This window comes from Patiria miniata, unplaced genomic scaffold (genome assembly GCF_015706575.1).
Source record: "Patiria miniata isolate m_02_andy unplaced genomic scaffold, ASM1570657v1 HiC_scaffold_30, whole genome shotgun sequence".
NCBI lineage: Eukaryota > Metazoa > Echinodermata > Asteroidea > Valvatida > Asterinidae > Patiria > Patiria miniata.
In genome coordinates this window covers 291,113-363,201 of record NW_024037070.1, presented here as the reverse complement: position 1 = coordinate 363,201, position 72,089 = coordinate 291,113, and the positions used below count along the sequence as shown (strand labels likewise).

At 41.4% G+C, this 72,089-nt stretch overlaps 4 protein-coding genes and 1 long non-coding RNA gene across 6 annotated transcripts in view; 4 read left to right on the top strand and 1 right to left on the bottom strand.

Moving 5' to 3' along the window:
* LOC119739406 overlaps window positions 1–7,034 on the top strand; it is an 11,071-nt gene extending 4,037 nt beyond the window's left edge. The window contains exon 4 of the long non-coding RNA XR_005272567.1: window positions 5,998–7,034. This is a non-coding gene — a long non-coding RNA (uncharacterized LOC119739406). The remainder of the gene's footprint in view (window positions 1–5,997) is intronic.
* An 8,904-nt stretch (window positions 7,035–15,938) lies between these two features.
* LOC119739039 (uncharacterized protein K02A2.6-like) lies at window positions 15,939–19,765 on the top strand. The gene is made up of 3 exons (XM_038213874.1): window positions 15,939–16,007; window positions 16,602–18,320; window positions 18,503–19,765. The coding sequence occupies exons 1-3, from the start codon at window positions 15,939–15,941 to the stop codon at window positions 19,763–19,765; spliced, it is 3,051 nt and encodes a 1,016-aa protein (XP_038069802.1).
* Window positions 19,766–19,780: 15 nt separating this feature from the next.
* On the top strand, window positions 19,781–20,389 carry LOC119739038 (uncharacterized protein K02A2.6-like). The gene has a single exon (XM_038213873.1). The coding sequence runs from the start codon at window positions 19,781–19,783 to the stop codon at window positions 20,387–20,389; it is 609 nt and encodes a 202-aa protein (XP_038069801.1).
* Window positions 20,390–37,025: 16,636 nt separating this feature from the next.
* LOC119739469 (zinc finger protein SNAI2-like) lies at window positions 37,026–41,210 on the bottom strand. The gene is made up of 2 exons (XM_038214437.1): window positions 40,903–41,210; window positions 37,026–39,106 (listed from the first exon to the last, which is right to left on the bottom strand). Exons 1-2 carry the CDS (start codon window positions 40,934–40,936, stop codon window positions 38,268–38,270), a joined length of 873 nt encoding a protein of 290 aa, XP_038070365.1. The 5' UTR covers window positions 40,937–41,210; the 3' UTR covers window positions 37,026–38,267.
* A 29,088-nt stretch (window positions 41,211–70,298) lies between these two features.
* The window catches only part of LOC119739488 (LIM domain-binding protein 3-like), a 5,189-nt gene continuing 3,398 nt past the window's right edge, over window positions 70,299–72,089 (top strand). For both annotated transcript variants that reach the window (XM_038214465.1, XM_038214464.1), the window contains exon 1: window positions 70,299–71,251. In XM_038214465.1, the coding sequence (XP_038070393.1) occupies window positions 70,513–71,251 (739 nt within the window). In that variant the 5' untranslated portion in view covers window positions 70,299–70,512. The remainder of the gene's footprint in view (window positions 71,252–72,089) is intronic.

Here is a 72,089-nt window from a genome sequence, read left to right as displayed (position 1 = left end):
GGTACATTTTTCAAAACAAGCCAGCCAGTACTTAAATGTGTTTCTTTTGCACGGCAAAGACTGTATCGCTTGCTCAGGAAAGCGTTGTCTTCAAAACAATTTGTGATTTGTGGTAAGTTTGGTGGAGTCCCAAGTCACGCAAGTTAAGTTTGAGTCCAAGGCTGAGTCATGTGTCATCATGACCCGAGTCCGAGTAATGGTAATTGGACTCAAGTCGGACTCGAGTCCTAGTCCCAGTCCATGTCATGAGTCATCAGTGGCATAGCCAAGTGGGGGCTGGGGGGGGGGGGGGCACAAATTCCCAGTGCCCCCCAGGTGTCCCCCCAGGGTCGTTTGAAAGTATTTGTTTGAGTGATTAAAATGAAGAGAAATCTAGATGACTATTTTTGACTTCCCTGAACTGCACATCTTTATGAAATGTGAATAACATGCTAAGAAAAAAAGAGGGGCCCCTAGCGTCAAAATATGGCCCAGCCCCCCCCCCTCCAACCGCTTTTCGAATTTGCAGGACTTGCGGAAAATGGAAAATTGGGAGAAGATATTGTTGTTGGGTCCATCCTTGGACCTTGCTGTGATTGGGCAGGCTTAACAGCTTAAAGCATTGTTTCAGTTTTTGGAAAATACAATTGCCTGATTGAAAATACAATTGCCTATAAAATTAAATTTCTATCCTCTTGCTTAAAGTGAGGTACAAACACATATTTGTCTTTTAAATGTAAATGCTGACATATATACTGATTAGTTTTTAAAATATAGTTTGAACAATACCCACTCCCAATGCCAGACATACAATTGTAGTTACTTTTACCTTAGGACACTCACTGTCGGGCAGAGATCAAGAGAGGTTTTCTGGGTCAGAACCCCCCCCCCCCCCCCGCTCTGACACCAAAACAAAATTATATCAATTATAGTAATAATACTTACCTACATGTCCGCCACAATCAGACATAAAGAAATCCGATGGGCCTGGACCCCCCCCCCTGCAAACATTCCTGGATCCGCCCCTGCTCGGTATATAAGAATTTCATTGTCATTGCTGAATTTGCACTTGGTGAATGCAGGAACGAAATGATGTGCCACATTGTAAACTCCAGGGTTTACAATCTTTCATGGCATTTGGTGAACTAAAATGACTAAATGCTATTAGTCATACAAGAACATCACCAACTTGGGTGTCATGAGTCCTTTTTCTCAGTATGCCCCTCTTCAGCATGATAGTCCTTATTTCTTTGTCCAGTGGCTGGCTTCAGTACGTCAACAGATGTTTGGTGCCAACAACTCAGTTTGGTGGTGCCCTGCGTGGGCTCCCATAGTATGAGAGGGCAGGCAGCGAGCTCTGAGTGGCAGACACAGTGACTAGCTAGCCTCCTTTCTCCCCGACTTTAATTTACACCTTCGCATGTAGTCCTCTCATAGCCATTGAGCACCAAGTGCAGGATGTGCATGTAGCACCCATCCAGTGCCTTCTGCTGTGCCGATGAATAGACGGCACTTGAAGTCATCTCTGAGCTCAGATTTCTATGCTGACTTCATGTTGTGGAGTGCGCTCCATCTGTAGGCCCCTGCTCCGTTGAGGCGATCAAAGCAGTCTAGTACTTGAAACCCTGCAAACCTCTAGCACAGTACCATCCATGGCAGTAACAGTGGTGTCCTCAGTGTTGAATGCCATGACCTTGGTCTTCTTGGCATTGAGCTGTAGCATGACCTTCTTACACTCTCTTGACCACCAGCAGCATCCTTCTGGCTTGCTCCGCTACATTTGAGGTCAAATTTGAAGTTGTCTGCGAAGTCGAGGTCCATGATGGTGACTGGAGGGATGTGAACACTTTTTCGCCTTGTCATTCGCCTTATTATGCTAGTTGTTCAGCAGTTAAGTAACAGTAAGTGGCATTTAAGTCACTTAAGACATGTTTGCATTGACTTACTTTTGCCAAAAAAAGTTATAACACCGATTGTTCGTTATTTTTTATTTTTGGCAATTTTTACCTATAGTCGCACTAGGATTGATTTTGGTCATTGGAAAGTCATTTGCTATATATCTGTGCCACCACTTCTTCTGACCTAATCTTCTGACCAGAGGTCTAGAAAAAAATGTAAATGCTGACATATATACATAACAGGGTTCAAATCCAGCTGCTGGCCAAAGTTGTGTCCTTGGGCAAGCCACTTCACCCCCACTTATCTTCACCCAGGAGTATAAATGGGTACCAGCATTTACCTGTGATGGACTGGCATCCCATCCGGGGGGATAGAAATATTCTGTCATTGCATGCCGCTGAAACTGGAGATAAACATCAGCTTGATGGGCCATATTGGCTTCTGACAGAACATTATGTATCAATCCTTACAATCAATTGATATATACATGTGTACGTATTGATTTATTTAGATTTTTTTCATCAATTTTTTACAATGAAGGAAAACTGACAAGGTTTATGCATAATAATTATAAGTGGAAAAGAGAAATTGACTGAAGATTTAAAAAAATATATATGTATATAACTAACCATTATTATCTCAATTCCCAAATCAGTCTGTGTGCTAATTTTTTTTTTTTTGAAACAATTTACAATTTCTGCACACTTGTAGGAATTGCCAGGAAAGGTCAAAAATAAAATCTGGAAATCACATTCAAATTCATCACTTTGTAAAGGTTAGTAAAGTCAATTTATGATCAGGGATATGCAGTACTGGTCAGAATATAAAGTTTCTATGAAAAAATTACAATGTTCCTTTTTTTTTTATCTTTCTCGTCAGCCTTTCTTTTTTTCTGCAAGAATACAATACCATTGTACAGGGTGAGTAAAAGAAATATCCCTTTTGGATCAGGGGTGGCGGAAGGCTTTTCAAACTGGGGGGGGGGGGGGGGGCAACACCAAAATGGGGCACTTGCTCAGAAAAAGGGGCACCTTCAGTCGGTGTGAAAGTAGAAGAAAAAAATATGGTCCTGTTCATTTTACTATAAACCTACATGTGTATGATGAGGAACAAATTATGAATATGTGATGCGCGATAAAGCTACACGAGTCGTTTGTCGACCCTGGTCAAATATTTTTTTTATTACAGATTTGGAGAGAATACAACCTCAGCATTACTGCTGTGAAAACCGCATGCTGATACCATCTTTAGTGCAAAAATTATGGAAGTTGGAACACCAAGCAATGTGATGAAGTGATGCGATGAAGTGGCCCTATTTTGGCCTGTATCTCCAAATTAAAATTTCTGACAAACGACTCATTTACCTTGATCGCATCACATCTTGTCCATTTTGCTCTTTGTGTTTCTTTTACCTTGACATTATGTAGAGAGACCTTTTTTTTATCACGAGAGGAGCACTGTTGCTTTTGATGGCCAGTTCAGTGACCATTTTGTTCACTAAAACAAGTAACAAATAATTGTGAAGAGCACTATAATTTTGTAGGGACCAGTTTCAATCTAGAGGGGGGGCACAATTTAAATGTTGTGATGGAGGCACTAATTTTCAATTTTCAGTGGCGGCACCAGACTCTAAACTTTGCTGGGGGGGGGGGGGGAATGAAATATTTTGTTGGGGGCAGTCAAAATAAACCCTGTCAATGGTCAGGAAATAAGCCACTAGAGCAACTTAGAAGTGTATAGGTGTAGATTGGGGGGGGGGGGGGGTGTTTGGGGTAACTTGGGATGCTTGGGCTGTCGTGACTTCTGACTAAGTGACCTTTGGCCTTTATTCTCGATCGGTATGGGGCGCCTTAGGTGACAAATTTAGATTAATGAGTACTACATCCTTTTCCCCATGTTCCACCTTGAATAAAAGTTATGCACATGTGAAAATGGAATCTGTCGAATTTAAAGATGATGATTGAATAAAACAATGTCGAAATAAATTCTGAACTGTTTGAGTGTCCTTATTTTGATGTCTCTACAAGGGCGGATCCAGAACACAATTTTTTGGGGGGCCAAAAAAAATTTGGTCCCACTAAAAAGTGGGTCAAAAAAACTTACGGCGTGGGGTTCGGGGCCCGCTTTGGCCCGAGACTTGTGTGGAGTTTCAAAGAGACGGGTGTGGAGTGGCCTGTCATAGAGTAGTGCAGCAGGTACAACTCCTGTTGTGGCATGCAGTGTTGCGTGGTAGTTTTGCAAGAACTTGTACAGACCTTGCTTCCATGGCATGCCATCAGCGATTGCAGTACGATATGTCTTTTTTACTGTTTTCATGAAGCGTTCCACCTCCCCATTGGCACAGGGCCAACGTGGGGTGACTTTCCGATGATGGAACCCCAGGTAGGCTGCGAAGGATAAAAACTCCGTCCTGTTAAAGGGTGGTCCGTTGTCAGTGCGGACTACCTTCAGCATGCAGAATGTGGCAAAGATGCGATCGAGTTTGGGGCATTAGTGATCTGCTCGCGAGAGCAACAATCAAAAGTTCATCCTTGTCATTGCGTTGGGCGAGGATACCAGCTAGGCCAACTGGGCTGGCATCAACTACGAGTTCATTTTTCCAACAATGCGCAACTCCTTCGCGGATCTGGCGGAGTGCTAGCTGGTGTTCAGGTCCCCATTGCCAGGGTGTGTCTTTCTTTGTCAACTCGCAGAAGGGTGCGGAAACGGTGGCAAGATCAGGTATGAACCGGCTACAGTACGTGACCAGTCCGAGGAAGCTGCGTACTTCGCTTGTGTTGGTAGGGTCAGGTACATTTTGGATGGCATCTACTTTCTTCTTGCCGGGGGAGATGCCGGTGGAGCTGAATACATGTCCGAATTATTCGACACGTGATTTGCCGAAGCTACACTTGTCTCTGTTCAGAGTCAGGTTACATTCGTGAATGCGTTGCAGACAGGCTGTGAGGCGTGCGTCGTGTTCCTGTTGACTGCGGCCAAACACTAAGATGTCATCGCTGATGTTGAGTGTGCCTGCGAGGCCGCGGAGCGCAGAAGAGATGGCGTTCTGGAAAACTTCGGCTGCAGAGCAAACGCTGAAGTTTAAACGCTTGTAACGGAACAGGTTCTTGTGTGTTGAAAACACAGTCAGATGGTGAGACTTGGGGCCAATTCAACTTGGTGGTAACCTGCGTTTAGGTCAAGTTTGCTGACGATGGTGGATCCGTTGACCCGGGCAAGAATGTCGTCGATGGTGGGTGTAATGTGACGCTCTCGCTTGATGGCAGTGTTTACGTTTCGCATATCAACACACATGCGAATCTCGCATGGTCGATTAGGCTTTTCGACCACGTGGATGGGTGAAACCTATGGGGTTGGCTTATTGCGTACAGGCTCAATGATGTCAAGGCGAAGCAGTTTGTCCAGCTCATTCTCGACTTTCTTTCTGACATGAAACGGGACAACTTTACTCAAATGCCTTGGACAACCTCACTCAAATGGCATCCAACTCTGATCACTTTCATACCCGGATCCAACTTTGGTGCCAGTTCTAGCTGGCGGTTGTGCCTGTGGATCTCCTGTGTTGCTGTGGAAGCTCTCCATTCAAGTTCATGCGGTGATTTTTTCCAAAACAGTTAACATTAAAGGGGGCACTTTCTCTCTATGAAAGGGTCAGATTCAACATGCTTCACTTCCCGAAGTCCGGAAAAATATTAAGAACACACCAAATTACGTTTAACAGACGCTCTTTCTGTTGTAATAAATATATATTTTCCTCCACTATCTTGGAAGACACATACATCCAAGCTATTGCAATCATGTATCTTCAGGGTTCAATGTCATAAAAATACTTGAGATACCTTCTTAAGAGCTGGACTTTTTCATTTGTACAAACCCTTAAGTGCATTGGCCTGGTAAAACTATATTTTATAGAAACTGACAGCACGACAATCTTGTTTTGGACAGCATGGCCAATTTTGGACAAATTTACTGACAGGTAGTAATGTTCTTTACCCTTAATTTCCTCGTTAGTTGATCAGAGATTGTCCTCTACAGTTCATGCACATACGCCATTACAGAGCAAAAGTTTAATACCAAATTCTAAATTCAATATATGTTTGTGTTATTCTCCTGCTGTAGATAACGATTCAGAGCGACTTGATGACCTAATGAATTCAATCCAACGCTTGAAGGAGGAGAAACTAGCTCAGATAGAATGTTCATCACCCTTAACAAAGCTATGCAATGAGTGATTGAGTTCTGGAGAATTATGACTTGTTTCAAGTTAATGTTCAATTTCAGTACCTGCTAATTAAGAAAAAAACTACTTAGCAAGGATAAGTGATGCGAAAAGAATTCCAAGTTCGAATTTAACAACTGACACACTACATATGACAGCTCATGATGAATTAGTGGTTCTGTAGGAGCAGTTTTTATGTCCAATTTGACCCTTTGCTAGGATGATTATTCACTGAAAGTTGATTGTTTTACCTGTGAGAGTCAGTCCTTAATCTTGATTTGTGCACCTACCGTTTGAATCTTTAACATGTAGCTTGAAGGATGAATAATCACATGTGAGGTAAATTATGTCATTAAATATACATAATTTATAAGCGACTTATACAGAAACCTGATCCTTCATTACCTTTGGCAAACTTGGATAAGAATAATACTGGAAAAATAAGCCTGACATGGCAAGAGGCGTATTAAATTTTAAGCCTTCCACTTGTACAATTTATGCAATACTCACATCATCTATCATATTAATCACGGTTGTCATTGTATGGCATTTTGAATTTACGGGCCTGTTTGTAGAACATAATGAAAATAGATGGAATGAATTCGGAATAATGTACTCTAAATGCAACACGCAAGCACAACAAACGTGAACAACGACATTTTCTAAAAGTATGATGCACATGTTTGCGTTTGCGCACAGCAAAATAAAACGCTCATTTAATACTGATTGTGTCTTTCGGTATTTGGCATTAATTAGCTCAGCATAGAATACAAGTGCAGATATACAAGTAGCTGTATTCCAGTTTTCCATAGGTTTGTGCACAAACATGTACATGTATGCGTACAGTAGGCTTCACTTTATATAGCAAGTTAGGGCTCTAGTATTTAATAGCCCTATTAAAGGGGTTGTGAAATCTTTTGAAAACACTTTATCCCTAGCTTCTGCTTCATCTCTGGCTTCATCATCATTATATCTATCCAAACCAAGAGGACACCTCAAAAGTTTGGCCTGTAATAATACAACTTGAGCAGCATTCTTTCACGGTACACTCTTAAGGAATCCTAAAGCTAAAACTGGAGATGAAGTCAAGGTTCCAAAAACTCCACAATGATGGCTGTGAGTATCCATTAATTTATTATTGTTGTGTTTCAGTTAAATAAGCAGTGCGTTCGATTATTTCCCCTGCGCTACTCGTGCAAGTGCGACAGCGTTCGATTTACCTCTCACGTGACTTCTCGTGCTTACTCGAGCCTGGCCTAAGTAACCGATTCGCCGAGCCGGTTACTTGGGTAAGTATCCCATAAGGCCATGCAATGTCTGGCGGGTGCCTCAGCTCAGGCCGTGTCTGAAACAGGCTTCCATGGAGCATAGAGCTACAAACCCTATTAGCTCTATGCACAGAGCTACATGTATGGCTACGAAATATTGTCAGCGCGTCCCCGCATATTTTCACTGGGTGTGGACGTGCTCTAGACAGTCTGTTAATTGAATCGGATGCAGCCTGGAAAAAATGTTGCAACCTGACGCGCACCACTTCCACATTGTGTACAAAGTCTATGGAGAGTCAAGAACTTTTTTCCCTAACAAAATTGGAAATATTTCTCAATCCCAGATTCATGTCTTATCATCATTTTTGCAATGAATGACCTTCATTTAGATGATATATGAAGAAAAAAAGTGGCGTCAGGTTGCAACATCCCCCCCCCCCCCCCCCCCCCCGGAAAAGGGAAAAAAAAAAAAAAAAGGAAAAAAAAAGAGAGAAAAAAAGAAAAGAAAAGAGGCAAGAAGTCATAATGGCGCAAATTTAATGGGTGGGGGGAGGCAAAATGTCCCTACCCCCTCTAAAACTGATAAAGTCGAGAAAATGTTGAGAAAAACAGGATTTTTTAGGGAAAACATGTTTTGCCCCCCTCTAGAAACATCCTGGCGACGCCCATGTTTGCAGCTCTTGCACGAAACTTTACCCGAAGTTTGCTCGTACCCCTGCCCTGCAAACAGGACACTGGGATATGCTGATGAGCTTCACAGAATCTTATGAAGGAAGAGGCCTATGACCTATGTATAAAGCATCTGGCTGCAGCTGTTCAAGACCACATCTAGCCAATGTACACAAATGCTATCCGAAAAACTTCCCATAGAAATGCGCACATTCCATACCGGATGTGATTTCTGTTTCATTGCGGACCATGTGGACAAAATTTTGATCGTCGCATAATGCAAATCGACCGTTCGTGATTCGAAACGGAGCCCGAGCAAGTGACAGGAATTGTAAATTTACAACATAGATAAGTTTTACAGAATTTCCTACTTTATTACGCTTTTCAACGAAAAAAACCATCTCTGAACTGGACTAAAAGAGTGATGAATCAGTCTTAATGGCCGTTTCAAATCTTGTAGAGTCACGAGGGTGATGACGCGCAGGTCACAGGTCACGCAAAATCCAACCAATCAGAACGTGAATTCATCAGAGTATCCCAGCGTCCTGTTAGCAGAGCCGCGGGGGAACGAGCGAGAAAGTTATTGGGACCGCTCAGTTCGTGTGAGGGTTATTTGGATTACATAGTATAGCCTGCCTTGACGGTAAATCGGGTTAAGTTACCCTTCTTGTGTTACAGTTATTGAGGCAGCTCAATCTATGTGAAGGTTATTGGAACTGGGCTATTTCATAACAGGAATTGTACATTGTATAAGTTTGTTACACATGGTGCAGTTGACCACATGAGGGTTATGTTTAAGTTTACTATAAAGTGACCCTTGTTATAACCAGTGAATAATATACCAGGCAATAATATGTGAGATATAATTCATCGCCTCGTATTATTGTTAAGGGTGCATTGTTGTATATTATTGTTAAGCTGTGATTATTGAACAAATCTATTGATGATTGACAGTCTTGAATAAATCCTATCGATAATCATCTTTGGAATCTTTGGAGGGTTACCCAAGTTCACTTTAAGACCTATTGTCGCTATTTGTATTGCTCTAATTCCATTCAAGTGTTTAACTCAATCACAAAACAGTGGTAAATTTCCACCAAACGAACAGCCCCTAGGCTTAGTCCACCCTTTGTTAATTGTCCCCCCCCCCTTTTGTTTGGGTAGCCGCTCACCTGTTCATTAGGCTAATAAATAATTTGTGGGATAATAGGTGCGGGTTAGAGTCCTGGGATAAATAAGACCATGCAGTTCCCCTGGGTTGAACATGTAAGGTTGAACATAGTCCGAATGTCTTTAAACTTGGTGGGCAGGTAGATACTGTTAATAGTATGCAAAATCTGAAGTGACGTCATGATGAAGTTGTAATGATTGGATGAATCCGATTGAATAAGAAGCACACTTGAGATGTTTCAGCTAGCTAAGAATAGTGTATTGTGTGTCTATTAAAACAAGATGGCTGCCTACATGGACTACACACTCACATGGGTGCACACCGGTAAATCGATCCGCCAAGCTCATGAATAAAAGTTATACCCTCAAAATATTCTATATTAGAGAGTTCTGAGCGCCGTAAAATTGGGGAATTGAAGAGATATGGTAATGAACCTCTGGCCCGGACTTGGGGCTTCCAATTCTGAGCATTTTGGATGCTATTGGGCTCGAAAGTGGCGCTATTTTGCCATGTTGTGGAGGGATCGTTTTTCAAGATGGCCACTTTTCCGCTTTGGGGAAATAGGGGTCGTCTTCTTTGCGTGAAAATATCTCGAAAAGTCAATGGTCAACCCACCAAAAATCGAAAAGAAAATGAAAGATGACACATTGATCATCATTTTTCTGTGCAGCTTGAATACCTGTGAGAGTTTTGAGTATTTTTAAAATAATTTTGAAGTATGGGCATTTAGCACTAGTGTCTATGGGAGTTTATTTGCAGGTATGCACCCTATAAAGAATCACAAAGATGGCCGTTTCGCGCATGCGCTGTGCCGCGGCAGTGGTCTTTTCAGTGGGCGGAACCTACGGGGAGGGGGAAAAATGTTTTAAAGGTATCAACAAGGGTTTTTTTTCCGTAACGGATGCTTCCAATCATAAGGGAGCAGTAGGCTATCACCCGATTACAACAATTGATAGTTGAAAAGGGGGGGGGGGGGCATTTTGAGCTTAAAAGTAGTTGAAACTCAATTTATTGTCGCTGGGGGCGCTCTACAGCTTAGCAGGGGCAAAACAATCACTATTTTCGGGCTTAATATCGACCTCGGATAATATTTTTCTTTCATTTTTTTTTTCAAAATATTGACTATGGAGATATTCTGCTTGTCCTGAATGTGGTTTTGTGCTAAAATTTAAAAGTTGCCTGCTATTATAGGGTGCACACCGGTAAATCGATCCGCCAAGCTCATGAATAAAAGTTATACCCTCAAAATATTCTATATTAGAGAGTTCTGAGCGCCGTAAAATTGGGGAATTGAAGAGATATGGTAATGAACCTCTGGCCCGGACTTGGGGCTTCCAATTCTGAGCATTTTGGATGCTATTGGGCTCGAAAGTGGCGCTATTTTGCCATGTTGTGGAGGGATCGTTTTTCAAGATGGCCACTTTTCCTCTTTGGGGGAAATAGGGGTCGTCTTCTTTGCGTGAAAATATCTCGAAAAGTCAATGGTCAACCCACCAAAAATCGAAAAGAAAATGAAAGATGACACATTGATCATCATTTTTCTGTGCAGCTTGAATACCTGTGAGAGTTTTGAGTATTTTTAAAATAATTTTGAAGTATGGGCATTTAGCACTAGTGTCTATGGGAGTTTATTTGCAGGTATGCACCCACATGGTTATATGCTCTAGACAATAGAGGGCGCTATGCATAATTATAAGTGGCAGAGTTAAATAATGAATGCACACATTCATTACATCTCCCCTTTTAAACCAAACACTTATCCACTTGATAAAGGCGATCAACTAAAGCTGGTTCAGAGTACAACTTTAAAACAAGTTCCTAATCCTCAACATTTTACATTTTAACTTCTTCCAACTGTCCACTTTTTGTTTGTTTCGGAACAGGTTTTTTTTAACTGTTGAGTGGTGACTGTTGTCTCTCTGTCTCTTTTTTTTTTTTTTTTTTTTTAAAACAATTATGGAAATTGAAATGAGATTGCCTCATGAAACAAACAAAAAATTTGCCTGAAAAAACAAACAAACTGTTTCGGCAACTTTTTGTGACATATGTGACATGTAAAGTTTCAACTACTTCCAGGAAGGATGTGTAGTTCTGTTTAAAATAAATTGTGTCATATAATATGTGATTTCATTCTCATAGAGCTTTGAATTATGATGTCACATTTCACGTGATGACGTCATGATGACGTCACATCAATTTGCATCTATAACTATAATTTATTTAGAAATAACAACTTAGCCAGAGCATACATCGTTGAAAGTAAATTCACACCTTTCACCAATTTTAAATTACAAGGCACTTCCGGTTTCAACCGGAAGGAAGGGTCACATGATTTTGCACATAATATCAAAAATGAAGACCCTGGATTATTCTATCGATTCCCGCAAACGTTAAGTTCAGGTCTCTCACAATTGATTTTCAAAGATCTATTAATCTTTAACGTGACGTCACGTGACCCATGATGACGTCGTGACGTCACTTCTATTTTCATCTATAACACATCCCGGTCTAGGTACATACCAATTTTTAACCTAATCGGACCTGTAGTTCTGGAGATATAGCCCAATCTGTCAGATCTAGCCGAATTCTGCTAGAAAATGGTCACAACAGAAAAATCGCATGAAATGTGACGTTTGACACGTGATGTCTTCATGATGACGTCAATGTTCGGTGATCAACTGCAGATGCTGGTCTAAGTGTGTGCCGAGTATAAAGGCAATCGGATTGATTTTAGTGGCCAAAGTGCCGGTAACAAAAATACGTGTACAAATACTTTGGGCAAAAATGACTGGGAAAAAAAAAAAAACTAGAGCTATGTCTGTTTGATGAACAGAACATAGGGCTTTTCCATATTTTTTTTTGGGGGGGGGGGGTGTTTTGTCCATATGCAAGAAGATACTGTAGTTTAGTACAGGACTAAATTCTTCACATATAGGACTTTACACCTTTTAACATGACGTCATATGTCCTGCGATGACGTCATCGTAACAACACTTGTCAATGCAAATGTTTTCATTAGGGTCTTGAAAGAAGGTGTAAAATTTTGTAAGCGGAATAAAATCTTAAATAGTAAAAAATCATACAAATATCAACCGATAACGTCATGGTGACATCATTTCAAATTGAACATTCTTGTGACATTATCTAACTATCCACAAAGTTTCATGACGATGGGAACTTCTGTTATATGTGTTTTGAAAATGTGCGTTTTTGATGATGTCATCGTGACGTCACAAATTAAAAAAAATTGTGTATATACCTATTACCTAACAAACCAAATACAAAAGGAAATTTGAATTTTGCATGTTGCATTAGTGAGATACGGCTTAAAGGTCCAACAATTCAAAAATTCACATAAAATCGCACGATTACGTCATCATGACGTCACCTCATTTTTTATCTTTGCAGATTCAAATCTTTCTCACGAAGTAGTCTGGCTCTAGCTGCATCATCATGGATGCCAACGACAATTCTGTCCTTGATAAGGCTATCAAGTAATGTCCCAAACTAACATGTCTGTGCCTTTTCTCTAGGTCGGTGACAAACTGATCATATGACTCGCCTGGAGCTTGAAAGCGTGTATTAAACACATGTCTCTCATAGCTCACATTCCTTTGTGGCTCAAAGTATTCAGTGAATTTCTTGAGGAGGATTTGGGTGTTTACATAAATGTGGAGGCCAGTGGTATAATGCACATGTTCTTTCCTTTCAAGGGCCATTTCCATGTTAAAATAACCAGCTTGCTAATATTTGTGTTTTTACTTTATTGCCCATATCACTATGTACCCACTGAAATAAAAAAATTAAATCACCACAATGCATTTGTATAATTTTGATCAAAAATTAGCCAGAATTATGACATTTTTAGGTAAAATTGCGTGACATTTTTACAGCTTGTCCAATGGTGCACAGTTTTCATTTTTTCAATTGATAAATTTGGTCCTTTTTAATTCTAAATGATTGATGATAACCCAAAACTTAATATTAAACACAATGTTCGTACATCGGCAACTTTGTATCATTTTGACATGCCCGCTAAAAATACCATCACTCTGTAACATTTGGTGTCAGCAAATCCTGTTACAGAGTGAACTTTACCATTGATTATAATATTTGTAGAAACTGTCAACTATTCTAAATTTTAAGTGATTATTGAAGTCTTTTATTAAATAAAGAGACTAAAGAAGACCACAAGTGAAATTCAAAGAAGTACAAGAAATTTACCAATTTTAAATATTGGCAGATCCATTTGGTGTCATCAAAAAACGTTACAGTGTGATACTTTGCAGCTGCACTCTGAATTTGTCAAACTGTATTTGTCAACAAGTTTAACTAAAAATATATCCTGGAGATTGGCTTGGAATATAGATGTCATTACATTTTGAATCCTTCTCTTAGAATTTGAAATAAGAGGCAATAAAGGTTTGGTGTCAACACTGACTCCGTTACAGGTGAAATACCTCTTTTCAGCTGAAACAATGAAGCAAAAGCACCTGTTTGATTGATGATTGACTTTTTAGCTAAAATAATGACTAAGTTTTTTAATACAATGAAAACTTTGGCATAGGACAGGTTAAAGTAGAACTACAGTGAAGAAAAGTGATAAAAGTGTTTTTGGTGTTGGTGTAAGCATTACAGGTGAAATGATTATTATAACAAACTAAACTTCCAGTCTCAGAAACAAGTATCTGATGTAGAAGCCATCAAGCTTATCACTAAATAGAAAGGTTTAAATGGTTTGATACCATTTATTACTATTATTATTAGTTAGTTGTAGGATTGTCACTCTGTAACAGTGACTATTTGGTGTCAGCGTTACAGGTGAAATGTTGGTTAACACCAGGCTTTACTTACAATAACATGCTTTCTAGTGGTGTTTGTAAATCTTCATTGCTCTTCATAGTTGCAGTTTTGGCTGTCAAACTTGCTGTTAGAGAACAAGTGAGTGTTTGTCTTAAAATAATATAATTTTATGTCAAGTGAGAGCTACATTTTTGTAATCATCATAATATGTCAAATTTCCTAAAACTTGATATTTGATTTTCAACAAATGTTGGACAAGGATAGTGTTAAAGTTGTTTTTAACTTATATGTGTTGCAAATAATTGCTTAAAAAGCAACATGTATTTACCATACCTGAACAATAACCTGGTGAGAGCTCTAAAAGAAATTAACAATTTGGTGTCACTGTTACAGGTGAAATTTGTGTCCCAGATGCTAGTTTATCATGTTGCTACTCTAAAAAGGGTCATGTTACAGAAAAATGGTTTTGTTTTTGACAAAATATAGACCCTAGACTGCAAAACCATGTGAAGCTGAATTTAATTTGGTTATTTTGAAAATTTGACCCTAATGTCACACACTGGCCTCCACATTTATGTAAACACCCATTTCTAGCTTGTCTCGATCCTCATCACTGTCAAATGTGAAGGAATTGTACACTTCAAGTGCTTCTTCTCCAATGACATGCAGCAAGGTGCAGCACTGCACATGCATCAATTTCTTCTCCATACCTGATCTCTGCTTCCATTTTCTCCAATTTTCAGCATTATGTCCATCCATTCTGAGTCCATCTGGGGGCCTGATGTTATCCATGCTTAATGAGGTTTGTCAAAGTTTACTTCTGACACCATGTAATGATCGGATGAATCGGATTGAATATAAAGCACACTTGAGATGTTTCAGCTAGCTAAGAATAGTGTATTGTGTCTAAACAAGATGGCTGCCTACATGGACTACACACTCACATGGTTATATGTGTTGTGATGGTGAAATAAGGTGAGACGGTAGCTTTATTGCCCTGAGTCCCTAGCGCGCATGCGCTGTACATGAACAACATGAATATGCATATCTCTACATCCCCCTCATTTTGAAATATTGATTTTGCATATGAACTAATGAAGGTGTATGCTTAAAAATGATTTACCCTTGGTAATTGAAGAGTGTCCACTTTAACAGGAACAAACTAACACTTGTACTGCGTAACACTGAAGTATAACATTTAAAGGTCAATAAAGAACAAACACTTGGTGAAACAGATGCTTCAATGGAAGTTTGTAATAAAACAAGTTAGGTCTGAACATATCTGGCTGGCAGTTTGGCAACCCGACCAGATCGTGTAGTTTTAGGCTTTTGCAGAAAATCTTCTGCGGCATTGGGCCTCGCTTTTGGTTTTTGGACTTTTGTTCCATCAGTGGGTTTTTCAACCTTGTGCTGGTCATAGCCTTGCGTTGGGAAGAGTGTGCGTGGAGGTAGTTTGAACTGAACACGCTTTGGTTGCTCAACCGCTGCAGTTGCCGTGTTCTGCTTGCGCAATATGGGCTTACTATGCAGTTCGTGCAGATGCGATCGGTTTCGCCGGATGGTAGTTTCATTGGGCGTTTTGACTTCATAGGACCTGGGCTCTTTGCAGACCTTGGTCACTTCTCCAGGAATCCAAGATTTGCTCAGTTGGTCCAATATGCGAACTTTCTGTCCGACGTACAAGGGAGGTAGATTATCGCCAGCATGTTGGTCATGGTTGGTTTTCATGCTGTCCTTGCGTGATGCCAGACGGTCGTTGTTCTCCAACGGTTTCTGGGTGGTAACCATAGGGTTGTTGCTCGGTAGTGTGGTGCTGATTGGTCGTCCGAATAGGATTTCTGCCGGGGAGGGCAGATGAGCATCGATTGGTGTTGCTCATAGGTTGAGCAATGCCTTCTTGACATCCTGGTGGGTCTCGTGGCACTTTTTCATGACGGACTTCACGGTTCTGACTGTTCGCTCTGCCATCCCATTCGAGCGAGGGTATCGAGGGGAGGAGGTAACATGTGTAATGTATTGTGCATGACCGGAACTGTATGTTGGAACTATATCACTTATGCGCCCATTGATAATCAACTCAGTTATGACGTCAGGTCACGTGAGCATAATAAATCACCTTTCCAATATGGCAGCCCCCAGTATCATTGTTGACATTATTTTCCCGGAATAACCCACGTAAATACATGACAACTGGCGACGAGGATGAGTTTTACTGTTAACATTTAGCAACAAGAACTTGTCTGTCATTGACTACTTGTAGTTTTCTTCGCCGGGGAGAGCTGCAAATCAGTGATTTTGAGCGGAATTTCCGTCTAGTTTTCGCGGCGTTCGGTACGTACATATACACATAGACTTACCGTTGTTAGTTTGCCTACTCGTGTAGCGTACACACGTACTGTATTTGACTGCAACATGGCTGGTTCGCTCATAGGCAGGATCGATCCATTCGATCGTACTGAGGAGGATTGGCCGACATATATTGAAAGACTAGATCAATATTTTGCCGCAAATGCAATCACTGACGATCGCATTTATCAGTCTGATAGGCCCAAAGACTTATGGATTGTTGAAAAATCTGATTGCTCCTGAAAAGCCAAGTACCAAGTCGTACACAGAATTAGTTGATGTGCTGAGGAAACACCTCGCCCCCAAACCGCTTGTTATCGCAGAGAGGTTTCGCTTTCACAAGCGTGATCAGCGTGAGGGAGAATCAGTTACTGCATATCTCGCTGAACTTAGACGATTGACAGAATATTGCGAATTTGGGAGTTATCTCAATGACGCACTTCGTGATCGTCTAGTGTGTGGTCTGCGGGCTGGCAACATCACTAAACGTCTACTCGCTGAAGCTAAGCTCACATTCAAGAAAGCGATTGAGATAGCTACAGCTATGGAAGCTGCTGCTAAAGACGCAGTTGAATTTCAACAACAGCTGAAACCAGAGACTTCGGTCCACAAATTCGCAGCCAAACCGCAACCAACTTCAACATCGACATGCTATCGCTGTGGGAAATCTGGTCATTCTCCCAACCAGTGTCACTTCAAAGACGCTACGTGTCATGGATGCAACAAGAAAGGTCACATCCGACCAGTCTGCCGCTCGAGTGCTAGTCCACAACAGGCTAGTCGCCCACGTAACTCTCGCAAAGGCCGACCACAAGGAGGAAAAGCGAAGGCGAAACACATGAAATCAGTCGAGGAAGCCAGTAGCGACGACGACATGACCTACGTCGGTCGACTCGGAGTCAACAATCTGGATCATCGCAAAGATAGCACGATCTGGTTGACCCCATCGATTAATGGCACAAATATTCGCATGGAACTTGACACAGGTTCGGCTGTATCTGTAATCTCCAAGGCAGACTACCAGCGACATTTCGCGAATTCGAAACTCGAGTCAACTCCAGTCAAATTGCAGACCTACACTGGTGAAAAGGTATCACCAGTTGGTTGTCTGCAAGTGGACATCTGCTACCAGGAACAACGACACACCGGACTGTTGTATGTTGTTCAACGCGGTGGGCCAGCATTGTTTGGTCGCGATTGGCTCGCCCACTTCAAACTGGACTGGCCGAGCATTTTCGCCATATCATCTGAGCATCCGCCAGTGAACATGGAGGCTAAGTTACAAGCCTTGTTAGACTCGTATCCTGAACTCTTCAAGGACGAAATTGGGGAACGCACAGACATACGAGCAAAATTGACTCTCAAAGATAATGCTCACCCAGTGTTCCTCAAGGCAAGACAAGTGCCATATGCACTGAGACCCCAAGTTGAAGCTGAGCTCGCCAAGCTTCAACAGCAGAACATTATCTCACCAGTAGAGACTAGTGAATGGGCCACACCCATAGTGCCCGTTCCAAAGAAAAATGGTGGGGTAAGAATTTGCGGTGACTTCAAAGTGACTGTTAACGCCAACTTGCATGTTGACCATTACCCCTTGCCCAAGATCGACGACGTGTTCGCCACCCTGGCAGGCGGACAGCACTTCAGTAAGCTTGACCTCAAACAAGCATACTTACATATGGTAATGGACGAGGAGTCAAGCAAGCTACTCACTCTCAACACTCACAAGGGACTGTTCAAAATGAATCGACTTGCCTTCGGAGTAGCATCAGCACCCGCAATATGGCAACGGACAATGGAGCAAATCATCCAGGGCATTCCAGGTGTGCAGTGCATTCTGGATGATATGCTCATCACCGGTCGCGATAACACAGAACATCTTCGTAATCTGGAGAAAGTTCTATCTGTGTTGCGCGATCGAGGACTGCGTCTCAACATATCCAAGTGCGAGTTCTTCAAGAGCAAGGTAGTCTTCTGTGGTCATGAAATTGACGCACGGGGACTACAAAGACGCAGGACAAGATCAACGCGGTCAAGAACGCACCCCGACCTACTAATGTTGGGCAGGTTCGTTCCTTCCTCGGACTCATCAACTACTACCACAGATTCTTGCCTAACCTCTCCACTGTTCTACACCCACTTCACCAGCTCTTGGAGAAAAATCACAAATGGGCGTGGTCTACAGAATGTGAGACAGCATTCGAGCAGGCAAAAACTCTGATCACATCTGAGGAAGTCTTGACCCACTACGACCCAAAGTTGCCAGTCAAATTAGCTTGCGATGCATCACCGTACGGGCTGGGCTCCGTCATGTCCCACGTAATGCCCGACAACACGGAGCGACCAATCGCATATGCTTCGCGAACATTGTCATCCGCTGAGCGAAACTACTCGCAAATCGACAAGGAAGCCTTAGCCCTCGTGTGGGGTGTCAAGAAATTCAACAACTATCTGTGTGGGCGGAAGTTCACATTGGTGACTGATCACCAACCGCTCACGTCAATATTTCATCCCGCTAAGAGCATCCCTGCAATGACAGCTTCTCGCATGGTTCGCTACGCTGTATTCCTTGCCAGCTACGACTACGAAATTGAGTACAAGAGTACCACCAAACACTGTAACGCGGATGGACTTTCGCGAATGCCACTTCCTGAGGTCAGGGTAGAGCACACTGACCCAGATGATATCCTACACTTGTCGCAATTCGACACATTGCCAGTCACCAGTGCCCAAATACGCAAGGAAACTGCTCGCGATGTCGTACTCGCCAAAGCTTACGAGTACACTATGAAGGGCTGGCCTCACTCCCACGACTCTGAACTGAATCCATTCCACGCACGTAGGCATGAACTTTCCGTACACAACGGATGCCTCATGTGGGGATTACGCGTTGTAGTGCCAGCCAAGCTACGCGACAAGGTCCTCATCGAGCTACATGAAGGTCACCTGGGGGTTGTCAAAATGAAAACCCTCGCACGCGGTTACATGTGGTGGCCTGGCATCGACAGTGACATTGAAAAACTTGCCAAAGGTTGTTCTGGATGCCAGCTAGTCCAGCACAACCCTAAGTCAGCACCACTTCACACATGGGAATGGCCCATGTCTCCATGGCAACGTATCCACATTGACTATGCTGGACCGTTCCTCGGTCAAATGTTTTTGATCGTAGTGGATGCACACTCCAAATGGCCAGAAGTGGTAAGCACCAAATCCTCCGATTCTTCTCACACCATTGATATTCTGAGAGCCATCTTCGCGAGAAATGGAGTTCCGGAGCAACTCGTGAGTGATAACGCACCCCAGTTTACATCTGATGAATTTCAGATGTTCCTCAAGCGCAACGGTGTGAAACACATCACATCTGCCCCATATCATCCCGCAACAAATGGCCTCGCTGAACGGTTTGTGTAGACATTCAAGCAAGCCATGAAATCAATGACAGGGGAGAAAGGAACCACATCTGCCAAACTGGCTAGTTTCCTGTTGGCATACAGGAATGCTCCTCACTCTACGACTGGACAGTCCCCCGCTACACTGTTCATGGGACGCAACCTTCGTTCGCGATTGGACATTCTGAAACCCAACATTCGCAACCATGTTAGCAGTAAGCAGGTGGATCAAGCAACATCTCACAAGTCTGCTAGTGTGACCCGAGAGTTTCACATTGGCCAGACAGTCTCTGTTCGCGACTACCGCGGTAAGCAGAAATGGATCCCAGGAGTCATACATGCGCGATCTGGTCCACTGTCCTACCAAGTTTGTGTTGGGCCAAACATGATTTGGTGCCGACATGTTGACCAACTCATCGACTCTGACACCGGAAAACCACCTGATCTGAACACACCACATGATGCAGTCCCAGAGATACTTCAACCAGACCCAGTCATCCCTGCATCATTAACCGCTACGCCAGAACAAGCAGTGCCTAGCGAAACACTCACTCCAGCAGAACCACCCTTGCCAGCAAGCCCAAAAGTAGTGGAACGCCGCTACCCATCTCGCAATCGCAAACCCCCAGATAAACTCAATCTGTGACTGTCTAAAAGACAAACCGTCTTGAAACACACGTACAACCATTATGTTTAAAAGGTTTAATTCTTAAAGTTGTATTTGCACTTTCTCTATAAGTCTAGAGACCAGCATGTTAAGTAGATAGTTTAGAAAAGAGAACAAAAAAGTGTTGTGTTAAGCGTTTGCAATGAAAAATGAAAATTGCCATTTCATCCAGGATATATGCAAAATAGACATTATATTAATGTTTATTATCTCACATATTATGCGGCATTTATTCGCAAAACTTGTTGAACTGCTTAGTGCTACTTGCATCAGCATTATTTATCAGCCACTTCACAAGCTTACATAAAAACATGATATGGAGTTTGCTTAACATTTAAATAATCATCTGAATAGTGAGGAGGAAGTGTAATGTATTGTGCATGACCGGAACTGTATGTTGGAACTATATCACTTATGCGCCCATTGATAATCAACTCAGTTATGACGTCAGGTCACGTGAGCATAATAAATCACCTTTCCAATATGGCAGCCCCCAGTATCATTGTTGACATTATTTCCCCGGAATAACCCACGTAAATACATGACAACATGGGTGACCGACCATTCCTCACACATGGTTTTGTATGGTTGTCCAACAAATTGTGGACCGTTGTCGGAGACTATCTCCTTTGACACGCCAAAGATACTGAACGTTGCTGCTGTTTTTAGAGCGACAGATGAGCTTGACGTGTTAGATAGTTTGTGCACCACCATGGTGTGAGAGGTACATCATGAGGTTGGAGTGGTTCCTTCCGTTGGCGGCTTTGATGCACTTTGCATGATTGGCATGATTTGACTAGTTGATTGACGTGGTCATTGATGTTCGGCCAGTAGACTGAGTTGCGAGCTAAGCGTCTCGTCTTTTCGATGCCGAGATGACAAATGTGGAGTTGGGCGAGGATGTCTTGTCTCATTGATTCAGGTATGACTACTTGACGACCCTTGAATATGACACCAGAGGCCAGCCCTAGTTCATCTCTGAATGACCAATATGGACGGATGTCTCGAGGTACATCCTTGATTGATTCAGGCCAGCCAGCGTATATGAATCTCTATAGCTCTCTGAGGACTGGGTCCTTGACCGTCTCGCGTTGGAGGGCGTCCTGCTTGGCTGCGCCAAAGTGCACCAAGTCTAGTTGCTGGGTGCTTATCTGCTGTTCAATGCTGTGAACGTCGACGGCAACATCTTGGGGTACGTCATCATGATCAGTCGGATTAGGGAGTCTGCTCAGTGCATCGGCTATCACCATGGTGCTGCCTGGCTTGTACTCAAAGTCAAACTGGTACCCTTGCACTTTGATTAGTAGTCTTTGCAGACGTAGTGGGGCACTGGTTAGTGGTTTGTTCCATATGGTCACAAGCGGCTTGTGGTCGTCGAGCACCAAAAGCGGCAACCGAAAAGGTATGTGTGGAACTTGATTACACCAAAAACCAGGGCAAGAGTTTCCCATTCGATGTTGGAGTAGTTGGATTGGGAAGTCGACAGGCTCTTAGATGCGAATGCCACTGGCTTTCCATCTTGGATGAGGCAGGCACCGAGGCCTTTCTGAGAGGTGTCAACCTCGAGGGTGGTCTTCAGCTTTGGGTCATAACACTGAAGGCATGACTTGGCTGTGATGGAGTGCTTGAGTGCAAAAAATGCAGCCTGGTGGTCATCTTGCCATATGAACGGGATATCCTTCCGCAGTAGGTTTCGCAAGGGTGCGGCTTTGTTGGCACAGTTGGAAATGTATGAAGACACGAAGTTGACGATGCCGAGGAACCTCTGCAGGTCTTCTTCGTCTGGCGGAGTTGGCATGGCATGTATGTTGGCAACTCTGCCAGGGTCAGGATGAATACCACTAGCTGAGTATAGGGAGCCAAAGAAGTTGATCTGCTTCGTCTTGATATGGCATTTGCTACTATTGAAGACGAGGCCTTTGCGTGTGGCTGTCTCCATGAGGTGAAGGAGATTGGCATCGTGCTCACTCTCAGCGATGCCAACACAGCCTGGTACCTTGCTAATGATGCTATCCATGCACTGCTGAAATATGTCTTGGCTTACCGAAAGACCGAATGGAAGTCGACGAAAACAATATCGCCCGAAGGGTGTGCGGAACGTTGTCAGCTCTTTGGATGCATCGTCCAAGTGGACAGACCAGTAGCCAGCCTTAGCGTCAAGCTTTGAGAAAAACATCACTTGAGAGAATGCGGGATTCAGCTCCTCTAACTTAGGTATTTTGTGAGGACACCGCTTGAGGTTGTCGTTCAGACGCTTTGGGTCCAGACAGAGTCGGAGTGAACCATCCTTTTTTACGCTTGTCGTCAGGGAGCTGCACAAGTCGGTGTGGTGTGTAACTCTACGGATGACACCGTCACGTTCCATCTTATCCAATTCAGCCTGAAGTTTGGGTTTAAGGTGTACGCTACACTTGCGAGGTGGGTCTATGCTGGGGTGGGCGTCTTCTTTCAGATGGAGATGTGCTTGTGATTTGAAGTTGCCTAGTGTGTCAAACTGTGTTGGGTACAACTTCTGAAGATTGCCAATGCCTTGGATGCGGTGCGTCTTGATGAGAGGTGTGCCTGTAACTACTGGTTGAGGCATCGAGTGTGTGTTGTGGCTGGAAGATACTGCATGTATCGTTACTAGTCGTAGCTTTCTGCTCATCGGCAGGCCAGCAACGGCAGGACCGGGTACATCAACTATGAAGAATTTCTCCCGGGACCAATCGCCACCCTTGTAACTACACATCAGGTGTATGTATCCATGGCAGGTTATTCTAGTATCTAGAACCGTTATACGCAGTGAGTTGCGTGTCGGTTGGTGAGGCTAGTGACGTCCATCGGCTACCGTAGATTTGTTGCATCGTACGGACTGGTAGTGTATTGGCGCTGGCTCCTGCGTCCACTTTGACTTTCAGGAAGTGTCTTCCGAGTCGATCTGGGCAAACGACGTCTAGTGTAGTGAAGACTTCGGTAGGCCCTTGCAGCTGTCTCAGAGTGACACACATGTTGGACACAGTGATGGAGTTAAATGTGTCACCCGGTAGGGTCAGGTCATCGTCGTTAATGAGGTCTTGCTGCTCCCGTTGGTCATTCTTGTAGTCATTGGCCCTGGAACTACCACGGTTCGGCGATTTCTTGCGGGGTCTTTGTGACCTAGATGTGCTACGCGCTTGGCGGCGGTGCTTGCTTCGTGATCTGCTGGGTCGACGGCTTTATTAATCGCGATTCGCTTTTCGGCAAAATCTTGCCCAGTGGCCCTTGATCCTGCATGATTTACACGTATCATGATATGCGGGACAGCTGCGGGGTTAGTGCGATAGGCCGCAGTGTTTGCGAACAACGCATCGAACGCATGGCATCTACTGATGCAGAATCGTTTGCAGCTTTGCGTGCTGAGTTATCCGAAAGCAACTCGAGGCATTGCTTGCTTGCCGCGACAGCTTCATGGCGGCGTCCCTCTTCTAGCATCACTTCTATCGAGTAGCCTCGCGGTTTCTCGAAAAGACTGTGGCGGAATGCGTCAAGGGGAGTCAAAGCTATGACCAGCTCAACAACGCGCTCATCGAGCTCTGCGGGTGCAAAATCGCAATCTTTAGCCTTGTCCCTGCATCTGTTAACGAAATTGTCAATCTTTTCATCAAGCCTTTGTTTGTATCTCATAAGTTCTAATCTATGGATTCGGAAATTCACACTGATTTTCAATTGACTTTCAAACAGCGCCCACATTTTTCTGGGTCTTCTTGGTCTGCTTCGGACAGTCCTGATGAGGCATTAAGGCGTTTTAGCCCTTCGGTCCCAACAGCTATTTTAATCTTTAGTGCCTGTTTATCTGCCTGGTTTACATCATTGTCCTTCATGCACAGAACAAGCCTTTGTTTGAACAACTTGAATTCTTCACCCACATCTTTTGTAGCCCAGTTCATCTCTGGGAATTTCGCCATAGTTATGCACGACACAAAGCACAATGCAATCAGGCAAATATACATCAACAAACCTAAGTTGGAGGCCTATGCAATTACTCTTTGAGCACACGAGTATAAACAATTGTTACAAAATATGAAACAATGTGTGCACTGTAAATGAACACTGGTCAAACTGATGGCGATCTTACATGCATATAATGTAAACACACAGTATTGTTATTGTAAACCAACAATGTCTATGAATGATGGACCGTTTATGACAGTTCATGTGTGATGAGCAAAAGTTCCAAGGTCTTAATGTTGCAGTTCTTGCCTGTAAAAGTTCTTGCTTGAGATCCCTTTTCAAACTGCTGATGGTCACCTGTTGCAAGCGCTCCGCTGATACTTGCAGAAAACGGGTACAGTCCGGAAAATCGGCCCGATGATTTTCTCACGAAATGGATAGAGTGCAGCTGATCAGCACACGCTGGAAATTCCGAAGTCGTTTCGGCAGAATGTGTAGGTTAATGCGATGGCTATGTCCAAATTCTGCTGCTATCACCTTGTCTCGCCCTTTACTGGCAGTCGAGGGGTGTCGTCGGTTGATGTGGGGAAGTTGTGACCGGGTAGGGGGCTGGATGTCTGGCCGGAACGTGTCTCTGTACAGCCGTGATGAGCACCACAGTACATGCAATGGCGGCACGTCAACGTGTCGTCGCGCACGCTGTGCGTACGTGTGAAAGCATGGTCTCGTTGTTGCAGTGTTGAGTACTATACAACGCACTGTGCATATGATGCAATGCACACCGCAGAAACCGCGTGGTTTGCTCGTGCGTAGGTGTTAAATGCTATCTCGGTCCTTTTTCACCGCTGCCACCATGTTGTGATGGTGAAATAAGGTGAGACGGACACGGCTTGTTTGTGGACCTCCATGAGTCTAGGGCTGGTAGCTTTATTGCCCTGAGTCCCTAGCGCGCATGCGCTGTACATGAACAACATGAATATGCATATCTCTACAATATGCTCTAGACAATAGAGGGCGCTATGCATAATTATAAGTGGCACAGTTAAATAATGAATGCACACATTCATTACAGAAGTCATGACCCAATTGTTTTGTTATTTTATCATATTTCCTATGTTGAAAAAAATGCAGAAAAGCCTATAGATGTCCTGTTCATCAAACAGGCATAGCTCTAGTTTTCTTTTTCAGTCATTTTGCCATCAGTATTTGTACACGATTTTTGTTCCCGGCACTTTGGCCACTAAAATCAATCTGACTGCCTTTTAACTCGGCACATACTTAGACCAGTATCCGAAAATGTGTGCCGAACACTGACGTCATCATGACGTCATCACATGACCTGCGACATCACATTAAAAGTGCATATTTTGAAGGCCTACATGTATATCTCCATAACCAAGGTCTGACTTGTTTGAAACTTGGTATGTACCTAGACCAGGATGTGTTAAAGATGAAAATTGAAGTGACGTCACTATGACGTCATCACGTGACATGTGACATCACATTAAAAGACTAAAATGCATAATTGAAGGTAAATATCTACAGAACTACAGGTCTGATTGGGTTCAAACGTGATATGTACCCAGACCGGTGTGTGTTTATACATGAAAATTCAAGTGACGTCCTGATGACGTCATCACTTGACATGTGACGTCACATTAAAAGTGCAAATTTTGAAGACCAATTTCTACAGAACTACAGGTCTAATTGGGTTGAAACTTGGTATGTACCTAAACCAGGATGTGTTATAGATGAAAATAATTAAGAGCGACGTCACAATGACGTCATCACATGACGTGATGTCACATTAAAAGTGCATATTTTGAAGGCCAATATGTACAGCACTGTATTGGTCCTGATCACTCTACTGCACATGTTGTCCTATCAGTCTTACATGACATAAACATACAATAACAAATTACCGAAACAGCCGTATGATTGTACACAAAAATAACTAAATTAATTTTTTTTTAAATGGGGTGGGGCACACTCCCGTTCAACCCCCTTGATCTACCTTCAACTTAAATAATGTAAAATTACATAAATTGCTCGAAACATTGTAGACTTTTGACAACATGTTGTAATTGCACCCCATAACCAACAACCTTTTCACCCACCAACACCCAAAGTTTTTTTCATGCATACCACCTATGTAAGCCCATAAAAACACAAAGGCATGCAAATATTGCAGTCTCCATGTCCAACAGTAAAGCTGAAAGTGGGCATTTATTATTATTATAGGCAGAATGATCATATGTCAAGTACAGCCTAAGGTAAATAACCTGTAAACTTTTAGCTCAGTGGCTACTGTACACTTGAGAAAACATAGGAAACGTACCAACACACATATTTTTTGTCTTGTACCTGGATTCCATTGCTGACACACAGAAACAAGTGGGCGCATGATTAATGATTATTTTCTTGCAAATGATACCATTTCCGGGACAATAAATTTAACAGGTGTTTCTGACAAATGGAACATCCCCTATCTTCACTTTGAATCTTTTTTTTTTAAGTCGGTACATCCCTTGCTGGGTAATTATATGATCCTACATGTACGACCCCTTAAAGGGTCCATGCGATGAAATGTTCTTTGGAGATCAATTTGTGCAACTTAATACTCCTCTTAAATGGTATGAAAACTATTTGACATCCCTTTTTGGTTAATTTTATTGAAAAGTGTACTTCATTCAGCATTTAAACATTTTTCATGGTTTTCCGGACTACCGGGGGCACTGTTGCTGTGATGTCATTTCAGGAAGACACTGTTCGGTTTAAGGGTAGTCTGTTCAAATTGTTAACCCAAAATTTGTTCATTGAAAACATTTGGAGGAAGCTGTGGTCATTGGCTGACTGCCAATGAGTTATTGACGCAACAAATCACCCAAGAAAAGAACATTTACGACAGGAAAATACCCAAAATTCTAGCAACATTTTGTGCTGAATTAGCTGTAACATTGAGGTTTCTCCCTGGAATGATATCACAGTTTCGTTTTGCTCATGAATACGAAAATTTGCATTACAGACATGTAACTTTTCCTCTGATCCGGTGTTTTCCTCTTTTTTTTTTTACTTCTCATGAATTCCATTACAAGTTGGAAAATACTGTACAAAATCTTGTAGGGAAGTATGTATGGGGGACCCTCGTACACCCCCCCCCCCAAAAAAACTAACTTTCACCACTTTTTTGGGGTGCCTTTAATTTAGGGTCCTAAAACACATTTTGAATGTTAACAGTAAAAAAAATACGATGCGAAGGAGATATCCAAAATGGCGGCCAATATGGCCGCCAAAAATGGTAAAAACTGGGGAAAAAAGCATTTATCGTCAGCGGTTTCACGAAGGGACAGGCATGTCAAAATTGACAATTTTTTCGATTTCAAGTTTTTTTTCACTATTTTGCTTTAAAACATGGTACTCAAGCATTCTGACATGTTTCCGTACGCAAAACATCATTAATTCCTGAACATTAATGACGCCAGGGGCAGTCATCTCGATAATTGCATTTTGCGATTTCACGAAGAGACGCGAACATGCCTGCCCCTTGAACACGTACAAAACGTATTGCACGGAGAGGCGTAAAAGTAGGTCAACAGGAGATTTTCGATTTCACAAAGGGACGGGCATCTTTGTTACATTCTCAGCTGCGCGCGCGTAATTGAACACGCGCGCCCTTCCCTATGGAAAAGCACATTAAACAAGAAGGGCGTAAATGTGGAACAGTGAGATTTTCGATTTCACGAAGGGACGGGCATCTTTACTAATTAATTTTGGCTGATTAACCACTTTATTAATTATAATTAATGGGTTCAAATTAAAGTTTACCTATCAAAGAATTACGTCATGGTTTTCTTATTGCATAAAGTTGTTGCAAAGTAGTAGTTTTTGCAGTTTTAAAAACGGAGAAACTTCTGTTGCGATTATCTCGAAAACGGTTTTTCTTCAAAATCCACATGCCCGTCCCTTCGTGAAACCGATGACAATATTTGCCAAATTATGTAACCTGAAAAGCATACATAAAATGGTTAGTTATATGTTTTAGACCCTCAAAAAACTCATTCCTGGTATCCTTGTTTTGCTATCAAGTATCATGCTTCAATTTTAAGATGGCGGTCAATTTGCTGGCCAATATGGCCGCCATATTTGTAAAAAAAATTGAAAAAGTCATATATCAGCCTAATAATATGATAAAATCATAAATGAAATTGTTAGTTATATGTTTTTGACCCTCACAAATTCATTTCTGGTATCGCTTTTTTGCTATCATGCTTAAAATGTATGATGGCGGCTAAGATGGCGGCCAATATGGCCGCCAAAATGGTTTTAAAAAAAAAGGAAAAAATCATATATCAGCCAAATAGTGTGATGAAAGCATCAATTAACTTGTTAGTTACGTGTTTTTACCCTCGCAAATTCATTTCTGGTATCCCATTTTTTGCTATTATGCTTGAAATTCAAGATGGCGGCCAGGATGGCCGCAAATATGGCCTCCAACAGCGGTCAAATGTGAGAAACATGATATATATTAGCCAAATAATATGATAAATGCATACATTTAAATATTAGATACATGCTCTTAACCTTTACAAATTCTTTCGTTTTGCTACCGTGAACCAAATTCAAGATGGCTGCCAATATGGCTGCCAAAAATGGTCAAATTTGAGAATAGCCATATATTGGCCATAGATGTAAATGATATATATCAGTGAAAGTTGAGATGATGTACTTGAGACTGCATTGCATATCTGGATTTGTCTTACTTGCAAACATGTTTCAAATTGAAGATGGTGGTCTAAGTGACGGTAGTAAGGCCGGGCTTCCATCACTGGCCGGTTTAAGTACAGGCCAGCCGGTAGCACGGCCAGTTAGTTTAATCCTCTTCAAACCGGCCGAGCAACCAGCCAGACTCTGGCTGAGGCACCCACTCACTATAGGCGATCTATTGTGTTGATGCCTGATAATTGCAGGTCCAACATCAGGGACCCAACAATGAGTATTATTTAATCCGCTTAATCCTCCACGGTCAACAAAAGGCCTTAAGTGGGCGACTGCTATAGAAATTAACTGACCACTTTCCTTGGGAGGCAGTTACATGTACAGGCAAATGGTTATGATAAATAATTAGGAGTTACTTTCTGCTTCTTCTTTTGGTAAATTTTACTTTCATGGAAACCAAACTGTTAGGTAATATGCTAAACGAAATGTAATGAATAAATATATGCCAGCCATCCATCTATGGAAAGACAGAGTCTGGAAAGTTGTTAACGCCATGTTTACACAATAGACACGAATCCGCTTAGAACTCTTTGTTTAACTTTGGAGGCTGGCAGGCTGCATACCAGTAGGTTGTTCATTGAGTGACTGAGGGGCTTAAGTACTGGCTGAGGATCATACCAGTCTCAAAGGGCCAGTACATGGCAGCGCAGTGGAAGAGGTCAGATCATGGAGGTAGAATTAGATGTACCCATCCAGGAAATTCTACCTCCTAGAGAGCACAATATTTGGCTGATATTTGACGTTTTTCTAATTTTTTTAACCAATTAGGCGGCCATATGGGTAGCCATATTTGCCGCCATATTGGGCGACCATTTGAATTTGAAGCATGATAGCAATGAAGAGATACCAACAATGAATTTGCGAGGGTAAAACCATATACAGTCGAGTCTCGTTATAACAAACTAGTTCAGACCTAGCCAAATTGTTGTTATATCAGAATTTTGTATTATGAGGAACATCAGTCCCATTCATTGTGCACATAAATGCAGTCGGGAGCAAGGCTTTATGTTTGTTATAACCAGAATTTTGTATTCACAGAGTTTGCACTAACGAGAGTCGACTGTAACTAACAATTTCATTGATGCTTGTATCACATTATTTGGCTGACATGTGACTTTTTAATATTTTTTTACCAATAAGGCGGCCATATTTGCCGCCATATTTGCCACCATATTGGCTGCCATTTTGAATTTGAAGCATGATAGCAAATAAGCAATAGGAACTAGAGATTTATGTCTGTTTGCAACAGAACATAGGGCTTTTCCGCATTATAATTTTTAAAAATCAAAAACACGTCCCTGACTATGCATGTACGTTTCAAATGTACAGTACAAGAATGTTTAAATTTAGCATGTAGCGTCTTTGAGATATATTATCGTCAAAAAGAAAAAAGTCCATATTAAATCAGATGTATCGGACAACGTTCATACGGAATTTTGACCCATTGGGACTGATAGTTTTCTCAATATGAGACTCTGAAAAGTGACCCTTTATGATGACGTCACATGCCCTACGATGACGTCATCTTGACAATACGTGTCAATGCACATTTTTTTTGCATTGTAGCCTTGGTTTGTACCAAGTTTAAAGTCAATCAGGTGAAGGAAAGTGTTACATTTTGGAAGCAGAATGACATTGTAAATATTAAAAAAAAAAAAAAATCAAACAATGACATCATGGTGACGTCCTTTCGAATTTTTTCATACTAGTACCATTATCTAGCTATCCACTAAGTTTCATGACAATCGGACTTTCCCTTATATGTGTTTTCAAAAATCGCATTTTTGATGACGTCATGATGAGGTCACACATTTCTCAAAAATGTGTGCATTTACCTATTACCTAACAAACCGAATAAATTTTTTTTTTTTTTAAATTTTGGATGTTGCGTTCGTGAGATATGGCTTAAAGGTCCAAAACTTAAGAAATGCATATAAAATCGCACGATGACGTCACCTAAATTTTTACCTATAACACATCCCGGTCTACCTTCATACTGAGTTTCAACCCAATCAAACTTAATAGTTCTGTAGATATAAGACTTTAAAATATGCACATTTGTGAAGACTGACTGTTAAGTAAGAATTTTCTATTAATTAATCAAACAAAACAAAACAAATGTATGCACATGCTTTACTATTGTAATTCATTTTATTTCCAAAACAAGTCAACAATTAAAAAGAATACCAGAAATGGCGAGGATATTTACATGTATGATAACTATTGTTCCCAACTCGCAAGTGTCAATACCTGAATGGTCATCGTTCTGAATTACACCACATTATCTTGGCGCATGGGGGCGCCATTCACTTTACACGGTGTGCCGTTGTATTTTTTTTAACGCGCTGAGTATTTTGATCGCGTAAAAGTTTTTACGATTTCACACTGGAATTAATATCGTCCTTCGACGTTATTTTGCGTTTGCAGCTGTAGAATGGGAACCAGATAATGGAACTTTCATGAGCAGAACACTATTAAAAAATTATGTTAAAATATAGACGGTACCGTACCATTTAGCAGACACGGTGAGGGAAAATTTGCAAGTTTTGGAAAACATGAATATTTATTACATTCATTAAAAGTACAGAAAGGCACAATATTTTTTTATCGTCCTTGTTATACAACTCCGCAGAATGTTCTTAAAGGGAATGTATATCATTGGCTATTGCTGTAATTTTCAGAAATGAACTATTTTGATGGGTTAGTATAACAAATCAAAAATATTGTTAGACATGTTTGAAGTTTTGTGTTCTAAAATGCTGCAAAAACCAAGAAAAATAAAAATGTTCAAGTAGTCTTGTTCCCTGACTCCACTAAAGATGAAATGGATCAATTTATAGATGCCGGAAAATTGTAAGGTAATGGAACCAGTCTAATTGGCCTGCACCCGTTCATGAACATGTAACCAATAGCAAACAAAATTTGGACTGAAAAAAACTGATAAATTTGGAGCAGTAGTTGAAAAATAGTTAGGTTTTTCCAACGGTGGTCGGCCGACCACCGTTGGATTTTTTTTTTACAAAATACCACTTTTCTTGAAAATGACTTCACACATGGTGCCATAATTTTACAGGATGCTTTAGACTGTCATTTACCAACATCCTAGTAAGGTATTTCGTAAAAAAATTGGTAGTTTTGTTTTTTGATGTTTGCAAATGTTGTATATTCCCTTTAACGCCTGGTGAACTGGATAAAACAAATCGCCAAGGTGTTTTGGCAACGCAAAAAGATAAATTTCCTGTGCAAGATCAGGCCCTGTGCCACTCGTTTACGCTGCCTTGCCTAGCCTGCGTACAACCCACAGCATTTGTTTGAATGTACGTCTGTGGTACAACCACAGACATATAAACCATAGACATATAATAAAACCTAGACACGACATTTGCTATTGCGCCTGTGAGCAAAATGCTACGCGTATAGAATAATGTTAATTACGCGAATGCTCATTATTGGCTTGACGCGTCGCGTCGCACCGACGCCCATGACGAGAGCGGTTTCACTGCGTGTGTTATTTGGAATCCGTTTGCGCGTAAATCAAAGCCACATGATAATTCATGCATCGCACCAGGCCGCGTGACGCAGCCTATTTTGCTCACAGAATTCACAACGTAAAAGCAGACAATGTCGTGTCTAGGTTTTATTATATGTCTATGATATAATAATAATAATAATAATTTGGGAGGCTAATCATCCTTACTCGCAGCTGGTATGCTGAATTGCGAAGGACACCGCTACAACGTGGTCGGGCCGCTGGCACGTAAAGGCGCCTATGGCTGCCGGCCACATCGACCCATATATGACCACGGAGCACAGCCTGAGATCGAAAGTGTTTGATTTTTCCGGAGGGAGGAAAACCGGAGGGCCCGGAGAAAAACCCATGTGGCACAGGAGAGAACCAACGCACAACAGTTGTTCGAAAAACACAACCGTTAAAGTTATGCAGCGCCCTCTTTTGGCGAGAATGAAGGGACGTAATGTACATTGTACGTGTACGTGCTATACGATGTTTAAAGCGGAGGTGTGGTCAACCTGAATTTTAAGTGTGCTGCAGGGCTTGTGCAAGTACGCTTTTTGCCACCAAACCTAGGAAAGTTTCAGACCTACCCTTAGAGTGTGTTTTGAAGCAAAATTCAAGAATATTACTGTGGGAGTCCCGATATAGGACACCGCCGTTGTGTATGGTGTGTTTGTCGTGAGAGCTTTTTCTCTATGGCACCGCGATCGCGTGCGGAGGGACTTTCCCTTCAGTGAGAAATAATTTTGCGTAGAGTGGACGATGAGAAATTCGGACACGTGCATACCGTACACCAATGTCAGGAACTCAGGAATGACAACCCTGCATCCTGAAATAAGACAGAATAGTACAATTTTGGGGGATTAAAGTTCCAGGAAGTGAGTATTTATTAAGCCAAGATAACATAGATCCACTTTACAGCTTCCTTTAATCGCTTTATTTGTGTAAAGTTTGCAGACACGTGATGTACAAAATGAAGCTTTCTGCGTACATGTACATGTGTTTAACCATGTACAGTCGAGTCTCGTTATAACAAACTCGTTCGGACCTAGCCAAATTGTTTGTTATATCGGAATTTTGTGTTAAGAGGAACATCTGTCCCATTCATTGTGCACATAAATGCACATTCGGGACCAAGCCTTTATGTTTGTTATAACCAGAATTTTGTATTAACAGAGTTTGTACTAACGAGAGTCGACTGTACATGTAGTTCTATGTGTTTTTCACAGTGCAGAATGTACACCACTCCATGTACATGCATGAGACATCCTAACATTTGGGATTGACTGACCCTGGGGTAAGGTTTTATATATATTTATTATTATTTTTGAAGACAATTATTAAACTAAAAGTGTGTCTAGAACCCAGATATGATTAAGAAACTATGTGTATTATTATGTAATAAATAGGCACCACTTATTTTTTGTTTCAGGGTTTTGTTTTTGGGGTTTTCTATTCCTAACTCAATGATATGACCAAGCATCAGATTCGTAACATATGAATTCCTTTGGGGAACTAACCCACCGGGCCGGTTTTTATGTGCAACCTCTATGAGTCTGAGAGAACACGGTGAAAAAATCATTAAAAACGGGCCTTTTTTCACATCTGTCGCCACCACTTCATTATTCAACAGGGTATACCTTAGATCTCACTACAGTGTGACCCTAACAATATACTCTTTCAGAAAATGAAAGAAAAACTGAATAAAACACTGAGTTTCACTCGCGAATTGATGTTAAACATTGCATTTTCAGTCAAAAATCTCCCTGTTTTGTGTGTAAACCACGCGTTCAGCCAAGAACTGGTCCATTAACATCATCATAACATTAAATAGCGCCACCTGGGAGCTTAGATCTCTCGAGTCATTTTTCTTCATCTTGTCAGCCTTTCAACAATATAACCCTTATTGTGATTGGTTAAAGGGAATATACATCATTTGCTTTTGCTGTAATTTTCCGAAATGGATGGAATTGGGGGGTTGGAAATATATAGCAAATATAGTTACACTGACTTTTTTGAGGTTTTGGGTTCGAAAATGCTATAAAACCAAGAAAAACAATCATTTTCCTGTAGTCTGGTTCCCTGACTCCATATAAGAAGAAACATAGCAGTTTACATACATTGGGGAATTGTAAGGTCAGGGAACCAGTGTAGCTGGCTTGTACCCGTTCATAGGTGTGTAATCGATTGCAAACAAGTGCGATGGTCAATTGGGGCCAGTGTTTGAAAAAAAGCCAGTTTTTTCCAATGCTGGTCGGCCGACCAGCGTTGGAAATTGATACAAAAGTACCACTTTTCTTGAAAATGACAGTAAACCAGGTGCCATGATTTTACAGGATGCTTTACACTGTCATTCACTAACAGTCCGGCAAGGTATTTCAAAATGATTTGGTGGTTTTATTTTTTGATGTTTGCAAATGTTGTATTTTCCCTTTAAGGTTTAGGCTCGCGTGTATTCATTTACTATTAAAAGAATTGTACATCTAAACTCCAATAAAATTTGCCGTTGCTCAATGGCTCAGCGCGTAGGGTCTGTTTATTGTACACGTGCTAGGCAGCGCTACTGTATATACACAGAGCCCAGGAGCTCTTATCTCTATGTATCCAAGGTCATCTGGCTGTGCGCTTTGGCCAGTTTACATGGGGTCCTTTTGACCATAAAGGATTTGATATGTAAACCGTAGTGATCGAGAAGTGATTGATTGGTGTCCAGCTTTCATCCGTGTTTAATTATGGACGGACCCCAGCCCTAGAATTATAGTAGGGTAGACCACCACATTACTATAAGGGTAGATGTTTTAGGAGTTTTCAATTAAAAAGAGGGTTTTTTCATTCTAACTTCCGGTCTGATGTCATCATCATTTTTTTCGCGCACAGGTGTTGTTTGCATTAAGGTCATTATATACCCTCATTTTGAAGCAAGTACCGCAAACTCCGCCACAGACATCAACTCAAAATTCATTTTTCAACCTGCCGCTAGAGGGCGCTCTAACATTTTATGACGTCACCTGTAATTTTTGTGTGAACTACAACCTCACCACGGACTAACAGCATTGAAAGCAAGTTCACATTTTTTTCCAGTTTTAAATTATAAGCCACTTCCGGTTTGAACCGGAAGGAAGGGTCACGTGACTTTACGCACATGAAATAAAATAAAGACCCTGGATTGGCCATATTGGCCGCCATATTGGCCGCCATATTGGCCGCCATATTGGCCGCCATATTGGATTTGAAGCATGATAGCATTGAAAATAGATACCGGAAATGATTTTTCAAGGGTAAAAAACATATAACTAACTTTTTAAATTTTATGGCTGATATATGACTTTTTTTTATTTTGTTTACCATTTTGTCGGCCATATTGGCTACCATCCTGGCCATCATCATGAATTTGAAGCATGAAATGAATTTGAGAAGGCCAAAATCATATTTCATTTATGATTTTATCATACTATTAGGCAGATGTGCCTTTTTTCATTTTTTTGTACCAATATGACGGCCATATTGGCCACCAAATTGGCCGCCATCTTGAATTTGAAGCATGATAGCAAAAAAAAAAGGATACCAGAAATTAGTTTTTGAGGGTCTAAAACATAAACCTAACCATTTCATTTATATTTTTTTAGAAATGTCTTTTTTTCCAGTTTTTACCAATTTTGGCGGCCATATTGGCCACCATCTTAGATATCTCCTTCGCATCGGATTTGTTTTACTGTTAACATCCAAAATGTGTTTAAGGACCCTAAAAGGCACCCAAAAAAATTGGTGAAAGTTAGTTCGGGGGGGGGGGGGGGGGGGGGGTTCCCCCATACATACTCAACTATTGTGTGGTTTGGAATTGGAGTTTCCTTGTTTTTTTTCTTCTTCTAAATTCCCAGTTACATTCCTGGCATTAGCATGAAAATTAACAAAAATGGCAACAAAATACCCTTGAAAATGGCAAAACGTTTGAATAAGGTTCAATTTCAAGGATTGCATTTACATAAAAAAAGGACATTGCATGGCCCTTTAATTAGTCTTTGTCCAAGACGCTAGTGATCAATCAGATCGTGTATATCTAACGGCATATTAGACCAGCACGCCTGCTCACACTGACGTCCTTGGAATCCTGTTGTAGCCGTTCAACTTCTTTATTTTCTCCCTAGTCTTTCTTAAGGAAACAATCAGCCACTACAAAATGGTTTCCATATCTATGTTTTATAATCAGTCACGTGCGCAATAATGAATGTTCAGCACTGAGTGCTGAGCCTTTTTTTTTTTTTTTTTAAAGAATATATTGCTCGATGAATGTAATTTAAACATATGCGCTACGTGCTGTGATCAAGCATCACTAATTAGATATGCAACGCAATGATACCCCCACATGCACGACTACCGGCATCCATCACATTCTGAGTGATGACTACAGTCATCTATGAAGCACTCTCCCATTTTTCAGTCTTATTTATTCTTAACGTCTGCGAAATCTCAAATAGAAAATGTTCACCTAAACTGCTTCTTCAAAAAGTACAATTAAAATGGTGGATGAGACATTGTGTTGAATGGTCACCATTGGAGACGACCCGACATAATGTCACACTTCTACCGCACATTGTGCAACAGCACTCTACAATGCAACCATGGCTATTGATCACTGATGTCTTGGGCCAAGACTTCCCTTTAACTTGCAAGCGAAGAAACCCCATGGCCATGAGACTAGTAATGTATCATTAAAAAATCAGTAATGATGAACCATGGAGCAAGGAACAGAAGGAGTTAGAACTCTTGGGCACTTTACATTTTGACCATTAACACTCCAATCCCTCAGGATGTCCATAGCTAAAAAAAACTGTGACCCCAAGCCTGGACCATTCATTGCATGAATGCAAGTGGCCTTTGAACACGATGATCATCACCACCTTTTAGCTGGTAACCAACAACCTCCCTCGTCATGTCACATCGTTGCTCTCTTTTTTTAAATTTTTTTTATAGGTTTTAACAACTGTTCGGTTGTTAGACGTGAGTTATGAAATCAAGTAATCAATGTGCGTTTTATTGGACCTTGAAAGCGCTATCTGTTTCTGTTATTTGAAGATAAATTGAATATTTTTTCCGAAAAGTTATCATGTCTTTCGAAAATTTTTATTGGCAATATATCATTTATGAAATGACAATTTGGGAAATTTCCGACGGTTTCCAACGGACGGTATAGAGTATAAGTATTTTGTTCAGTTATGTTGACCACATTATGAGCCAGTATTAGCCAACTCCGAACATACGCTTTCAAAATCATTCATTTACGGCAATGTATGACAACTGCGCCGGCATTACCATGGTGCTATCCACAAAGCCTAACTCCTTCTTCTAGCATTAGTGGGCACGGATATCAATAGGGTAGAAAAGCAACTGAATAAGCTGGCTGCCAGGTGCTTTCTGTTGTTGCTTTCGAGGGAGGTGACGATCATATACCACTTTGAAGTAGGGGAGTTCTATCTCCTTCTGTTCCTTGCTCCATGGATGAACACACATACAAGTTTACAATTGGGAAAAACGTAATAATAAAAAAACAAAATCACCTTAATTGTTAGACAATATATAAGAATAATCACTGTTAAATGCACTTTTTGATTTATTAATTGGGAACTCGCTCCATACAGCTTTGCAGAATTTTCGCTGTTATTCACTTGAAGCAACTGCTTGTGGAAAACAACCGGTGACCTCATGCCTTGTTAAAAGAGAAATTCTTGAGTAGGTTTTAGCGCACCTCTGGCAACCGTACTTTTTCACCTCAGAATGTGTTTGAAGGTGTGCACGAAGATTTGAACGATCAGCAAAAGAACGTCGACAATGTGCACACGAAAATGGCCTCTCTCCTGTGTGCGTGCGGATATGGCCCTGCAGTAACCAAGGTCGTGAAAAACTTTTGCCACAGTACTTGCATTTGCAAGGCAATGTATGAGTGCGAATGTGCATCTTCAGGGCCCCTAGAGACATATACTGTTTATCACAATGTTTGCAGCTAAAACAGTTCCTGCCAGAGACCGATTGACTGTGGAATTGTCTGTGTTTCATTAGGCCCCCAGAGGTAACAAACAGTTTCATACATTCAGGACATTTAAATTTGGAAATGCCACATAAACGCAAGTTGTTGTCATTGGGTGTACGGTTCAGACTACTGTCTATTTTAGATCCTGTTGTACTCTGAGTTAGAATACTTGCTTGCCCGGTGAACGCCATGGAAGTTACATCAAAAACATTTGTGGATGAAAACCTTGGTAGTGGCACATAACTGACTTGTGGATACCCACTTTTGCTGTTATCTTGACATTGTCGATCCAGTAGTATTCGGTTTCCGCTGCAACACATTTTATTTTGCTGAGGTTTGGAATAGAGGATGCTGTTTTGCCAGTAGTGTACTTGTTGAATCTCATTGTGTACCCCTAATGACTGAAGACAGGGGAAATAATTGGACTCCACAGATAGAGGTGTGACCTTGGCATCGTGGAGATTAAATGCTGTAGCGGAAACAAAATAAATAAATGAAAATTGAAGATTAAGAAGGGGGAGAAATGAAGAAAAATAAAAGTTAAATTTGACTAGTAACTACTGGAACAAAAACAGACAGTGTGGATTATGTGCCCTAGCTGGCCTCGACCGCATAATTTCGTCCCCACACAATCTTCTCTCTTATTAATGTTAAAGAGTGAAAACAACCCAAACAGAGTTGTCCGCCATAATGGCTCTTTAAAAGAATGGTTGTTTCACTCTTTAAGAGTGAAGCTTTTATCTTTTAGTCTGGTTTTGACAATGGCCCATAGTAAAAAAAAGCTCCAAAAGAGTGAAAGTTCCTTCTGGCTGACAACTCTTTTTAAGTGGTTTTTCACTCTTTTACATTCCGCCCAAGCATGAGTGGTCCCAATTAATAACTTGAGACCATGCCAGGAACTGGGCAATGAGGCATCCCCATTTGTTGTTTAAATATTGGATTTTGTATTATTAATTCAACCTACCCCTTTGTTGGATGTCAAAGGTATAGGCCTAAATGGTATTCTGGATCTCTCACCAACTGCATTTCAAATGTTTCCTTTTACAGGCATTGTGCTCATGACCCGCTAAAATTTTGACCCTGCCCAAAGTGTTATTATATAGATATGTCCCCACACAACATTCTCTCATATTTATTTGGCATTCATTATACCAAAGACAGTTTACCCATACCTATTGGTCGAGGGCTTGTCACGTGGCTGCCTTAAATGGTTTATGAAACACCAGTGGCTGGTTTTAAATATTTTCCGGTGTCATATGAAATTTTGATTACTGACTATCTGGTCCCTTTTACCCTTTTGTTGGTTGAACGTTCACAATCTTCGCTTTATAATGCACAACACTATCCATGATTCCATATATTAAGTCATATATTGTATAGTCCTTAAATCATTTGGAAAATCTCTGCGCCAATCTCCCCATAAGGAGATTATTTTTTGGTATTAGGCCCTACTCGCGAGAGGCACATACCATAAGTAAAAGTAAGTAGACATGAAGTGAAATTGAAACAACATAAAGTAAAATCATAATAAAGTAAACAAAATCGTTGGAAATTTATAATTTTGACTTGTTTAGACTTTCTGACTTTTAAATATTTCTGAATTGGACTATATATGTGTGATTGGACACTGGACAGTGTTAAATAAGAACCGGTATATTTAAATAAGAACCTGATATTATTTATCAGCCTGGTCGCTGATAATGTGGGCCAGTTTGCCAATAATGGCCTGAGCCGAATCAGTGTCCAGGCCCCAAGCTGCCCAAGGACATATTTATTCCCTTAAAGAGGTTGTGGAATGCACGAAGACATTTCCGTTATTTTTCGGGTATATGTAGCCTAAGGTGTGATGAAATAAAAACGACTATTGTGTCTTTCATGAAATGAGTACAAAAAGTACTTTTGAGAGCTGTTTTTCAGGTCCTGTTTCGACCCGAACGTGCAATTTGTAAAAAAGTCGTCGTTGGGGGCAGCAAACAAAACATAGTAAATCGTGACGTAATAAACAGGACTACGCTGCATCTGGAGTCCTGTTTATTACGTCACAATTTACTATGTTTTGTTTGCTGCCCCCAACGACGACTTTTACACAAATTGCACATTCGGGTCGAAACAGGACCTGAAAAACAGCTCTCAAAAGTACCTTTTGTACTAATTTCATGACAGACACAATAGTCGTTTTTATTTCATCACTACATATGCCGAAAAATGAAGGAAATGTCTTCGAGCATTCCTAACCTCTTTAAAAGTAGATGCTGCTTCGTATACCATTTGTGAGAGCTCCATAGTGAAGAATAGACATAATACGCAGACAATGACAGCTCCCATTGCAAAAGTCTGGTTTCTAGACCTAACATTTCTAACTATTCTGAGAAATCTGTGGTCATAGCTGCCGCGTACGGCTAAAATTAAACACGACCAAAGCAGGTTGGTTCCTTGGCCTCCTCTCCATGTCTGTAATGATCAGATGAATCGGACTGAATAAAAAGCACACTTGAGATGTTTCAGCTAGCTAAGAATAGTGTATTGTGTCTAACAAGATGGCTGCCTACATGCACTCAAAACTCACATGGTTATGTGCTCTAGACAATAGAGGGCGCTATGTGGTTAAAGGGAATATACAACATTTGCAAACATCGAAAAATAAAACTACAAAGTTTTTACGAAATACCTTACTAGGATGTTGGTACATGACAGTCTCATGCATCTTGTAAAATTATGGCACCTGGTGTGAAGTCTTTTTCAAGAAAATGGTATTTTTGTATACATTTCCAATGCTGGTCGGCCGTCCAGCGTTGGAAAAACCTAACTATTTTTCAACTACTGCTCCAAATTTACCATTTTTTCAGTCCAAATTTTGTTTGCTATTGGTTACATGTTTATGAACGGGTGCAGGCCAGCTAGACTGGTTCCCTTGCCTTACAATTTTCCATCATCTATAAATTGATCCATTTTATCTTTTGTGGAGTCAGGGAACCAGACTACTTGAACATTTCTGTTTTTCTTGGTTTTTCCAACCTTTTCGAATACAAAACTTCAAAAATGTCAGTGTAACAATATTTGATCTATTGTACTAACCCCTCAAATAGTTCATTTCTGAAAATTACAACAAAAGCCAATGATGTACATTCCCTTTAAATCATGAATGCACACATTCATTACATCTCCCCTTTTAAGCCAAACACTTATCCACTTGATAAAGGAGATCAACTAAAGCTGGTTCAGAGTACAACTTTAAAACAAGTTCCTAATCCTCAACATTTTACTGACATGTAACTAAACTTCCAAATGTCCACTTTTTGTTTGTTTTAGATTTTTATTTAGAAAAGGTTTTTTTTTAACTGTTGTCTCTCTTTTTTTTTTTTTTTTTAAGCAATTATGGAAATTGAAAGCGATTGCCATATGAAACAAACAAATTTGCCTGGAAAAAAAAAAAAAAATTACAAATTTTAACACATCAATCTCTGCTTAGATTTTTTTGCATACACATTTTTAAAAAATGGCAATTGAAATGAGATTGCCTAAATGAAACCAAAAGAATTGCCCGAAAAAGAAAAAAAGAAACAATATTTTTTTAGCTGTTTCGGTGCACACACCGAAACAGCTCTTGTTTTCGTTAAGATTTTTTTTTTCTTTTTTTTTCTTTTCCTTTTTCAGACTTTTTCTCCATAGGTTTTGTACATGTTTCTTCCACCAGTCCACTTTGGCACTTTTTCAAATCCGATCGACTTAAGACTTGGTACATACATGTACTTACATGTAGACTACCACCCACAGATGGTCCTAAAAGAAATTCGTGATCGTGACGTCATCAGGTGTCAGATTATGTCATATTAAAGATGCAATTTTTCCCATAGGGTTTTTACACGTTTTAATTAAAACACCTCACTTTGGGCACTTTCGTACATCTGATCCACTTCAGACTTAATACATACTTAAATCACCACCCACAGATGGTCCTAGAAGAACTTCGCAATCGTGATGTCATCAGGTGTCAGGTTACGTCATATTAAAGATGCATTTTTCCCCATAGGGTTTGTACACGTTTTAAAACACCTCACTTTGGGCACTTTCGTAAATCTGATCGACTTCAGACCTGGTACCATACTTAGATCACCACCCACAGATGGTCCAAGAAGAAAGTCGTGATAGTAACGTCATCAGGTGTTGGGTTACGTCACATTAAAGATACATTTTTCCCCATAGGGTTTGTACACGTTTTAAAACACTCTACTTTGGCACTTTCGTAAATCCGATCAACGTTAGACTTGGTACACATTTAGACTATCACCCACAGATGGTCCTAGAAGAAATTCGTGATCGTGACATCATTAGGTGTCAGGACACTTCAGATTACAGATGCATTTTTTCCCCTTAGGTTTTGTATATGTTTTTCTTCAAACGTTACACTTTGGCACTTTCATACCGGGGTACGGTACATGTACGTCTGATTGACGTACTTTACACTTGGCAGACACTTAGACCAGCAGCCGAAGATAGTTTCGATGATTTTTGTAACGATGACGTCATCATATTTGTCACGTGATATCATAGTACATGTGCATTTTTCAAGTCGCTATAACTTCTGAAGTACAAGTCCGATTGGGTTGAGACTTGGTATGCACATACATGTACACAGGGATTAGTTTGAAAATTTAAGTGAAGTCATCATGACGTCATCACATGTATTGTGATGTCACATTGAAAGGGTTATTTTTCTAAGGCCTATATCTACAGAACCATAGGTCTGATTGGACTGTAACTTCATAGGTACCAATGCCGAGATGTGCAGGGGTGTGATCGGACAAAAATGAAAAATCCACGAACTTCGGTTGACATGTATGTACATGTACAGTATGTATTATTGTACATGTACAGTATGTATTATTGTACACGTACATGTATTATTGTACATGTACTTGTATAGATGTACATGTACATGTATACATATACATGCACATATGTCCATATATAGGGCATGTACATTTTATGTTTGGGGGTGTAGGGGTGATCTGGATGGATAGCACCTTTGGCAATGAGCAGCCGCCCTATGTTTATGGGGGCTCTAACCTCTGGTTCCACTAGTTCACCCTAGCTCATGTATGGCTCCACGGAATTGCTTGACAGCAGTGGCCACACCCTGGCTCCTGACCTCGGCTGGTCAGCCAAACTACATGAGTGAACCTGCATGGTGGACTCCTGCAGGTGAGGGACTTTCCCCTCCAGTACACATGTCAGCTTGACCATCAAGCGGAGGAACTCACTTCTGAGTCAACGGTTGTTGGTCATCAGGCGTATAGTACGTCACTGCGGGGCAACCTTTCTTCATCCCAGCCGTCACGCTATGCGTTCCGCTGGCCCAGATGAATGCAAGGTCCAGAGGAGAGTGTCTGTCCTGGGCAAGCATTCACTCCCAATCAACGTTTGCCTCGGCGCTCGGCGTCCAACAATCATGACTGTACGACTTGATCAGAATAAGCGTCCGGCCAGTCGGGGGCCACCCTTTTTGGGGACTTCCGTTGCCCGGCAAGGACTGCGTTCCAGGCAGGCGCGTCCGGGTCGTCATCCTGCTACTGCCTCTCTCGTGTTAGCTTGTTGGAATGTTCGCTCCTTGACTATACACACTCATCGCCAATCTTCTTCACCAAGAAAGTCTGCGATAATTGATCTTGAACTTACTCGCTTGGGCATAAATGTGTGTGCTCTCGGCGAGACCTGACTTACCAGTAGTGGCTCAGTCCGCGAGGCTAGCTTCTCATTCTTTTGGTCCGGTCACCCCGACACTGCAAGACCTATGCATGGAGTTGGCCTGGCAATTCAGAACTCGCTTCCCCCATGTATCGAACAAACTGTCTCCCACTCACCCCGTCTCATGTCCATGCGAATTAGCCTTAGGAGTGGTCTGGTCACTGTCATCTCGGCATACGCTCCTACTCTGATGGCTACTTCTGAGGAGAAGGATGAATTCTACCAACTCCTCGACAAAACTTTGCTCAGCATTCCAGCTGGGGATAACATTGTGCTTGCCGGAGACTTCAATGCACGCAGCGGATCTGATTACAGGTCATGGAGTGGTGTAATTGGCCCCCACGGTGTGGGCAAAATGAATGACAACGGGCAGCGCCTTCTCGAGTGCTGTGCTGACCACGATTTGTGTCTCACCAGCACTTTTTTCGCAGGCTCTCCTTGCTCCAAGGCCACCTGGATGCATCCACGCTCACACCGATGGCACCAACTCGACCACATTATCATCAGGAAACGACAGCTGTGCGGTGTCAAACAATGTCGTAGCATGCACTCAGCAGACTGTAACACTGACCATGCCCTTGTCCGTAGCAAGCTCAGAATGCATCCCAAACAATTTCACACAGCTCAGCCGAAGCCAATCCCTGCAGTTAACACCTCTGCTACCCTTGACATCAACCGCGTCACTAAGTTTCGTGAGCTCCTTACCGATCGTTTTGGCTCATCTCCCACGCCTGAGAAGTCTGGTCCCGCATGGTCTAGATTCAAGTCTTCAGTCACGGACTGCGCTCCTACCGCCTTTGGTCGACGTACTCGATCACAACCCGACTGGTTCCGTGATAGTGCTGACATCCTGCTCCCGGCTATAGAGGCCAAACAAACTGCCAGAATCAAAGCCACCGTAATTCGTACCCGCTCTTCGGCGTCTGTGCTCCGTGCTGCAAAGAGTAACGTTCAACGCCTTGTCCGTACCGCCCTCTGCCGTTACTGGTCTGGTCTCAGTGCCTGCATCCAACACTGCGCTGACTCTGGGGATCTTCGTGGCCTGTACAATGGTATTAAAGAGGCCATCGGTCCTACCCCAAAGAAGAGTGCTCCACTGCTGTCAGCTTCTGGCATAGCTATTACTGATCCATCAGCACAGCTTGACCGCTGGGCAGAGCACTACAGCTCTCTCTTCGCTAGCGATGTAGAAGTGTGCTCCGATGCATTAGCCTTTCTGCCACAACTTTCCGTCCTGCATGAGCTTGACTGTGCCATCACCTTGTTTGGAGTAAAACGTGCAATCAGTGGTCTTAAAAACAACAAGTTCCCTGGTGCAGACGGCATTCCTCCTGAAGTCATGAAGTGCGGTGGTGCTGCCCTGTCAACTGAGCTTCTTAACGTATTCCAACTCTGCTGGCACGCACGCTGTCTACCACAAGACCTAAAGGATGCAAATATCATTACTCACTTCAAAAACAAAGGTAGCAGACAAGATTGTAACAACTACAGAGGCATTTCTTTTTTTAGCATAGCCGGCAAGGTTCTCGCCCGTGTACTACTTCCCAGGTTACAGGTCATCGGTGATAGAGTCCTCCCAGAGAGCCAGTGTGGGTTTCGTGCCTCCCGCTCAACTGCCGATATGGTTTTCTCCCTTAGACAGCTACAGGAGAAGTGCATTGAGCAACTACGCCAGCTCTACGTCGTATTTATCGACCTGACGAAGGCTTTTGACTCTGTAAGTCGCTCAGGCCTGTTCTCCATCTTGAAGCGCCTGGGCTGTCCAGACACACTACTGTCCATCCTCGTAGCTTTCCACGACGACATGCAAGCCACAGTTCAATTCAATGGCTCCAAATCTGGAAAGTTCCCGATCCTGTGCGGTGTCAAACAAGGATGTGTGCTCGCTCCCACCTTGTTCGGGATCTTCTTCTCGGCTCTACTCCTGCGCGCCTTTCCTGACCCTTCTGGCGTTTTGCTACATTCCCGCAGCTCAGGAAAGCTATTTAACCTCTCTCGTCTCCGTGCCAGGACTAAAATTAGACGTGTTCTCATTAGAGAACTCCTGTACGCAGATGATGCTGCTCGATCTTGTCGCCCACAGTGAATCCGACCTTCAATCCCTGTGTAATTCCTTTGCCAAAGCCTGCTCAGAGTTTGGCATGCGGATCAGCCTCGGCAAGACAGTTGTCCTCTCGCAAGGTTCCATAGCTCCTCCCCTGATTTCCATCAACGGGTCTAGCCTGAGCGTCGTTGATGAGTTCGCATACCTCGGCTCAATCATCTCCAGCAACAATTCTCTTGATGCCGAACTCGACTCCCGCATCGGTAAAGCTGCAACCACATTCGGCCGTCTCCGCCAACGTGTTTGGAGCAACAAAAACCTCTCCATCAAACTGAAGATCAGCGTCTACGTTGCCTGTGTACTGAGTGTCCTGCTGTACTGCCGTGAATCATGGACCACGTACCGTCGCCAAGAACGTCGTCTCAACTCCTTCCACTTCCGATGCCTTTGTTCCATTCTTGGCATCTCCTGGCGTGATCATATCCCAAACGTTTCCATTCTGCAGCTCACCGAAACTGCCGATATGTTTTCCATGCTGAGACAGCGCCGCCTTCGGTGGGTCGGTCATGTGCACAGGCAGGCAGATGGACGAATCCCCAAGGATCTTCTCTACCGAGAACTTGCCGACGCTCCTCGCCCCCGCGGTCGACCTAGACTGCGGTACAAAGACGTCCTGAAACGCGACCTTGCCTCTTTTGGGATACCACTTACTACTTGGGAGTCAACTGCCAGCAACCGTCTCTATTGGCGCTCTGCTGTCTACAACGGTTTATCCTCCTCAAGACAACTTTACATTGATGATTGTGAGAGACATCATCTCCATCGTCGTTTGCGACGGGATGGGCCATGATGATGATGATGATGACATTTTATGTACTGTAATTTCTGTAATGTTTGCAAATTTTGTCGCTTCAGTAAAGAAAACAAATGGGGGAAAATTAGGAAAAAAGGTCTGGTCATTAATAATATAATCCATATGTGATTGATTCAATAATGTCTTTTTCTGTGTGTGATGTTATTACTTCTGCATGTTTGCAGAGAGAAAGAGACGATTCACACAAAAAAATATGAACGGTGCTTAAAAAGTTTATAGTATAATCCAATACTTTGAACTCCAGTCCCAGGCTTCCAAAACATTTTTGAAATTTGTGTTGGTGGTGGCTATTTTTCAACGCACTACTGCAGCTCAAACTTATTTCCATCCACAGTGACACTTCATTACCAATTCTTCCAACCATACTCTTAAATTCCTTGACAAAATCGCGGCAATATTGACACCAATGTGTTTGCGAATTGCTAGCTCATGATCGTCACTCCACAATACATGCACAATACATGCAATACGTACACACACATCCACACGCAATACAATACACAAACACGAGGTGCAAACCCATTGAAAATTATTTTTAGTCGGGTCCTCAAGTACTCCACTGCGCACACTGCTTGACCGCACTGCTTATTAGACTTGTGTCACCAGTCCATCCATTATCATAAATTAGGGCCTATTTCTCCAGAAGTTTTTGGGCGATATTACGGAAACAAAAAACGTTGGAAATCCGGAATCCGCATAAAATTCCAGAATCCGCATAAAATTCCGCAGACGTTAGACTAAAAATCCGGAAATCCGGAAAAATCACACCCCTGGATGTGTTATAGATGAAAATTCAAGTGATGTCAATCAAATGTCATGTGACGTCCCTTAAAGGTGTTAGAGGGCGCTGCACTGCGGTGACCACCTTTTTGTACAGCTCCTATCAGTTTTTGTAATTTTTTACCCTTTTTATAGTACTCGTCGTCGTCTTTGACTTTTTGAACGTTTTTATGTGTACATGATGGCACATAGTTTCACGATAGTGTGGTTTTTTGTCTTTTTGACACCTATACTAAGCAGTTTTGGACGGACTTTAGCAGTACCTACTGAGTGCACTATTGCATGTGAGTGGCCATTGCAACAACAACGCATTGTGTATGGTAGGAACGAACTCTTGGATCTTCGCAGGTCATCAGCAGCCACTGCCCCAGGCATGCCGGACATTCCAGAAGACCTACGTAAACGCAAACGCGGTAAAAAGGGTGGAATCCGGGCTCGTATTCGGCGCCGCAGATTAAAATCCACCACTACCATCAATAATGACAGGTAATGCACAGTCCCTCTCCAATAAACTGGATGAACTTTCTGTGTTTCAGTGAAACATGGTTTAAGGACTCCAACACAAACATTGAAACAGATATCGATGGCTTCATCCGCAAACGCATGGACAGGACCCTGGAGTTGGGGAAATCCTCGGGTGGAGGTGTTTGCATTTTTGTCAATCAAAGATGGTGTACTAACATTTGTATTAAACATCAACTCTGCTTGCCTGACATTGAACTTATTACGGTAGGTCTACGACCACACTATCTCCCAAGAGAATTCCCACCAATATTTGTTACTGTTGTGTATATATCCATCCAAGAGCAGAACTTGTACATGACTTGGAAAAGCAATCCCCAGATGCTGTTAAACTACTTATGGGCGACTTCAATGAATGTGATTTGAAACCTGTGATGCCCCACTACCACCAGTACGTGGACATACCAACGAGAGGTCACCGTACTATTGATAAATGCTACGGGAACGTACCTGACGCCTACAAGCCATACAACAGGGCACCACTGGGCAAATCAGATCATGACATGATAAACCTACTCCCTACATACATGTAGAGACAAAAACTGAAGCAGAATAAGCCAGCTACCAGGAAAGTTAGGAGTTGGAACCAAGATAATATGGATACTCAATTTTATCACTAAATGATCAAATTATTTATAAGCAGCAAAATTTCCATTGAGATTCTCCTGTTGGTTATATCATATGTGTTGTGCAAAATGTAGGCTAACTCCATGCACACATCTCTATCACTGTGAATACAGTTCATACTGTACTTTTGTATGAAGAACTTTGTACATGAAACCCTATTGACAATTTTGTGACAAAAGTGAGATCCTGTAAACAGGAGAATAGCCAATCAACAGCCACGAATTTTAACCAATTGCTGAGAAGGCTTGGAGGGGCAACCAACCAATAAGAATTCTTGTTCTGTGACACTTGGCAAGGCCTGGCTATGGGCCAATGAGACGTAGGGTTGGTTCTTTACATTCTAGAAGTAGAAAGTTTAGGCGGGATGGAAAAGTTGCTGGCCAGTCACTTTTGTCTCAGCCTCTGAAGAAACAACTTGGATAGCAAATTTTACTTCACAATTTTTAATTCTTATACATTCTTACAAATCTGGAGTCTTCCATGACATCTTTTGCATAATTAAGGTCCCACATATTTGTTTTGGGCCTGGGACACAGCGTTTTTGTTTTGGGCGAGATTGGCCCGTTCCCTGTCGAAAACTTCTAAAAGGATCTTCCAGCGGGGATTGGAGCTGACTAATTAAACTGACAGATCTGACACCTGCATCAACGTTAACTTCCACCTCCTGAGTAGCAGTGTGACACCAGTGGCCAACGTCACGGACTTAAAAGTATTTGGCTGAACTCGATAAGGACAATTATCTACGTTTCACTACATCAGTTGATAAACATTGACATTGTGGACGATGCCGCGACCTAAACAGACAGCACCACCACTGTCACGTTTAGCGAACATCGACACGGACCATGCCCATGATGGAGTACAGCCAAGTAAGCAGCGTCGAGGGGCCAAATCGTCTACCAGATCAAGTGGTCAAGAATCGTCTCAAGGTATAGGGCAAGGTCCCAGTTTCAATACGGCCACTTCCATCATTTCTGATACCACTAATATCGACAATACATTAATCCCATACGTTGGCACACCTTTGGGTTACCATGTTTCTTTGTCTATTAAAGAAAAGATTTGGAATGGTAGTTATGTGGATATGTCCACGCTGTATCAGGAGCCTGCGGCAACCGCTATTGCTCGGGGAGAGGATGAGGAATTTGCCATCGCAGTTGAGGGCAACAAAATGGTTGTCCGCAAATCCTCTGCCCTGCATCGAGGAAAGATTGACACATTTGATAAGTGGGCCTCTGCTTTCAATACATTTGTGGCAATTTTTGTGCAAAAACATCCGCCAAGAACAAAACCCCTCTCGCTCATGGGGAGTGATTGATTCCGAACTCTGGCCGACTGTCGCGGCCGCCCAAACAGTTTCGACCATGACCGGCGGCCCGAGTGGCTCCGGCACTTTGCAACGCTCAGGCCTTGATAATAAAGTTCCCATGGTTTCCAAACGTATCGGGGTTTGTTTTGCGTTCAATGGGGTGCACGGATGTCACTTCCGTGGATGCAAATATGTACACAAATGTAGTAAGTGTTCATGCACGGGCCATGGGGCTGCGGTATGCAAAATGGGGAGTTTGACTGCCAGGTCCCCTTTTACTTGGCGTAAGGACCAAGTCCGTAAGTCCAATGATCAGGCTGGACAACACCTTTCCAAACCTGGCCAGGCTGCTTATTCCCGGCAAGCAAATAGAGTACCAAGCACTAAGGCCCCCTCTGGGATTTCTTTTCGTCCCTCCAACACCAATTAAGCTCTTTGTTCTAAGGAAATGGTTGGACCAATATCCCATTCAACGTGATGCTCATCTGCTAGAGAGAGGTTTTTCACAAGGTTTTTCACTACAATACAAAGGTCCAAGGCATAGTAGGCAGGCAGGTTGCTTACCTTCAGCAGCTGCTCACCCCGAAATAGTAAAAGAAAAACTCCAAAAAGAAAAAGACCTAGATAGAATTGCAGGCCCATTCACAACCCCACCTTTCCCAACTTTGCAGTGCTCGCCCATTGGTTTGGTACCTAAACGTGAACCTAATACATTCCGGCTCATTCACCATCTTTCCTTCCCGGCAGGGCATTCGGTAAATGATTTCATTGATAAACAAGATTGCACAGTAAATTATGCCTCGTTTGATGAGGCAGTGCAGTTAGTGATGACAGCAGGACAGGGAGCATGGTTGGCAAAGTCGGACATTAAATCTGCTTTTAGATTACTTCCAGTTAACCCGGCTGATTACGATCTTTTGGGTTTTACAATCGAGGGAAAGTTTTATTATGATAGATGCTTGCCAATGGGATGTTCCATTTCGTGTTCCCTTTTTGAGAAATTCAGTACATTTCTAGAGTTCAAGGTGAAGGAGATTGCGGAGAGTTTGATGGTCACTCACTATTTAGATGATTTCTTATATTTGTAGGGCCGAGTGCACATTCTTGCCAGGCACTCTTGCAGGCCTTTGAGTCGGTATGCATGGTACTTGGTGTGCCCATTGCACAAGAAAAAACAGAAGGTCCCCTTCAGAAATTAACATATTTAGGCTTAGAGATTGATGCCCTGGCTAAGCAGGTCCGAGTCCCTATGACTAAAGTAAGTGCACTCAATGACCAGTTACACTCAACTTTGAGTAAGAAAAAGATCACACTAGTAGCACTGCAGTCATTAATTGGTTCGCTTAATTTTATCTGTAAAGCCATTGCGCCTGGGCGGGCATTTATGGGACGCCTTATTGCCCTTACACGAGGGGTCACTCAGTCTCATCACAGAATCCGGCTCAATCAAGGGGCAAGACAAGACCTACTTATGTGGATCGAATTTCTGAAACATTTCAATGGGGTTTCCCCCTTTGTGGAGCATGAATGGCAATCTAACACATCCATGCAACTGTACACGGATGCAGCTGCCAGTATTGGCTTTGGTGCATGTTTTGGTTCACAGTGGGTTCAAGGTAACCCTTACCAAACTTGACTGCAGTCATTTAGCATTCCTTTAGCATGCAATTAACATGCGAATGCTATGAGAACTGCCATTTGATAGCATTCACAAAAAGCCATGTCTGTACTTCCAAAGCATTTTTCATAGCATTCCTTGAGGATAGCAATCAGATAGCAGTTTTATAGCATGTCAGAAGCCCGAATTATGTAAATGAGCTATAGCATTCGCATGCTATGGAGAATGCTATTTAGGCATGCAAACGTGAATGCTATAACAGCATTCACATGCTATGAGAATAGCATTCGCATGCTATGAGAATAGCATTCGCATGCTATGAGAATAGCATTCGCATGCTATGAGAATAGCATTCGCATGCTATGAGAATAGCATTCGCATGCTATTCGCATGCTATGAGAATAGCATTCGCATGCTATGATGCATGCTATGTGAATGCTATCATGACTGCTATATTGTGACATGGACACGGGCATCCTACAACATACATTTTCAATGTCACAATTTATACCAAAAATTACTTGTGTTATATCAGCTTTAATAATTTCATGTATTGAACCATATTTAACACAGCTAATACCATTTTGAAATTTAATAGACCTATGTATACAGACTGTGATCAAAATATATGAAATAAGAAAATTGTTCTTTAAGACTTTATCAGCCTCAGAATTGCTGTACAAACATGGGGACATTCTTTGTTTTTGTCTAGCATTGCCATGCTTATAAAAGCAATGGCCAGAAATTTAATGCAACAATTCTCTGCTTATAATTTGAATTATCTTTGAAGCAACCAGTAGTCACTTTTATGCCAGTTGGCATCACAATTAAAAACAGTTATCATCCGATATCCAGCTGATTCAAAAATTCAATCCATTGGATGAAGGAATGTTCAACATCACATACACCATGAACACTAACATACTCAAAGCCAGAATAAAATTGTCTTTATCTAGCCAAAAACTGAATACCCACCATGTAGGAATATAGACCCATTGGTAGTACAAACTGTAGACTAAAGGCAGTTTGTGAGTGTGTTGCATACATGTGTATGGAGGCTCCATATTGCTTGGTTCAACTGTTGCTTTTAAGTTGTCAATTCCAAAGACTTTCAGCCAGTCATCCAGTGTATTTTGTCATGTACATGTACAACAATGTACAGGTTGAGTGCATGCATGTGAACATGAAATTATATCCACAAGCATTCATGCCATAAGGTAATGTCCATGCTTTCTAAAATTTCTTGCAAAACTATGTGCAGCCTATACTGCACTCTGCACTGACAATATTCAACTGACTGCAGTTTTCAAATTTCCCACACTGACTGTTAATCTGTGGAATGCACAAGGCCATCACTGATCATGTGACTTGTAGTCCATGATATGATTGGCTTATATATTGAAGTGCTATTGTGCAGGCTATGCTTAGCCACGGAATGCTATACTTTAAAATTATTTTACAATTGACTGCTAAATTGGAATGCTGTACTCAATTTGCAGTCCTCCCTCTTTCACTTGCATGCTTTGCAGAATACTTTGAAGCTCGCATGCTATTTGGAATGCTATTTTCATTCTGCATGCTATTGAGAATGCTATATGGACTGCTAAAGTTAGCAGTCATCAAGTCATCATCTTCTGTGAATGCTATGTGGATGCTATAATAGCATGCACATGCTGTTTAAATGCTATTGAACTGCTATGCACATGCTATTATAGCAGTCTAGTTTGTGAGGGAAATGGTCCCCAGTCTTACTACAGACCAAACCCTCCATTGCATTGTTAGAATTTTTATCCTATCCTGGTTGCTACTAAGTGTTGGGGCCGGGCACTATCCAATCAACGGGTGTTATTTCACTGTGATAACTTAGCTGTAGTTCATATAATTAACCAGCAAACATCTCGTTGTCCGAGAATAATGTACCTTTTGCGACTTTTTGTCTTGGAATGCTTAAACTTTAATATCCAGTTTAAAGCTGTACATGTTCCTGGCACAATGACATTGCTGATGCTCTGTCCCGTTTCCAGACAGAACGGTTCCGAGCGATGCTTCCCGGGGCAGCGAGCACGATGACTCCTTTACCCATCCTCCCTCAAATCTGGTAGGCCAGGAGATGGCACGCTTACTGTCGGCGGCTTTCTCGCCTCACACTCATAGGGCATATGCATCGGGTTGGAGTGCATTTTAGAAAACACATACGAACAAACTTGCCTGCTTCTGTAGCAGAAACTAGAGAATTCATTGCTTGGACAAACAAAGCTACCGGACCAGATGGTATCTCCGGCAAAACTTTGAAAGCATGCTACAAAGAGCTCGCTGGAATATTTCAGCTGTTATTTCAATGGTCTCTGGACACTCACATAGTTCCTAAGCTATGGAAATCCTCCATAATCAGTCCAATCCCCAAAACGACCAAGCCAGCTGTGCTAAATGACTATACAGACCAGTCGCCCTCACATCCATTGTGATGCAATGCTTCGAAAGAATCGTCAGGGATTTCCTGCTTGATGAAACACGTGAAGCAGCAGACCCTTTCCAGTTTGCATATCGTGTGCACCGTGGCGTGGCTGATGCAATAATAACATTGTTACAAAACATTTATAAGCTGTTCCCAATTGAAATTGGGAACAGCTATTGTTTTCGTTAAATTTTTTTTTTTTCCCTTTTTGGCTTTTTCGCAATTTTGCGAAAAAGCCATTCTTTCTGTTCTCATTGGCTTTTCCGCATAGTTGCGGAAAAGCCTTTCTTTTTGTTCTCATTTTTTTTCTTGCTTCTTCTTCTTTTTATTCCCCGGCAAATCCCATAGACATTGTACACGTTTCTTCTGCCCCTCACTTTTGCCATTCATCTTTGTCATACATCGTTCAAAGTCAGCATAGGCTTAGTCCTTATAGCATAGATGTGCCCCGAAGAGTGACGTCATGGTGACGTCATCAAGTGATTTATTATGGATTTTTGAATAATTAATTTTTCCCATAGACTTTGTACACAGAAATTTAAAAAAAATTGTCGCTTTTCAAAGGGCATTTTCGACTCTTTGCCAGTTATTCATTTACACCACTCTTTGTCCAAGCAAAGACCCTAATTCAAACAACATTGTGGAATGATGACGTCATGATGACGTCATCCTGTGTTTATTTATAGGCAATTAAATTGTGACACTTTTAATATTTAAAAATGCATAAGAAATCAACCGTACGCGTCCGCAGCATTCTGTTGCCGGCAAGTGGTAGAGTAGGTTGAGGTCTTCATTTCATTTAGTGTGCGTGCAATCACGTGATCCTTGCTTCCGGTCGAAAAAGGCCCAAACCGGAAGTGGCTTATTATTTAAAAGTGGTAATAGATATGAACTTGCTTTTAACGTTGTTAGTCTCTTGGCTGATAGTATTCTTCAAATCATCTACCGATGACGTCATGCAATCTTCGAGCGCCCTCTAGCGACAGGTTGAAAATTAGCAAAAATGTATTTTGAATAGATGTCTGTGGCGAAGTTTGTCGGAATCGCCTAAATATTGGTGTATATAATGACCTTGACCACCTTAAAACGTGTGCGAAGTTTTAGGCGAATGACGTCATCAGACCGGAAGTTATAATGAAAAGACCCTTTTTCCTTAGAAAATTCCTGAAAAATCAACCATGGCAGTTTTTATATTAGTTTTTACTTTAATTGTAGATTTAAGGGTAGGTCTAAAACATTTTAAAGTTTCGAGGCGATAAGCGAACTCGAACATACCCTGCACACGCTTAAAACTTCACGTTGACAATACCTCTGCCTCAAAACATGCACAGGACAGGACGTCCACAATGTACATGTACATGTACATGCACGTACGTTGTACATGTACATAGGCACATACATCGTATGTCAGTCAGCCTGCAGCGCACGTGTTGCTGAGGTCAAATCCTGTCCACAGTGACCGTTTTAGCCGATTTTCGGCTAACTTTGTCAGATTTTATGTTCATGCATGCGCATAGACAGTGACGTATTATAGCACTTTTGGCATTAATCTTTGTCAGATATCATTGAAAGTTGGCATAAGATTAGTCCCTATAGCCAAGATGTGTCCCGAAGAGTGAGGTCATGGTGACGTCATCAAGTGATTTATTATGGATTTATGAATTATTAATTTTTCTCATAGACTTTGTACACAGCTTTCTCCACAAGTCTTTCCCTATACAAAACTGATATATCTTAGGCCAAAAAAAAAAATATTCGGTCTCTGGTCAGACCAAAGTTCCGGAATTGACGCGGCCAAGCGGCCTTTTTTTATTTTATTTTTTTTCTTCAAGCTTGGATTGTACAGACAAGGTGGGGAACTATTATGCTTTTTTGGTGTCCTCATGTACATTGGTGTCCTCCATTATTTGCCTTGGTGCTTTCGATCATTTGCCTTGGTACAATTTCCCATTCCTTGGTGCTCTTTGGTAAACAAAATTGAGGAGGTGCAAACTTGCTACTTGCGCAACTTTGAAATTTGCGCGCGCAAGTTTCAAACTTGCGCAAGTAGCAAGTTTGTGCTCGACAGTACTTGTAGTAATGATTGCACGAGGAACAGCGTGCGCGCGAAGGTTTATTAGTCAGACCCTATTTATATCTAACAGTACGTCTAGATTCCAGACTAACTGCTACAACTCCCCAGTTCATTAGGAATTTTACTGAAAGGTATGCGACAAGGTATGCAACAAAATTCACGACATTGCAAACAAATTCGCATACGCGTGTGCACATATTCGCGAATTGTTTCACGACATCGCATACGTGTGCGCACATATTCGCGATAAATTTTGCGACATCGCATACGTGTGAGCACATATTCGCGATAAATTTCTCAACAACGCATACGTGTGCGCATATATTCGCGAATTGTTTCACGACATTGCATACGTGTGCGCACACATTTGCGATAAATTTCCCGACATCGCATACGTATGCGCACATGTTTGCGATATGCGATGTCCCTTCAGGGCCACCATACATACGCACATACATCGTATGTCAGTAAGCCCGCAGGGCACGTGTTACCGAGTTTAAATCCTGACCACAGTGACTGTTTTAGCCGATTTTCGGCTAACTTTGACAGACTTTATGTTCATGCATAGTCAGAGACGTATTATCGATTAAAAAAAATCATAATGCGGAAAAGCCCTATGTTCTGTTGAAAACAGACATAGATCTCTAGTTTTTTTTTTTTTCATCTTCTTTCTTCTTTTTGTCGCCTAAACCCATAGACTTTGTGCACGTTTTTTCTGGCCTCCACTTTTGGCATCAATCTTTGTCATACATCATTCTAAGTTTGCATAAGCATAGTCCCTATAGCAAAGATGTGTCCCGAAGATTGACGTCATGGTGACGTCATCGACTAATTTATTATAGATTTTTGAATATTTAATTTTTCCCATAGACTTTGTACACAGAAATTTAGAAAAAAATGTTGATTTTCAAAGGGCATTTTTGACTTTTTGCCAGTCATTCATTTGCACCAATCTTTGTCCAAGCAAAGACCCTAATTCAAACAACATTGTGTAATGATGACGTCATGATGACGTCATCCGGTGTGTATTTATAGGCAATTAAATTGTGACACTTTTAATATTTAAAAATGCATAAGAAATCAACCGTACGCATCCGCAGCATTCTGTTACCGGCAAGTGGTAGAGTAGGTTGAGGTCTTTATTTCATTCAGTGTGCGTGAAATCACGTGACCCTTGCTTCCGGTCGAAAAAGGCCAAAACCGGAAGTGGCTTTTTATTTAAAAATGGTAATAGATATGAACTTGCTTTTAACGGTGTTAGTCTCTTGGCTAAAAGTATTCTTCAAATCATCTACCAATGACGTCATGCAATCTTCGAGCGCCCTCTAGCGACAGGTTGAAAGTTTGCAAAAATGTATTTTGAATAGATGTCTGTGGCGAAGTTTGTCGGAATCGCCTAAATATTGGTGTATATGATGACCTTGATCCGCTTAAGACGTGTGCGAAGTTTTAGGCAAATGACGTCATCGGACCGGAAGTTATAATAAAAAGACCCTTTTTCATTTGAAAATTCCTGAAAAATCAACCATGGCAGTTTTTATGTTAGTTTTTACTTTAATTGTCGATTTAAGGGTAGGTCTAAAACATTTCAAAGCTTCGAGGCAATAAGCGAACTCGGACATGCCCTGCGCACGCTTAAAACTACAGGTTAACAACACCTCTGCTCTAAAACATGCACAGAACGCCTATATGTACATATATGTACGTTACGCACATACATCCTATGTCAGTCAGCCTGCAGAGCACGTGTTGCCGAGGTCAAATCCTGTCCACATCACAGTGACCGTTTTAGATTTTCGGCTAACTTTGACAGATTTTATGTTCATGCACGCGCATAGTCAGGGACGTATAATAAAAAATCAGAATGCCGAAAAGCCCTATGTTACGTATTTAAAGGTGCAGTTTTTCTGCAGTGGGATTTTCCACAAGTCTTTTCCTATACAACACTGATATCTTACTGAGTAGTTCTGAACTTCAGCCGAGAATTACTATGAGAAGGAAATAAAAATCGTACTTTTTTTTCGCGCTGTCATTCGATTGAACATATTCCTAAGGGTCAGAATATCAAGTAATATTTCATAAAAATGTTTCCGTTCAAAGGCAATTTACAAATTTAAAGGTGCAATTTTTCTGCAGTGGGATTTTTTTTAGCCCGTTAACTTTGTACACGTGTTAGCCCATTGACTTTGTACACGTTTTCAAGCCACCATTTCTATAACTTGGCGATCTGGAATCGTCATCAATGTTACAGCCAAGGAAGACCCTCATACAAAAATTATGCCAAGACTATGATGTCATGATGACGTCATCACCTAATTTTTTTTATTGATTTTTGAAAATTGACGTACATATTATGAAGTCCTATATCTACAGAACTGTAAGTCTGATTGGGTTGAAACTTGGTATGTGGCTAGACCGGGATGTGTTATAGGTAAAAAAAAAATTAAGTGACACCATGATGACGTCATCCGGAGATTTTATATGAATATTTGAAGTTTTTGACCTTTTAGCCATATCTCATGAACGTAACATGCAAAATTCAAAATTCTTTGTGTATTTGGTCTGTTAGGTAAAAGGTATTTGCACAACATTTTGAACAAAATATCTGACATCATTATGACGTCATAAAAATGCGATTTTTCAAAATACATATAAGGAAAGGTCTGACTGTCATAAAACTTAGTGGGTAGGTAAATAATGGTACTAGTATACAAAGTTTAAAGTGACGTCACGATGACGTCATCGTGTGTTTTTTATAATTTTTAGATATTTATAATTTAATTCTGCTTCCACAAATTACACACTTTCTTTCATCGGATTGACATTCAACTTGGTTCAAACCAAAATCACAATGACAAAATGTGCATTGAGAAGGGTCTTAAGGATGACGTCATTGCAGGGCAAGTGACATCATTTGATAAAATTATACTTTACGAATTATTCTAAGCGTTTTGAACAACCTTTAACTGCATGAAGCAAACTGACTGCAAAAGGACAAACGAAACAAATATTTGTAAAATGCGAAAAAGCCCTGTGTTCTGTTTGCAAACAGACATACAGCTCTAGTTTTTTTTTTGCTTTTGTTTTTGTTCTCATTTTTTTTTTTTGGCTTTTTCGCAATTTTGCGAAAAAGCCATTTTTTCTGTTCTCATTTTTTTTTTTTTTTCATCTTCATCTTCTTTCTTCTTTTTGTCACCTAAACCCCATAGACTTTGTGCACGTTTTTTCTGGCCTCCACTTTTGGCATTAATCTTTGTCATACATCATTCTAAGTTTGCATAAGCATAGTCCCTATAGCAAAGATGTGTCCTGAAGATTGACGTCATGGTGACGTCATCGACTAATTTATTATAGATTTTTGAATATTTAATTTTTCCCATAGACTTTGTACACAGAAATTTAGAAAAATTGTCGATTTTCAAAGGGCATTTTTGACTCTTTGCCAGTAATTCATTTGCACCAATCTTTGTCCAAGCAAAGACCTTAATTCAAACAACATTGTGTAATGATGACGTCATGATGACGTCATCCGGTGTGTATTTATAGGCAATTAAATTGTGACATTTTTAATATTTAAAAATGCATAAGAAATCAACCGTACGCGTCCGCAGCATTCTGTTACCGGCAAGTGGTAGAGTAGGTTGAGTTCTTTATTTCATTCAGTGTGCGTGAAATCACGTGACCCTTGCTTCCGGTCGAAAAAGGCCAAAACCTGAAGTGGCTTATTATTTGAAAATGGTAAAGATATGAACTTGCTTTCAACGGTGTTAGTCTTTTGGCTAAAAGTATTCTTCAAATCATCTACCAATGATGTCATGCAATCTTCGAGCGCCCTCTAGCGACAGGTTGAAAATTAGCAAAAATGTATTTTGAATAGATGTCTGTGGCGAAGTTTGTCGGAATCGCCTAAATATTGGTGTATATTTTGACCTTGACCCACTTATGACGTGTGCGAAGTTTTAGGCGAATGACGTCATCAGACCGGAAGTTATAATAAAAAGACCCTTTTTTCATTTGAAAATTCCTGAAAAATCAACCATGGCAGTTTTTATGTTAGTCTTTACTTTAATTGTCGATTTAAGGGTAGGTCTAAAACATTTCAAAGTTTCGAGGCAATAAGCGAACTCGGACATACCCTGCGCACGCTTAAAACTTCACGTTGACAATACCTCTGCTTCAAAACATGCACAGGACAGGACGTCCACAATGTACATGAACATGCACGTACGTTGTACATAGGCACATACATCGTATGTCAGTCAGCCTGCAGCGCACGTGTTGCTGAGGTCATATCCTGTCCACAGTGACCGTTTTAGCCGATTTTCGGCTAACTTTGACAGATTTTATGTTCATGCATGCGCATAGACAGGGACATATTATAGCACTTTTGGCATTAATCTTTGTCAGATATCATTGAAAGTTGGCATAAGCATAGTCCCTATAGCCAAGATGTGTCCCGAAGAGTGACGTCATGGTGACGTCATCAAGTGATTCATTATGGATTTATGAATAATTAATTTTTCTCAAAGACTTTGTACACAGCTTTCTCCACAAGTCTTTCCCTATACAACACTGATATATCTTACTAGTTCTGAACTTCGGCTGAGAATTACTATGAGAAGGAAAAAGAAATCGTATTTTTTTTACGCCTGCCATTTGATTGAAAATATTCCCAAGGATTAGAATAGCAAGTAATATTTTATAAAAATTTTCTCAGTTTAAAGGCAAATCACGTATTTAAAGGTGCAGTTTTTCTGCTGTGGGATTTTTAACCTATTGACTTTGTACACGTTTTCAAGCCACCGTTTTCATAACTTGGCGATCTGGAATCGTCATCAAAGTTACAGCCAAGGAAGACCCTCATACAAAAATTATGCCAAGCCTATGACATCAAGATGACGTCAGCATCAAGTGATTTATTATGGATTCATGACTAATAAATTTTTCTCATAGACCATGTACACAGCTTTCTCCACAAGTCTTTTCCTATACAACACTGATATATCTTACTGAGTAGTTCTGAACTTCAGCCGAGAATTACTATGAGAAGGAAAAAGAAATTGTATTTTTTACGTTTGCCATTTGATTGAAAATATTCCCAAGAGTCAGAATATCAAGTAATATTTTATAAAAATGTTTCAGTTTAAAGGCAAATCACGTATTTAAAGGTGCAGTTTTTCTGCTGTGGGTTTTTTAACCCATTGACTTTGTACACGTTTTCAAGCCACCATTTTTATAACTTGGCGATCTGGAATCGTCATCAAAGTTACAGCCAAGGAAGACCCTCATACAAAAATTATGCCAAGACTATGACGTCACGATGACGTCATCACCTAATTTTTTTATTGATTTTTGAAAATTTACGTACATATTGTGAAGTCTTACATCTACAGAAATGTAAGTCCGATTGGGTTGAAACTTGGTATGTGGCTATACCAGGATGTGTTATAGATTAAAAATGAGACCTAATGCAAAATTCTTTTTTGCATTAGGTCTGTTATGTAATAGCTATTCGCACAAAACTTGAAAAATGTGTGACGTCATCATGACGTCATCAAAATCGATTTTTCAAAACTCATATAAGGAAAGGTCCAATTGTCATGAAACTTGGTGGGTAGGTAGTTAATCATACTAGTATGCAAAGTTCGAAGTGACGTCACGATGACGTCATCAAAAATTTAAAAATAATTGTCGATTTTCAAAGTGCGTCTTCGACTCTTTGCCAGTAATTTATTTAGATCACTCTTTGTCCAAGCAAAGACCTTGTACACACGCACATACATCGTATTGCCGAGGTCAAATCCTGTCCACAGTGACCGCTTTAGCCGATTTTTCGGCTAACTTTGACAGATTTTATGTTCATGCATATTCAGGTCATCCGGTGTTTATTTATAGGCAATTAAATTGTGACACTTTTAATATTTAAAAATGTATAAGAAATCAACCGTACGCGTCCGCAGCATTCTGTTGCCGGCAAGTGGTAGAGTAAGGCCGTGTCCGAAACGGGCTTCCAGAGCTACGGCTACGTCTATTGTCAGCGCGTCCCCGCGTATTTTCAATGGGCGAAGACCTAGACCTAGCTCTAGACAACTGATTCGGATGCAGCCTAGGTTGAGGTCTTTATTTCATTCAGTGTGCGTGAAATCACGTGACCCTTGCTTCCGGTCGAAAAAGGCCAAAACCTGAAGTGGCTTATTACTTGAAAGTGGTAATAGATAAGAACTTGCTTTTAACGGTGTTAGTCTCTTGGCCGAAAGTATTCTTCAAATCATCTACCGATGATGTCATGCAATCTTCGAGCGCCCTCTAGCGACAGGTTGAACATTTTCAAAAATGTATTTTGAATAGATGTCTGTTGCGAAGTTTGTCGGAATCGCCTGAATATTGGTGTATATGATGACCTTGACCCACTTAAGACGTGTGCAAAGTTTAAGGTGTATGACGTCATCAGACCGGAAGTTATAATGAAAAGACCCTTTTTCCTTAGAAAATTCCTGAAAAATCAACCATGGCAGTTTTTATATTAGTTTTTACTTTAATTGTCTATTTAAGGGTAGGTCTTAAACATTTCAAAGCTTCGAGGCAATAAGCAAACTCGGACATGCCCTGCGCACCCTTAAAACTTCAGGTTGACAATACCTCTGCTTTAAAACATGCACAGGACGTCCACAATGTACCGGTACATGTACATGCACGTACGTTGTACATATCGTATGTCAGTCAGCCCGCGCACAGCGCACGTGTTGCTGAGGTCAAATCCTGTCCACAGTGACCGTTTTAGCCGATTTCCAGCTAACTTTGACAGATTTTATGTTCATGCATAGTCAGGGACGTATTATTGATAAAAACAAATCATAATGCGGAAAAGCCCTATCTTCTGTTGCAAACAGATATAGATCTCTACTTATATGTCTATGGGTCCAACAGATAATCCATATTGGGAACAGCTCTGTGGTTGTTCACAACCACAATTTCTAGTAATCATCTTGATACCTGTAAGTCTTATGCTCGTGCACTTTTTATTGATTTCTCCTCTGCATTTAACACTATTAGTCCACAGGCTCTCCTACACAAATTGCAGCATTTGAATGTTAACCCACACATTTCCCTTTGGATAAATGACTTTCTACTCCAACGATCACAGAGGGTCAGAGTAACTGGTGTTAGCTCCGATATTACACAGGTTAGTACAGGGGTTCCCAAAGGTTGTGTTTTATCGCCCCTTTTGTTCTCCTTATTTACAAGTGACTTCAATGTACAAGGTGACTCATGTGTTTTGATCAAATATGCTGATGATACTGTATTGACAGGATTGATTACTGATAATAATGAATTGGATTATAGAAACAACATTGATCGGTTTGTGAATTGGCGTGTTGAAAATCACTTAATTATCAATGTGCAAAAAACTATAGAAATGGTTTTTAATTTTCAAAAGAACAAACAAACTATGCAACCCATTATACTGAACGATGTGTCCGTTGATGTAGTAGACGAATACAAGTACCGTACCTAGGTACTGTGGTTGATAGTCAGCTAAACTGGAATTCTAACACCACAATAGTTTACAAAAAAGCCAATCAACGGTTACACTTCGTAAGGAAACTGAAATCTTTTCATGTAAATACCAGGGTTTTAAAACTGTTTTACCAGAGTACAATCCAATCAGTTCTTACTTTCTGTGCTATCGCTTCCTCTCTCACTGTTAAACTAGAACGTATTGTGAAACATGCTGGCAGGATTATAGGTGATGATACTGAAGGACTTCAGAAGTTGGTACAAAATAGTCTCATGAGTGAGTTCAATTGTATTTTGTCTGACAATACTCACCCTCTTAACCCATTGATTGTCACTAATAAATCGGGTAGAATTCGACAACTAAGCCTTAAAACGAATAGGTTTAAAAATTATTTTTTACCCCATCCCATATACAATTTTACCTGTACATTTAGTAGATAAATGGGTTTTATGCCCTGTACGGCACCTGGTTTTCTGTTTCCACCTAGTTTTTAGCCAAGGTCGCTTTTAGTGTACTGTTTTAGTTGGTGGGGGAATGCTACTGTTCAAAAGTAGCATGTAGCTCTGGGCTGTTTTTCTGATTTGTGCAAATATTTTAAATGTATTTTTAAATGTATACAAATCTATTGTTTTTATTAATTTTTTTGTATACGTTGTCAATTACAAGTTATAATATTTTATCCGTTTAACTTTTGATTTAATAACAAATTGTATTTTGTTTGGTGTGCCCTGTATGTCATTTGGATTGTGTTTCTTCCATTTCGTCAAGGTTTTAGATGGGGGGGGGGGTTCAACATGTTGTCCATAGGCTGTTTTTCATTTGATATTTTGTATTTGTTTTGTTTTCTTACTGTGCAATTTCTATTGTTGGTTCTTAGTATCACCTTTTTGTAATAGTGTATTTTTAAATATTTTACTGCACATACAATAGGAAAACAATTTCATGTGTCTCACATGACGAATAAATAAATTGAATTGAATTGAATTGAATTAAAGGGCATTTTGTTCTTTATAGGCCAATATTTACAGACCTATATGTTCGATTTGTTATAGATGACATTTTGGTGATGTCACTGATTGTTCATCACGTGCACAGAGTATTTGAAATATCCGAAACAGCTTGTGTTTGTCCACAAACACATTTCAAATTTTTTTTTTTTTTTTTATTATAGCAAATTTCAAAACATCATTCAATCTCTGCCTTGAAATTTTGCATATGCATTTAAAGCACTCTGATTTTACAAAGTGACTGGCATTAGTGCTTTGTTTGGTTTAGGCAACAAAGTGTTCCAAGTAAAGATGGCAGTTTGATAGTTTGTCCATATTGAGTAGGGCTGTGCCGAATATTCGAATATTCGATCGATAATCGAATATTCAAATATTTATTTTCGAATAAGAATATTCGGTGGTGATATGCAATGAAATAAAAGGGTGGAAAAAACCTTTTTTTACAACAAAAGTGTATTCTCAAAGTTAAGTTTCAAGTTGCTGCCAAAAAAACCATAAAAGTAGCTTGTATATATGCCAAGCAATAATGCCATACATATATTACTTCTGCTTTGGGAGTGCTTGCAGTAAAGCCAACCCATTTATTTAACGCCGGACTGCAACACCAATCACTGATGCTTCGGACAAGACAAACAAGACATTTTGTCTTTCATGTCTTCACAAAACACTTCCTGACACCTTTTCATATCAAACTTCTAGCATGAGTAGTGACGTTTCCGTTGTCCGTATTTTTGTTTGTTGTTGTCCTACTTACAATCCCTACTTTCAAAAGAAAACCGCCGCTGTTTTCCCCGATGCGATCCTGGCAAGTTTCCCCGCGCGTTTGTGTTACATGTACATGTGTGCAGCATAGGAAAATGCAGTGTGGCATTGGAGAGGAGCACGTGTTAATTTGCCCACGTGCGCAGTGGGAAGGGCTTACTGGATCGGCTATTGACATCGCGAAAATCACATTCAGCAGAATCTCCAAAGTCTGGACCCAAGAGTCAAGTGAAGACAGAGACGTATTAAGCCAAGGTTTAGCCCCCAATAGTGGTGTAACTAGGGGGGGGGGGTGTCATTGGTGGGAGCACTTTATGTCCCCTAGTGGATGTCCATATCCTCCGGTTCCCCCCCCCCCCCCATGCTGGTTGTTCATGGAATGTGATTAGAACTTGCCCATCTGATTTTGAAAGCAAAGCGTGCAATACAAGGAAAGTAGGGTTTAACTGCTTACATTTTTCGAAGGAGGCACTTCAAAATAGTTTACTCAGGGGCAATTGATATGTATGGGCTAAATAATTCTTTTGTTTTGTCAAATTCAAGATTTTAAAGGGGGGAGGGCTGTTAGACACTTCGGGGCAAGGACATCTACTGGGGGGCAAGGACATCTACTGGGGGGCAAGGACATCTACTGGGGGACAAGTGCCCCCCCCCCACCCCCATAGTTACGCCATCTAGAGCTACATGTACATGTGGCAAGATGATGCATAAACAATGGACGCAACACATTTGGGCAGTAAAGGGCAATGTACAGGTCAATGTTCACATGCAGTATGTACAATGTACATTTGTATGTAAATATATGCAAAGTTGGGTTTTTCCGGGACATGCTATCTTCAAAAAATCATAACTTAAAAACTTTAAGAGCGCCAATCAAAAAAAAAAATAAGATTGCTGCTGGCATCATAAACTAACATTTGAAAAAAAATTACGAAATTTGAAGCATATAGATTTTCGTAATTCAAGGTCAAAAGTCAATTCGTTTTCATTTTATTCTTTATTTCATGCTACGATGAAATGGAGGCCATTCAAAGAGCTTTAATATGATGTACAACTTTGCCCTGTAGGCACTATAGTTGTTGAGATACAAGTATTTAAAGTTCAGAGGTCATTCTAATTAGTCAAAAGTTCATTGACCCGTATCTCAAAAACTAATGAGCCAATTTACAAAAAAAAATTCAGTTCTGGGGGTTTTTCATAGGCCAATCATCACACCAAATATCGTTTCAATCTGTGAGGGTCGGGTCCAAAAGCGTGTTGAACTGACATGGAATGACCCATACCCATCAGGAATTCGACATGTAACATGTCAAAATCCTGATGAGCACGTCAGCTGGAGATAATCAAGCTAAGTGAGAATTACAGATTCCTGCTGTAATGATTGAGCTGTGATTGTATGTTCGTGACACGAACTACACGTTAAGAAGGCAGTATTCAACTAGAGCTAATGTGCTTCCCGAAGCACGGATATCAGCCTAAATTGCCGTTTTCACGGTTTGTGTGAATACTGACTCGCACTGACCACAAGGTGACCATTGCTAAATGTGGCTGAGTTCGGCAAAAGCATGTAAAAGAAGCAATTATGAACATTTGACATTAAGCCCGCCGAAAAATTACATAAAATAGCCGCCTGGACAATACATGAAACAGTAGTTAATGCCTGAAGATGAATCCGCATTTTAAACTATCAAAAATTAATCACAGCAATAGTGTTGTGTATTGGCCTCCGTACTTTTAATCCGTGGCGGAGTATCTGGCCAAGTACGCGGCTAACTTTACGCAGGTACTTGGCACTTCCGCTAAAACAAACCAAAAGAATGCAGTATCCAGATGCCACTTCTTGTGTACAAAGTCTATGGAGAGTGCGGCACTGTGCGTGCAATTGCCTGTCAATGTGGTCAGCCGCGCGCTTGGGTGACATCGTTTTTGAATGCCACACAACATCCACAGTATGTGAGTGGTGGTTTGAAACCTTCCCAGAATTCCTATATTTGAGTGGTCGGGCACAACCCGACCACTGTCTAGAATTGTTCCAATTAATTGAGTGGTCGGGCACAACCCGACCACTGTCTGGATTTGTTCTCATAAATCTTCTTTCTTTCCTTTTTTTTTCCGGACAATACTTCTCCGCGGGTTTTCTCCTAAACGGTATACGGTATGAACTTGTAACTTTCAATATATATCGACCCTCATCCGAAGTGGTGCATATTACTCTGACGTCATGATTTTTCATCAGGTGTCAAATTACAAGTGATTTTATCTGAAAAAGTGACCAATTACTTTCACCTATAACTCTTGAACTCAATAACCAATGATGGTGGTATTCTGTAATCAGATAGACAATTAACTGCTAAACATTTTTTTGTCGTGTAGTTTAACTCGCTTGACCTTTACTTCCGGGTCTACCGGAAGGTCAAAGTTAGGTGAATTCAAAATGAAGACGTTAGCCTGAAATCAAAACAAAGCACAATTTCTTCCGAACGGTTTACGGTATGATAAAAAAACCTTGTGTGAACCTGTACCATGTTTCGAAGATGTTGTAAATTTTGTTACGTCTTCATGACGTCATCAGATATAAAATTACAAGCGATTTAAAGGCAAATTTTGACAAAATAGTTTGCGTTATATCTTTTGAACTAAATAGAGTATCGTGTTCGTTTTTTCGTGAGGTTGTACACTATGCCGTGACTTACAGTTCTTGTCCCCGGACACAAACCCGCTTGACCTGTACTTCCAGTGTTACCGGAAGTGCAATAAAAAGCGAATATAACTCAAATGTGGAAGCATTTTACTACAGACAAATATATATTATGCAAGTGTTTAATGGGAAATGCTAGACACAAAAACAGTGTGATGACGTCATCATCCAAAAGGGCGCCCCCTAGTGGCACATAAAATAGTGTTTGTTTTCTTTATTTTGAAAACCATCCGTTCAAATTTTACCAAATCGCCCCTTGATATTTGTTGATTAACCACAGATAACTTGGCAAGATTTCAAATTCATGACGTCATCAGACCGGAAGTTACGTCTATGAGAATTTGAAAATGATCATATTTTAAATGTAATTCTATCATTTGATCCATGTCGTATATCTTCGAAGCCCAAATAGCGATATACATTACAATTTTCACCTTTTGCGTCCAAATACTGTGACGTTATTTAACTTCACAATGAACATTTATACACTCCGAACTAACTGAGTAGTCACTTCCCGTGAACATATACCATGGTACAAAAATGTTATTAATTTTGTTACGTCATCATGACGTCATCAAGTATCAAATGACAAGCAAATTAAGGGCAAATTTTGACAAAGTAGTTTGTGCTGTATCTTTTGAACCAAATAGAGTATCGTGTTCGTTTTTTTCGTGATGTTGTAGACTATGCCGTGAGAAACATTTTTTGTTCCCGGAAACAAAACCGCTTGACCTTCACTTCCGGTGTTACCGGAAGTGCAATAAAAACGGCATATAACTCAAAAGTGGGAGCATTTTACTATGTAAACTATAAAAGTGTTAAGTGAAGAATGTCAGACACAAAAAACAACAGTGTGATGACGTCATCATTCGAAAGGGCGCCCTCTAGCGGCACATAAAATAGTGTCTTTTTGTTTTTTTTAATTTGAAAACGATCGGTTCAAATATTTCCAAATCGCCCCTTGATATTCTTTGATTAGCCACAGATAATTTGGCAAGGTTCCAAATTCTTGACGTCATCGGACCAGAAGTTACTTATGCGAGAATTTGAAAATATTAATATAATATTTTAGATTTAATTCTATCATTTGATTCATGTCGTATATCTTCGTAGCCCATATAACGATATCCCTTACAATGTTCACGTTTTGCTTCCAAATACTGTGACGTCATCAAACCGGAAGTTAGGTGTTATGAATACATACAGTTATATTTTCCATATTTTCATACGTTATTTAACTTCGTTTCGGTTTGCGGTAACACCATGTGGTCTAGTCCTCTAGTCATCGTCATTCTCCTGACGATGACTAGAGCAGGCTAGTCGAAACGTTGAGACCAAAGACAAGTTCTTTTAGAACTTACAGCAGGACTGTTCTAAACAGAACAAAAAACTACTTAGCAAAGTTGATAATAAGCAGGACAAGTTCTTCTCAGAACTAATATCTTCTAAGCAGTAGTTATTACCACATGGTGTTACCGCAAACCGAAACGATACCGATACCCCACCATGCAAAGCCTCAAATCTTATATGTTATTTAACTTCACAATACGGTTTTCCGGTGCTCGTCTCCGGAGAACCCCTTTGGCACAGGGGGGCATGAGTGGACATTCTAACAGCTTTCTTGTAGGCAAGAAATCGTTTGGGATCTCTGATTGGTCCACTTGCTGCAGCCAGCACACTTTCAACCAATCCCTGCGGGGGAACTAGGCAGGCTGGCATTGTTTCGCGCGTTTTTCTCCCTTTTCCGCTTTCTTTCGCCGAGCTTCACACACGACAAAATAAAATCCTCCGTACCTTTCGACAATTTTCGACTTCTTCAAATCGCCCAAGAACCCCGCATTATGCCGGGTAACAGAGGCCGCAAGCGCAAGAACCCAAGGGACGGCGGACAGCGGGAAAAACGTCCCCTAGGCCATCATCCTCGCCAAACTCGAGCACAAGCCAGAGCAATGCAGACGTTGCTAAACCCGCCATCGGTCGCCAACAGCGATGCTGCAGGCTACGGTCCCGAGGAACAGCGCCCTCTGTCGTCGGGAGCGGAGGTCATACCGCCTGAGGTCACACGTACTCACGCTGCAGCCACCAGCGTGACCGCGACGGCCGTAAACGCCGCCGGTCGCCCGGTCCACCCCCAGATTCCGGCCAGCCAGCAACCCACACCACTGGCAGGGAACTCGAGCGGGGCTTCCAGCTCCTTTCAACTGCCAGCCGCCCAAGAAACGGCCGCACACGGCGGCAATTTGCAGCTGGGGGCCGCGACATACACCACTGCCGCGACGCCGGCGCCCGTTGCTGGCACCCCGCCGGCTTTCGCACGGCCTTCGCCCATATACACCAGCCCACCTGCCGGCGTGGTTACATCGTCGCCAGTGGCCATCCCCACACCGAGTGCTGCCCCATCCGGTGCCATGCATCCCCTCTACCAGCAGGCCTACGTCAGTGGCATGGCCCCATCATACTTCACCGGTTTTCAAGGTGTTCCAGTGGCACATCCTTCGACTACACCCATACCCGGGTCTTCCACCTCATCTGGCCAACTTGGACAGCCAGCCAAGGGGTACCAAAACCCATCCACCTCGGGTGAGTACAGTGCCAATATGGCCAACATGGCTACTGTTTGTGTTACCCCAAGCTCACAACCCATTTTGAGCATGATGAGTTCTCAACCTGCTCCTTCTCTGTCCAACCAGATCAACCCAAGCACCACTGCCATTAACCCTGAGTGGGGAGGGGGGCCCCTACTATCCATATGTGAACCCCTAGGGAGCACGGTATCACCTGGGGTCAAGGAAAAAATTGTAAAAAGCGAGTTTCTAGAACTCGACACGCTCTTGGACCGCCACGGACCTAACCCACAACCTCCCAACCTCACATTCACATTGGATAAGTCAGGCCAATTACGCGTGACTGACACAAAGAAAAAACCGCAGATAAATTCCATTTTGGCATGGACCGATGCATTCCTAGTTTTTGCATCTGTGTTCCTCAGTGCGCACCCCGCGCGGTTGCAGGAGTTACTTAAATACATGCACGTGGTTCGCATGGCGGCTGCTCGCTTCACTGGCCGCGGTTGGTTGGAATACGACCGGCAGTTTCGCATGCGCCAGCAATTTCACCCATCTAGGGCATGGTCCATCATTGATGGGGAGCTGTGGGCACTCTACATTGCTGCCCCAGGGCCTTCGTACGTAGGCACAGGCGGGCAAGGGGGGCCCCCACTTGTCGCACCCAAGCGAGCTTACAATTCTTTTCGCTGGCCATCCCGCCAACCCCCCCGCACCAGTAACATCTGCTTTGCATTCAATCGGACCCCGGGCTGCTCAAGGGTACAGTGCCCATTCCCCCACAAATGCTCCGCTTGCTTCTCAACCGGACATGGGGCGTCTGCTTGCAAAACCCCTGCCAACAAGAAAAATAC

Bases quoted from the DNA above. Each gene is read 5' to 3' on its own strand.
- LOC119739038 (XM_038213873.1), top strand. From the start codon at position 19,781: ATGAAATCAATGACAGGGGAGAAAGGAACCACATCTGCCAAACTGGCT.
- LOC119739039 (XM_038213874.1), top strand. From the start codon at position 15,939: ATGACGGACTTCACGGTTCTGACTGTTCGCTCTGCCATCCCATTCGAG. The intron at 16,008-16,601 runs GTAACATGTGTA...GCTCCTGAAAAG, and splicing joins GAGGGTATCGAGGGGAGGAG to CCAAGTACCAAGTCGTACAC. The intron at 18,321-18,502 runs GTAGTCTTCTGT...CCACTTCACCAG, and splicing joins GCGAGTTCTTCAAGAGCAAG to CTCTTGGAGAAAAATCACAA.
- LOC119739469 (XM_038214437.1), bottom strand. From the start codon at position 40,936: ATGTCTATTCTTCACTATGGAGCTCTCACAAATG. The intron at 39,107-40,902 runs GTATACGAAGCA...TTTCCGCTACAG, and splicing joins CTATGGAGCTCTCACAAATG to CATTTAATCTCCACGATGCC.